The sequence below is a fragment of the Carex rostrata genome, chromosome 6 (genome assembly GCF_964058835.1).
Source record: "Carex rostrata chromosome 6, lpCarRost1.2, whole genome shotgun sequence".
NCBI classification, from domain to species: domain Eukaryota; kingdom Viridiplantae; phylum Streptophyta; class Magnoliopsida; order Poales; family Cyperaceae; genus Carex; species Carex rostrata.
In genome coordinates, this window is record NC_135923.1 from 11535170 (window position 1) to 11607258 (window position 72089).

At 33.2% G+C, this 72089-nt stretch overlaps 6 protein-coding genes across 8 annotated transcripts in view; 1 reads left to right on the plus strand and 5 right to left on the minus strand.

Moving 5' to 3' along the window:
* LOC144555467 (serine carboxypeptidase-like) overlaps positions 1-565 on the minus strand; it is a 5145-nt gene extending 4580 nt beyond the window's left edge. The window contains exon 1 of the mRNA XM_078303806.1: positions 112-565. Coding sequence (XP_078159932.1) covers positions 112-473 — 362 coding nt within the window. The 5' untranslated portion in view covers positions 474-565. The remainder of the gene's footprint in view (positions 1-111) is intronic.
* A 14826-nt stretch (positions 566-15391) lies between these two features.
* On the minus strand, positions 15392-18504 carry ACR9 (ACT domain-containing protein). Its single transcript, XM_078303808.1, has 6 exons — positions 18076-18504; positions 17484-17696; positions 17283-17388; positions 16851-17190; positions 15968-16252; positions 15392-15820 (listed from the first exon to the last, which is right to left on the minus strand). Exons 1-6 carry the CDS (start codon positions 18242-18244, stop codon positions 15671-15673), a joined length of 1263 nt encoding a protein of 420 aa, XP_078159934.1. The 5' UTR covers positions 18245-18504; the 3' UTR covers positions 15392-15670.
* Positions 18505-32755: 14251 nt separating this feature from the next.
* On the minus strand, positions 32756-36593 carry LOC144555603 (UDP-glucuronic acid decarboxylase 6). Of its 2 annotated transcripts, none has more exons than XM_078303994.1 (13): positions 36457-36593; positions 35875-36010; positions 35570-35656; positions 35103-35190; positions 34670-34761; positions 34403-34467; positions 34227-34315; positions 34051-34128; positions 33864-33957; positions 33688-33754; positions 33531-33594; positions 33368-33408; positions 32756-33280 (listed from the first exon to the last, which is right to left on the minus strand). In XM_078303994.1, the coding sequence occupies exons 2-13, from the start codon at positions 35980-35982 to the stop codon at positions 33086-33088; spliced, it is 1068 nt and encodes a 355-aa protein (XP_078160120.1). In that variant the 5' UTR covers positions 35983-36010; positions 36457-36593; the 3' UTR covers positions 32756-33085. The 2 variants fall into 2 exon arrangements, with proteins under 2 accessions (XP_078160120.1, XP_078160118.1); XM_078303992.1 differs by lacking the exon at positions 36457-36593 and adding an exon at positions 36109-36268.
* A 15195-nt stretch (positions 36594-51788) lies between these two features.
* LOC144555632 (serine/threonine-protein phosphatase 7 long form homolog) lies at positions 51789-53086 on the plus strand. The gene is made up of 4 exons (XM_078304032.1): positions 51789-51926; positions 52008-52462; positions 52550-52727; positions 52811-53086. The coding sequence occupies exons 1-4, from the start codon at positions 51789-51791 to the stop codon at positions 53084-53086; spliced, it is 1047 nt and encodes a 348-aa protein (XP_078160158.1).
* Positions 53087-53830: 744 nt separating this feature from the next.
* LOC144555633 (uncharacterized) lies at positions 53831-54794 on the minus strand. The gene is made up of 2 exons (XM_078304033.1): positions 53927-54794; positions 53831-53880 (listed from the first exon to the last, which is right to left on the minus strand). The coding sequence occupies exons 1-2, from the start codon at positions 54792-54794 to the stop codon at positions 53831-53833; spliced, it is 918 nt and encodes a 305-aa protein (XP_078160159.1).
* A 7406-nt stretch (positions 54795-62200) lies between these two features.
* Positions 62201-66469, minus strand: LOC144555747 (uncharacterized). Of its 2 annotated transcripts, none has more exons than XM_078304163.1 (5): positions 66239-66469; positions 65727-65946; positions 64884-65220; positions 63728-64588; positions 62201-62546 (listed from the first exon to the last, which is right to left on the minus strand). In XM_078304163.1, the coding sequence occupies exons 1-5, from the start codon at positions 66295-66297 to the stop codon at positions 62440-62442; spliced, it is 1584 nt and encodes a 527-aa protein (XP_078160289.1). In that variant the 5' UTR covers positions 66298-66469; the 3' UTR covers positions 62201-62439. The 2 variants fall into 2 exon arrangements, with proteins under 2 accessions (XP_078160289.1, XP_078160288.1); XM_078304162.1 differs by having other exon boundaries at positions 65727-65967.
* Positions 66470-72089: the final 5620 nt, after the last annotated feature.

Below are 72089 nucleotides of genomic sequence, written 5' to 3' on the forward strand. Positions count from 1 at the left end.
TAGAAGATAAGTGTATCATATGCTAAAATTCAACCCCGAAGCATTTCTAAATCCTAACAATATAGAGGAAAAAACAATCAGAAATTAATAAGAGAAAGAAAAGATAAGTACTTGGCAGCATGAGTGTGTTGAAGTTTATAGTAACCGGCATGGTGGCCAAGCTCATCGACTGATGCATTGGTGCCGCTATCACCTAAAATAGGGAGATGGATCCGCTTTTCGACCAGGCGAGGAGTCCGATTGGAATCGGCGTCATCTCCCATAAAGGCAGCGGCATCTTGAGTTTGATCTTGATCTTGTGGGATGGAAGGAAGGAGGTTGAGGTCGCGGATCAGCCTCTGGGCGAATCGGAGAGGCTGAGAGTAGTGAGCATGGCATTGACACTGGATAATTAAGAAGAAGAAGAAGAAGTAGTGGAGCAGGAGACCGCCGCCGCAAGCATGGCCAGAGAAGAGGGAGGTTTGGGGCTTCATAGTCGTCGCTCGTTCCCCGAAAGATGCTATGCTGGTACGCTTGTATTTGTTTGATCGGTACTTTTTTAAAGACGAGTGCAATTGCAGTCGCTGGAACGGAGGGAATCGGTGGAGGGAGGAGATCACATCCCCTGAGGTAACATAATATTTCTTTCTATAGACGGACCGTCCTATCAGAATCCACACGAATATTAAAGGGGCCCGTGCATTCCACCTCGGACTGGGTTGGTCCGGATTCTGATCGGACGGTCTGAATCTAAAATAAAAATTTACTGTTACCTCAGAGGATCTGGAGGCAGCATATATATATATTTTTTCTTTCATTTTACATCATTAAGCATTGCAGTACCGCGTTAAGATCTGACCGTTGATTTAGTCGGCACTCTCTAGTCTCTACAGAAAACAACCTTTTTAAATCGACGGCCATAACTGGGAGATATGTGCGGAGTAATTATCTCGGATAACTGTAATTATTTAGTTTAGGCCTCTAGCCCACTCTAGCCCAGGTATAGATCAAGACTGATGTCCTTTGACTATCTTTGGTTGAAGTAGGAATAGATTATTTTTAGAACAAAGCTAGTCGTAGGAGTGTTAATGGTACCTTTTTAGCTGTTTATCCGATCCGTATTGTATTCGATAAGGTGGATATGGGTAAGTTTTTCTTTTCGTTAGATTATTGGGTATAGGTATGGATAAGAATTTTTTTTTCGTTAAATAAATGGGTAAGGATATGGGTAATGACTATTTCGTATCCATTATCCTATAGGGTAATTATAAAATCCAAATATATATTCAATTCAATTTTCAACCCACTTAAATATATACTCAATTCAATTTTTAACCCACTTAAATGTATATTCGTGTTTTTGAATTTTTATTCTTTATAAAAAATAATTTAGTTGGAATTGATTACACATTTATTTTATTTTTTTTATTAGAAATGCAATTATATATGTGTTAAAATGAATGAGTTTTTGATGTTTAATTTGTAAAATATAATAAAATTAATTATTATACTAGTATTATTCGTTATTCACCCGCTACCGTTTCGTTACCTGATAATATTAACGGGTAAGGATAGGGTAGGGTAAGATCAATTTTTAATAAGTATGGGTAGGGTATGGGTAAGGTCAATTTTAATGGGTATGAGTATGAAAATGTCTCCACCCGATCTGTACCATACCCATTGACACCCCTAGCTATTCGGAATAGCTTGTTTTTTATTTGAATGAGTTGAATAGTTAAAATAATGAATTCAACCTTTTTGTTTTATTAAAATAGTTCATTCTTATAAAAAAATTTAAATATAACTATTCTAACGAAACAAACTGTAAAAGAACTATTCTAGTTATTTTTGTTTTGCAACTAAATATTTTATTGTTTTTATGCTGACAGAATTGTGCTCTATCATATTGACACGGTCAGTACATAAACAGAAGCCCTTGTTGACCTTTCACATCTCTATGGATCTGCCTATCTAGCCCAACCAAGTAAAACGGCCCGCCAGCTCCAAGTTCTTTAAGATGAAAATTACATTGGAATTATTGTTTCTCAAGCTTGCCTGATACAAAGACGAAAAAGGAAGATTATTTTATTTTTTAGTTCGAATCCGTATTTGATATCTAAATTGAGGATATGGAAATGTAGATATGTATAAAGGAGTAAGGCTAGGGTGCTATGGGACTATGGGTTGTATAGAGGACTACGGTGTTACGGTTTAATATTCGAGTTTTTAAAATCTTAACGGTCAATCCGAACTGTTCATCTTGTTCTCCATATTAATATGTATTTGGAGACCAAATTTTACATTTTTTTGAAATTTTTTTTTACTATTTTTTTAGATAGATAGAAAATCAAATATCTGAATGGTGCAAAAATTTTTAGATCAAGTGATTTTCTACCTATCTAAAAAAATAGTAATTTTTTTTCAAAAAATGTAAAATTTGGTCTCCAAACACATATTAATATGGAGAACAAGATTAATGGTTCGGATCGACCGTTAGAATTTTAAAAACTCGAATATTGAGCCGTAGCACCGTAGTCCTCTGTACAACCCATAGCAATGTAGCCTTACTCTGTATAAAGATAATTATTCGTGTATATATTTTGCAAGAATGTAAATAAAAAGTTCATCTTATTTATTATTATGCTGGGTACGTGATACGATTATTACTTTATTTAATATTTATATTTGTCTATGATGACCTATCGAAAAATTACTCCATAATAAGTTCAATGAATGGTTTTGGAATTAAACAAGTTCTTTTCTAATATCCAAATTATATCCATATCTGTCAAGTATATCTGTGTTTAGAGGTGCTACTTTTACTCGATTACCTGGATCTGATCTGGAACCGACCCGGATCCGATTAATTTGGATAGGGTATGATTTAAAAAATATAACCGGTTAAATTATGGGTATGGTTACAAAATTAATTATTTAATATCCGACCCGGATCTGAACCGAAACCGATACTGTAATGGGTAGGATATGAGTTTCATTTAATTATCCGACTCATAACCAAACCCGACCCGATACCAGTATAAATACCCGATAAAACATATATTAATAACTATTAATATATAAAAATACAACTTTGCATAAGCCGTGGTGAGTCTAGTACTTTTTTTAATATGACAAAATAGAATGCAGTGACATATTCGCTATGTTTATACACATAGATGGATGCCAAATTTATTCCTTCTATAATAGCCGCATTAATTTTTAAATAAAATTTATTACTATGGATACATCCTTCAATATTTGTCTTGATATCATCCGCATAATAATGAAAATTTATTGCTCTCATTGATATGCCATTTCTACAAATTATTAGTATTCCATTCATAGATTCTTTGAACCATAGAAGATGAAATCGTCATCTCTAATATTTTACTTTTTAAAAATTATATCTCTTCTTCAATATTTTTTTTCGAAAGTTATTTTCTCTCCATCCTCTTGATTTTTTTGTGACATATACCTGCTCTAGATCCGGAACCGCCCCGTATCCGAACCGGATCCGATAATCTACAAATAAGTTATGGATATATATCTACCCGGAACCAAAAGAATGGACCCGAAATATCTACGGGTAGATAGATACCTGGATCCGGATCCGACCCGAATTGAAACAGATAAGTGTATGAATCGAAATTTGGACCCGAACACTTTTAGAATACGGATCTAAATATAATAGTATCCGAACCCGATCCGACCCGATAGCACCTCTACCTGTGTTTGTGTTTATATTTGTATCCAAAAAATAAAAACCAATAATGATAAGATCTCTTGTGTACTTTTATTAGCTCAGAGCGCTCTAGTGTTTGATTCAAATCTAGTCCGAGCTACACTCATTCGATTAAACTTTTGGCTCGTGAACATGAGCTTGATTTCGAATTCAAAGTCATTTTGGTTGACTCATTTGCAAGGGCAGATTCAAGATTTCGGTCAGGATATAGACACAGTATATTGACAAGAGTATAATATTATTTTTTCTGGTGAATCAGAGTGAAGCAGTGATAGAGATCTAAAAAAGTCACAGTACGATCAGATACATCACGGCACAACACAGTTTCATCACGGCATGACACGACACGTGTGCAAGTCACGTACTGTAACTCATATGTTTCGTGTCGTAATTATTCATGTGACGTGACCGTCTTTCAAAAATTTGACATGACACGTCACGTCATGCGAAATATATGGTCACGACACGACATGACACATGGTCATGTGTAATTAGGACCCTTAGTTTTTGATCGAATGACAACTCTTAAATAAACTAAAATTATGAAAAAAAAAAGTTAAACATGATTGGTCACGTTTGAACACGTCACGTGCGGTTAAGGCGTGACTAACGTATTGTGACCATTTACGTGTCATGAGCATCTTTCCTAATTTGGTCACCGCATGACACAATACATATAAATCTGACTTGTCATTACACAACACGTGATCCAAGTCACGACGTAACTAGTCACGTCACGGTACATATTTAGATCCCATGTAGCAGACTATTTTTTCTCCTAGCAAATCAACAATTCTTCTGAGTGAAGCAGCAAATCAGACTGCGTATTTTTGTTTGTTTATTTCTTTTACCTGAATCAGTCTGGTCTGACTTTATTTTTCGCACAATTTTCTTCTATTGTGCTATGAATTAAATTTAGGAGTAGACATTATTTTAAATCAGAGGTAGATACAAGTATAAAATATCACTGGGTCTAAATTTTTTTTTCGAATTCAGATATAGACAAGTGCCTACTCCCTGACCCTCTTTGAATCCGCTATTACTCATTCAAGGCATGAAATATCTCGGCATATAACTATGCTATTCAATTTGGGATATCTAATAATATTAATTCTCACATTTTTACATATAGATATAATATTTATTTCAAATTTTTATTATGAAATCAACAAAATATTAGTAATCATGTAAATTTTATCTAGAAAAAACAAGCATTAATTATTTTTACACTTTAACTAATTAACTAATATGAATATAAACATTAAATATTCTCAATTTTTTTTTTATTATTAAAAAAATACTATTAATTATTTCACAATATGGATGCCCTTGAGAACGAGACCTCAAATTAACGACTACTTTTCAGTGTCCACCAAGTTGCATTTCTCACAACTATTCCAAATGTTGTTTGCATGGTTATGATACAATGAAAGATTTCACCTGAAAATGACTAGTTCGTCATTCATACCCGACAACATAATAGAAATGACTAATTAATTGGTCCCGCTTTCTATTTTAAGCCGACCACGGTTTCCATTATTCAACTTAATTATTGTAGCCAACTTGTTAGAGAGACAGAGAGAGACAGAGAGAGACGACCCTACACTTGTGGAAAAAAAAAAGGACCCGGAACTCCATCCAAATATTTGTAGATAAACCAAGTTGCGGTCCATATTACTCATTTATCATTAGATTTTATATGCACAAATGACGTCTAAAGCACAAATAGGTAAACCCAAGTAATAATTATATTAAGTATGGTCAGGAGCTAGATTTTTTAACTATAAGATCAATTATATATAAAAAAAAGTTTTGCGAAGAATGATAATCAATTTTACAGTTCCGTAATATTTTACTCTAAATTAAAAAAAAATCATACAAAATTACAAAATTTAAAAGAAAAACAGAGGTAAATTGATATCCATATCTTCTACTTAACTTCGCCTCTGAGTACTCAGCGAACATTATTTTTTATGAGTGAATAAAAAATGAAAATAACTTTTTTATCCAGTGATAAGAGATATGAGATATCTCTTCATCTTCATTTTATACATCTTCTTATTAAACATAATCCTAAAGTACGGCAGAACCACATTCATCTAGGAATAGATATTTGATAGGATTATAAAAATCGGGTATATATGAATCTATTTATAATCAGGTTGCTTATTTTGGAAAAACTTTTTCTGACTTGCAGACAACCTACTGACTCAATTAGGGCCTGTTCGGCGTGATACTGTTCACGTGGGAAAAAAAAATTCACTCAGACTGAATTTTGATCACAGAACCGTCTGGACATTTGATCACATGTCTAGTTCGTGAGGTGACAGAGATAAAAACAAGTCGCATGTGATTAGAGATCGAAACAGTTGAACTGAACGCATTGTGGTAACATGTGATTAGAGATCGAAACATAAAAGTATTGATCAAATGAGAAAGGGAAAAGAGAAAAAAAAGATTCACCTGTTTATGGTTTGCCATTTGAAGTAGAAACCTTTATTGGCACATCTGCTCAATTATTGCTCGTTTGCTACTATACTTGTTTTGCTTGAAGCGTCATCATTATTTTTTTATTTAATGTCACAGAAAAACCCACACCAGTTCTACCGTTCCAGCCAGCGCAGACAGGTACTCCTTTTCTCCTGTCGGTACGGATGCTGGAGAGTCCCTCTAACATAAACAGTGATTAACATTTTAGTTACACATTAATTACTCTTTTTAGTTGTATAAATGTTGTAGTATAGTAGTATAGTACAGTGGGGCTCTCATGTTTAGTGAAGCCCAGCAAAATTTCTAACAGGTTTTGTATATATTTCAGTAGCTAGTAGCTAGCTACTTAGTTGGATGTAGCGAGAATAGCGAGAATAGCGGGAACAGCTAGAACAGTGCTATTCCGATCCATCCAAACATACTCAATAGCGAGAATAGCGCTGTTCTCGTTATTCCTACAAAAACATGGAATAACAAACTACTATCTCAAATGTTTAATCGCTGTTCTCACTATTCTAAATGTTCAATCCAAACAACATTCCAAATAGCTTTGAGTTAGCGCTATTCTTAAATAGTAGCTATTCTAACTATTCTTAACCTACTATTCTCAACAGTAGTTATTCTAGCTATTTTCTAGTGCATCCAAACGTAAAGGGTAAATATAGAGCCTTGTGTATAAACTTTTTCTTATCAATGCATTTGTTGGCATTTATTTATGTCAATCATCAAAGTTTTTTTTTTTTTTGCTAAAAGGTGGTTTAATCATTTCGCCCATGCTTTGGATGAATCGTGAATTTAAAAATAATTAATTGTCAACGATTTGGTTGAAAATATATATCAATGTAACCGATATAATTGTCAACTAAAATATCTTTTTTTTTTTATAATAATTGAATGTCAACGATTTGGATGAAAATACATATATTAATGTAACCGATATAATTAATTGTCGAACAAAAACAAGTAAAAGTTTTAATTTAATATATTTCGAGCGTCGACATAGAAATCAACTTAATTTAACACATCATTCGGTTCATTAAATCAATTTAAAGAAAACAGTGTACAAATGTAGACACTGTGTCTTCCTCCTACATGCAGATTCAGTGTCAAGTAAGATAAAGAAAAATTTCCAAACTTTAACATAATTTTACACATATGCATGCATGAAGAGGAGGAATTTATTGTTTTTATTTGAAGCCTCCTCTACTATGTTTTTGTTTTAAAACCTTTTATAATTCAGCATTTTATATTTCAAAATATAAAAAACAAAATATAAATATCAAAATAAATAGTTGGATATATTTATGTCATTTGTCTATAACGTAAAATCTTATCACATTTCGACTTTATTTTGATTGACAACTACATTTTGCAACAAAAATTATTAATTTAAACAAATTCTGGACATTGATTTTTCAATTCTTGATTCTCACCGGGACATTAAAATATCGCAATTTTCTATGTGCGTGTAAATAAAGTAATATAGATTGCATTTGGTGGTTTTATTTGATCTTTATTTTTTAGAATATTAATTTGGGTTAGTGCAAAATATGATTAAGATAACAAAATTAAAGATATTTGAATCCCCCTTTGTACATATATATGTAAAGTGTAATAACAAATATATTTTAGTGATCGGCTAATAAAATATGTTCCTTTTTCTTGATTTAGTCGTCAGCCTTTTCTAAAATCTATAATTATTTAGTATTTAAAAGATTCATGACATCAATCAACATTTGTGCAAAAGTTTCTTGTGGATTTTACTAATATGTTTTAAATATTTCCCTGGAGAAGAATCTCCTGTTAGTAATTAAGTAGCTTCTGATGTCGTTGTTAAAGACAGAAATCACGTTTAAGGTAACTGATCTTAAATACCATCTCTCATCTATAACCTGAATCAAAGAGCCGATTGATCGGACAGTCAGAGCTTCGTAAGGGATCCGAAAAGGAAAGAGGTTCCTAAAACAATTCTAAATCGTTTCAGAATTTTTTGAATTATTCTAAAAAAATTTAAATTTTTTAAATTATTCTATACCATTTTGAAATTTTTTTAATTAGTAGGACGATATTCTAAACTATTTTCGAATTTTCTAAATTAATAAGACAATATCTAAATCATTTCCTAAATTATTCTAAATTATTTTTTAATATTCTAAACTACTTTAAAAATTTATAAATAATTTTAGATTTATAAACTATTTTAGTCTAAATAATATATATAAAATTAATTTAAATAATTTAAAATTACAAAACTTACTGTGAGAGAGCGAAAGCAAGAGACTGAGTGAAAGCGAGAGCCTCCGCGGTTTTTATAAACGAATTTAGTGCGAGTCCGGAAAAAAAAATTCCAGTTAAAAACCGGAAATTTTTTTTTTTCCGGAAATCCAATTCAAAAACTGGAAAATATTTTTCTGGAAATAGAATCCGGAAAAATTTATTAATCCGGTTTTTGAATTGGATTTCCGAAATTTTTTTTCCGGTTTTTAAGGTTTATTCCGGAGAAATTTATTTCGGGTTGGGTATTTTTTGAAATTCAAAACGAATTTGGTTATTTTTGAAAATTGTATTTAATTTTTGAATATAAATGAAAAAATCGGTAGATATGACATGACCTAAATGTGTCTCAGTTCGAGCTGTTGTCGCAAATGGATAAAATAATAATAATAATAATAATAATAATTGCAAATCGCAATGTTTCTATTCACAAATTTCATCGCACGCCTAAAATACTATTTGCACTCGTCTCTATCTAAAGTACTTTTCTATTGCTGTTTCTGACATATGACGGGTAATATATTTCTTTCTAATATGAAAATAGTTAATTCATATTGGCTAATTATATCTCCTGATCTTTTCCAATGGTCAGCATTGTTTTGAAATTTCACTGTTTAGTTTTTTTTTTTTTTTATATTTTGGTCAATTAGCTGCTGTTTGACAATTTATAGTTTCTTTTACTGAACTTTTAATATATTGTTAAGCTAGTTTAATTGTTGGATCTCATGTACTATGACAAAAGTATCAAATTTTTTAATAGTATTATGAAAATTCAAAATTAAAAGGTAGCCAGTCAGTTTTTTCAAAAATTTCGAAATACAACAGACGCACATTTTTTTTTTTGAAGTTTAGTGGGAAAGACCCACTAAAAAATATATAAGTAAAAAAGTTATTTACAAAGTGACCGACTATTCACAGTGGTCGTTTCCTAAATTTGCATGTCACAAAGAATTAGACAAATTATACCTGTGTATCTTTGAACATACACGCAACTAATCTGCATGCCACAAGATACGTAGACTATGCATGTTGCCAGGAGCGGAGGCAGAAAATTAACTAATGGGGGTTAATTTTTTGAATAATTCTAAATAATATGAAATGTTAGAGTTTCTCAAATTATACATGGATTTTTCTTTTAAAAAGGAATGGGGATCAATAATATAAATTTTTCATATAAAATATGGGGTCATTTTGAAGTTCCAATAGCATTTTACAATGAAAAAATATAAAAAAACATACATAACTACTAGTTTTTGAATAAAAATGAAGGTCAATTGACTTCCATTATATACATGCATATACCTTCGCCTTTGCATGTTGCATGCCTTTTTTTCTCTATTGTGATATCTCGAAACTAGGATTCTCATGTTTCTCCTCCGTCTCTACCTCAATTATAAAATTTGAATTTCAGTTCAACCTTTAAAAAGAAGAATAACAAAAACATGAATTTTTTTTTTTTTTACTTAAAAGTAAGATGCACATATCTAAATCTTTCATCTTAATTGGAGTACACATACTATATTTGCGTGTCACTCCTCCTAAATTTTGAGATTTAAAAAAAAAAAAAAATACCTTTGAATATAATTATATAACTATTAAAAAATTTCGGAACAAGAGTACCGAGGATATCAGGATAATTGCACAGTGCGACGGCTGTGGATATATCACGTTTTGCTGAGATGATAGGTTCTTTTGGAAAGAAGCAAAAGAAAATATGCTATCCAATACCATTACAGATCGTGTGCGAAGAAATAAATAAGTGCTGCTATACAATAGCATTTATTACAGACCATGTGCTGGAATCTAGAACCACTGAACTGGTAAGCCTGATCTGATCTAACCAGGAACATAAAGAAACGAATTATTAACAAAAGAAAACTCTAGCAGTAGTGAGGTACTACCACCGTATAATCAAGCGCTGCCACGTAATGGGCCATTACAAGATATAAGATATTCCATTTGATCAGCGACTGCTCAACAATTTCACGCCGGGTTTAATGGTCCCCTCAGAATATTCATTTTGTTACATATAATTATAATAGATTATTCGTGTTTTATTATTTCATTTTAGTAAACTAATGACCAAGCATCCAAGGACCAACTAATCATGTATTTTTTACTTGTCCTTTCTTTGTCTAATCTTGCCCGGGGGCAATTAATGGACCATTTGATATTACGTGGTGAAAAAGATATTTTGTTTTCCTTCTAAATAAATGGAAGAATATAATAATATTGGTACTCCGATCTTGAAAGAAAAAAAATTAACTATTCTTGACATAATTTTAAAACAATTACACTTTTTTATATTAATCTTGTAAAAAAAATTATATATATATTTTTTTCACTATTTTTCTTTCATAAAAGAAATAGTTGTTATTGGATTGTCCATAATCCTTAAATCAATCAATTTTCTGTCTAAAGAATAGTAAAAAGAATCTAAAATAATGTAAAATGTAATATTCTAAAAACTTAGATACGAAGATTAGATTGAGCGGTTTCAATCGGCCATTTGACATACTAAAATGGAATTTGACACGTTACATGGAGTGGCACTATGCAATGCATTGTGTTTTAGACTTTTTCCTATAATGAATTACAAATTAACAATAAAAACAATAGAAATATTACAAATAACATAATAATTACAATAATAATAAATTATAATTATTATCATTAATACGGAATATACATAATTTTACTATTATGCTATCACAAATAAATTATATTATTGAAATAATTATTAATATATTTAAGATTTATTTACTGCCGTACTCTTGCGTAAAGGCAAATTATTAAATTATATTAATAAATTTAAGATACTTAAGAAGACTAGCTAATCATGACGAACATTTTTCGTATGTAGTAATCCATGAAAACATCAATCAATATTGTTGAACAGCAATACTTAATCGAATTCAAGTCATTATCCAAAAACTGATTATATTAATGTTTCCGTGTAAGCGTAATTAGAGTTATTTTTTTCTTGTTTATATCTTCTACCCACCGATTTATAAGTTATAACCCATGAACTTTACATTCTTTTCCAACTTAACAAAACGGTTTTACTGTTTTGTTAAGCCACCGTTGGATTAGCAATTTTCCAAGTGGCTTAATAAATAGTAAAAAAATTCAGAAAAATGTAAAATTTGATCTCCAAGCACATATTAATATGGAGAACAAGATGAACGGTTCAGATCGACTTTTTGAATTTTGAAATTTCAAATTTGAACCGTGTATTTCGACCCATATGTTACCGAAAGCATATTAGCTTATCTATATATCTATATCTATATATAGAGTAAGGCTACGCTACTTCATGAATTAATGGGAGTGTTTTAATTCGCGCTTATATCTCTAGTTTCAAAGTTCAAAATATCCGATCCCAACCGTTAGATGTTTAATCTATATTAAAATGTGCTTGGAGACCAAATTTTACATTTTAAAATTTTTTTTTACTATTTATTAAAATGGTTTGAAAATCGCTGTTTTTTAATGGTGCAGAATTTTAATAAAAACAGCGATTTTCAAACCATCTTAATAAATAGTAAAAAAAATTTCAAAAAAAAATATAAAATTTGGTCTCCAAACACATTTTAATATAGATTAAACATCTAACGGTTTGGATCGGCTATTTAGACTTTGAAACTAGAAATATGAGCATAAATTAAAATACCTTCATTAATTCACGAAGTAGTGTAGTCTTACTCTCTCTCTCTCTCTCTCTCTATATATATATATATATATATATATATAAATTAAGTGCCTTACAATAAACGATCTCCCTTGTACACTTCACCGACAAAAAAACTAGGAAGATTTGACGGAATGGAACTGGCGTGCATTAATAATGAATGAAATAAAAGGACACTATCAGAGTGTTGTATCACTACACTTACAAAAATCATAAATTCAAGTAGTGATGTTATCAAATTAAGAAGTTTGCAGAAACTTTCTACAAATAAAAATGCTTAATAAATCGTTGCTTTCTCCATGATTTTATACGACAATATGATGTTGTTAACGAAAAACAAGATTACATACTATCAGTGAATCAACATGAGATTTGAGACATCATTTGTGATTCTACTAAATTTTAAATTTACAATTTCAAATTCAGATTTCGTCTATTCTTATTTCATATAGAGGCTGTTTGACGACGAACTTCTTTACTATTTCGCACAAGCGACCTTATAAAACGTGAAAAATGTTATTCGGAAGCATACCGGAAAAGCACCCTTCAATCATTCAAAAGAAAGCAACGGATAGCAAAATGTGGAGAAAAATGAACAACCGAGATGTCTGTTTAAACTTACTCTTATATATATATATATATATATATATATATATATATTTACTTACCACACACATCTAGCACTATTTTTTATTAATGTGAAGTAAGAGCATGATTCTTTGATGGACTTAATAAATTATGAAGTGTTTTGCAATTAAAAACACGTAATCCAGAATCCGTAAATTCAAAATAAAATAGCAAAGGAATTCAAATCTTACAGTTCTAAATTGAAGACATCTTTAGACAGAAGCGTTAATACTAATTTTCAATGGTTTTTCTTAGATCTAACGATGGAGACCTTCAGCGTTTTCTTTACTTCTTTATTTCAAAATTGACTAAAACCCTTTCAGAATAATATCTCCTCAAATCAGTAGAGAGAGGAGCATTTTCAGAAAATAAATGGGCAGAAAAAACATTTATGAAATAACATCGTCTAAACAGAGAAGATGTATTTTTATATTCTGAGGCAACCTTTGAAACCAGTATAATTATTAATAACAATATAAATTTTTTCATAAAAAATTATGATGCCTTTTCGTTAATTTCTTTAAACAAAATTGATACACAGCAATAATATAGATCACATAATAAAATAAAACTAAGATTCTTTACATCACTCTCGATACAGACATTAAAACAAACATATTACCTTCCACACACGTTTAGTACTATTATAGATAGCTCTCTTCTATTGCTTTTCGAATTGTTATTTTTCTGTCACTCTTTTATGACATTTTTATAACTATCATTTTTTTAATCAATATTCGTATATTTCCGGAACAATCCCTCAAAAGAACAGACAAACAATGGTGCAAAGAATGCCACGTCCTGCACCAACTAATTAATTCAGATATAAACACCTACAATATAAATATTAAAATAATAAGCAAAATACAGAAGAGTTGAAGAATGAATTAGCTTATTATAAATTAGGGGGAATTTCATGTATACCCCTCAAAAACCTTGAAATTACGTATTCCCCCCTCTAAAATTCATAATATCATATTTACCCTTCTAAATTTCAAAAACTCACAAATTTACCCAACTTATTGTCTTTGACTCTTTTCTATTAAAATTTATTTTAAATTTGTATATTACCCATTTTACCCTTTATTTAAAATATTCACCTTGTTTTGTAATTAGCTTAGGATAATGTAAAACTTTTATGGAAATAAAATCATTTGGCTTACTGCCAAATTTCTCAAAAAAAAAAAAAAAAAAAAAAACACGAATAAGGAGTTTGATGTGGTGAGTGTGTGTGTGGTGGGGTGAGGGGCGGAAAGAGTGTACTGAGACTAACTGAATTGGTCGACCAAGTTAAAGCATTAAGGTAAATCTTTTTTTTCTTTTTTTTTAAATATCGGTCATGCGCACATTTGATTTTTTAAGAAAATCCAATCTGATTCTGACATCAAGAGTGTTATCCGTGATTACTTTCATATATGTAGCCGTGTGCCGCAAAGCCGGTATACCAGCTAGCATTAAGGTAAAGTTGATCATTACTTCCAGTCAACTTTGGGTTTAATAATCTGAGACAATTGCATGATAGACATACATTTAAATGAGACGGAAAATTTTAGATGAATTTGGTCTTAAATTGCCATTTGAAAATGGTACCCAGTAACATATCAAAATTAACACTAATCAATCCTTGGATGCAGTAATACACACAAGGCCAACCATACATAAAACCATCCACCAAAAAGACAATAGTCAACAGAATGCAGAACAATTAAGCATAATTCATGTGTAAAATCATTTAGTCGATAAATCTGAGTATATGTGAATTCATTTGGTATGCACTCCCTTTCACCCATGTTGGTGAAAAGAAAAAAAATACTTTTTCAACCTTTCCATTTTTTTAAAGCACTTGAAGTATGGTGCGTTGAAGCATGTGAGGTTTGGCTGGTGGTCTCTCAATAATATTTTTTGAAGTAAGAGAGAGCCTCCTCTAATGTACTAGCAACACCTGCCATCCGTGTTAGGATGGTGTAAGTGTACAAGTTGGGGTCACAGCTGTTTTTTTTCATATCCTCAAACACCTTACGAGCATGGTCAACCTGCTTAAACATCATGCATTAATAGCTTAAGCGTCTAGACTCTAGATAGAGAGAGGGGAGGGTGAATATTTTAAATAAAGGATAAAATGGGTAATTTATAAATTTAAAATGAATATTATCAGAAAAAACAATAAATTGGGTAAATTTGTGAGTTTTTGAACTTTAGAAGGGTATAAATATGATATTATAAATTTTAGAGGAGGAAATACGTAATTTCAAGGTTTTTGAGGGGTATACATGAAATTCCCCCTATAAATGGGGTTAACATAGATTAGAGAATTTGTTCATCAATTTTTTTTATTTTTGACGAGGATATATATACGGGACCAAAGTTGTATAAAATAACACCAAAGTTTTTTTTTTTTTGTTAGGACCTGTAGTGTGTAGACTGTAGTGCGCTGTGCGCATGCAAACATTCAGTAACTACATTGTATGTATTTATGGAAATTCACTAAAAAAATAAAATAAATGCGCCTCACGAATCACGATAGTGGACTCCCAAAAAGGTGCCAAGTATACTGGACCGGATATGTACTTTTGGATGCATTAGAATAATTTCTAAAAAAGAGAGGCCGTTCGCCAAACTTTCATGCTAAAAGTAACATAAAATTGCCATAAACAACATTTTCCAGGGCTACAGAATTGCCCTGTTGCATTAAAACCTATCTGGCAACCGAAAGCACTGTACATGAAGAGCAAGCTACATATGTAAATAGAAGCTAATGAGAGGGAGAGAGAGAGAAAAGGTGAAGCTTCTTCTTCTTTTTCTTCTTCTTTTTTTCCTTTTTTTTGCCATTTGACTAGGGGAGCGGAAGGGAGAGATATAGGGATAGGTCACCAACCCATTAGTGATCTCCTCACTCTATCCACAACCTGATTTCTATTGGCCTTGCAATTTGCCAGAGGAAATTCTCGGCTCTCGTCTAATAGAAATCTGTAGACTTCCCATTGCCTCTCTGCTGCCATCTGTCTGCCTATCTCAGCCTAAAAACAATTAATCGATTTTTTTGCAAATTAATTCGGTGGTTGTTTAGAGTACAAAAAAAAAAAACAGAGAATTTTAAATATTTTAAGTAATTGTTAAAATCATATATGAACTACTACAGGGGAAATTTAAGGAAAATTTATTACCGAGAATATGCAAATTCCAAGCATCTTTAAGGCAAGTGTAACATCATAAAACACACGAGGTCGTCCCTTCCCACAAAGCTCTACTGGGTTAGCAACTAGTAGCTCGGTGTCAGGCCCACGGCTGACGATCATGACCCTTAACGGATGCAACATCTCTGCTTTTAGCCGAGAAGCAAGAGACTCTTGCTTTTCTGCATCTACAACCTTCTTCCCGTCTAATTGTTGAATGAAAAGATCGACGTCCCTGAATCCTTTCATGTCTTTCATGATTCTTCCATAGTTTATCTAAATACAAAGGGTGAATGTCAATAGTTGTTATAACACCTTCGAATTTCATAGTCAAATTAATTATGTCATTGGATTTCGACTAATAGGAAAATGAGCGACACAAGTATAAACTTTGATCCACAGAGTGACTTTTATTATTATTTTTTATTTACAAAGTTGTCAAGTTCACTTTTTTGTTCTCAACAAAATGAAAATAACAAAAGCAGGGAAAGGAACACCGAGCATTTTTTTTTTCAGGAATTGTAATCACAAACAATGGGTGCGAACATTTTTGGCTTATAAATCGCAACCAATTTTTGCAAATTATTTAGTAGCACATATTGAAATTCTCGGGTTCATTGTTCTTTATTTCTCATTTTTATGCTATCAATAAAGACAACTGTGTGAATCATTAAAGAGTGAAGTTTGCCAATCCCTACTTGCCAAAGAGTTGACTTTTTCAAATTAAAATCACATATGTAAATTTTTTTCCAAAGAGAAAACAAAAATAGTAAAGCTTCTTTTAACTTTTTAAAATTTCCAATTGTCGATTTATATTATAGCAGTTCAAAAGAGTAGGTAATATTTCAAATATTTCAAAATAGAAAAATATTACCTGAATATTGCAGTCCTTTGTAGTTCTCAAAATATCATAAAGAAGTCCCTTCTGGTCGACACAATTTATCTGAAGGAGAGTGTGTGCCGGGCTCAAAGAATTGTCAAAGCTAACATTAGCCTTCTTTAGATTTCTCATATCAGGGCTGAGCGAGAGAAAACAAAGCTCAGATTCTGTCAACTCAGATTTAAACAACTGCTCAACTACTACTGAGCAGAGAGAAGAGAAACCCTGCTTGAACCCCTCTGCCATCATTATTTCACAACTGACAGTTGAGCCCAGAGTATCTGTTATTTTTTCACACGTCTCTTCCTGTCTTTTTTTTGTATGCAATTGTTCCCTGTTATCAGACCAAAGAATAAGAAATCATCGTTTGAAGGCAGTGAATTCATGTGGATAATATATATCAAGTGTAGTTGTTACAAAACTTACAATTCATCTGTAATAAAGAAGAGGTCGACTACTCTGCCATCGGGAGTAGTAGAGACCTTTACCCTGTGAATTAGCAATTCCAGCTCAGATAGAACGCGAGTTACATCTACATCCGAAAGGGAAAATTAATGTTTTGAAAATGAAAAAAAAATACTGTATTCTATAACCAATATAGGAGGAAATTAAAATATATAATGTTACCATGGAGTAATCCTTTTCGATCTGTAGAGAAAAGGTTGAGAAGGTAGAATTGAGGAACCCTAGGCCGACTTAGATCGGGATAGAATGGAATAGCAAAAGTTGGGCATAGAGACAGGAGCCGGTTCTGCAGGTTTGTCCACTGGATGGTCACGGAATTCGGGCAAGGAAGAACCCAATACACCAAGTAGCACCACTGCCCATCAGTCGACACATCTGCCAAAGATACAACAGAATCAGTTTAAAGTATTACAAGCTCAATTGTTTTGATTTTGATTTAAATTTTTTTGACAATAAAACAACGGTATTATTAATCAGCATGTTCTTCCTTTTTTTTTCCAGTACAACTTGACTAATTGTTTCTTGAAAAAAAATTAATAAGAAAATCAGAGCCTGATTGAATCATTAAGCTTATTCTAAGGCGTAAAATCAGAACCTAACACAAAACATATATTTAAAAATACGTTCCAGACTCCTTGTTTTAACAGCTGAGATGTTAACAATACCAGAGTCGGCATACCAAAATTCCAGCATTCAGAAAGCTCTTAAGAAAAAAAATAGAGCAAAAAAAGAAGGGCTAAATTGAAAGAATTACCTCCGCGAGAGATGCAAAGCCCAAAATCGAGAATGGTGCGACAGACGTCGCATCCGAGTCCGGTCTTATCGGGGCAGTTGACGGTGATGACGCTGGGCTCTCCTTCTCTCTTTGTCACCTCTATCAGCACAGCATCCTCTATCCCTATCCCTCCTATTCCCATCCCCATCCCCCACCCCTCCGATCTCAACCCCGCTTTCTCCACTCCGGCTGCCCCAGGGCCCACCACAGATTCTTCGAATCGCCCCAGATTCAGGTGCGCAGCTTATCTCGTCTCCTCACGATGAATATATTGTTTACCTCTATCTGCCTTCTCGCGCTCTTCTCATTTTTCTACCTTTTTTTCTCCTCTCCTGAGTCTCCTATCGCCTCTTGTCCACTATTTTCTGCCCCGGTTTCTGCTTTCTGTGCTCATTATTTGTGGGTGGCGTTGGTGCGCTTTACATAAATCTACAGGAGGGTATCGTGGGCCCCACTGTTTCTCCTGCCACGTCATGTTGATGGGCTTACCATTGTCCACCACGTTAGCAAATACATAATCGTTGGACGTATCGATCTTCCTTCAAGATAATGCCACGTAATTACAATTAGGCAGCTGGTCGTTTCTCCTTTTAAATCTGAACCGTTGAATTTACAACGCATGATTAGGCGAATGGAGAGGAACTTGCGCAGGTAAATCCCAGTCTGACCGTAGTATTGTGAGGAGTCAGAGAGGCAATTGCTTGTAACAGGTTCAGACGGGTATCGTACTTTGTTGGAGTCTTGGACTAGTGCCGCCAGGATATGAAATATATTTTAATTCGGAACAAAATGTACGGAGAGATCTATGCGCAGTTGTTGTAAGTAACATCGTCTGACCAAATTTGATCCGACTCCGCGGTGAGATTAAGAGCAACAGTGTTCCGCATCTTAGGTGGCGTCCTTTCCTGGAGGCAATTTAAAATGCAAGTTTTAGCGAGTTAAATTAAGTATTTCATAATACTCCTAGAAAACTTGGAAATTAAGTATTTCCTCCTCTAAATTCTTAATGAGGAGGGTTTAAATGCCTCTATTTTTTGTGTCTTCACTATGCCTCTATTTTTTAAAACTTTAATAACTCAAAATTTAAAACTTAAAAGTCAAAATAAAACCGTTAGATGTGATCTATGTTATTTTCTCTATGTGCTCATAAAAAATTATCACATTTCAATTTTGTGTTTATGTGAATTAATAAGTTCAAAAATCAACGTCTAGAAATCATCCACATTAATGCATTTTTTACAAGCTCTTGATGACAATCAAAAGAAAATTGAAATGTCATAATTTTTTACATGTGCATAAATAAAATGACGTAGATCATATCCAACGGTTTTATTTTGACTTTTAAGTTTTAAATTTTGAGTTATTAAAGTTTTAAAAAATGGAGGCATGATGGAGGCACAAAAAATGGAGGCATTTGAACCCTCCTCATTCTTAATATCATATTTATTCTACTAAGTTTCAAAAATTTACAAATGTACTCATTTTAACATCTTTCCTATTAAAACTCATTAAATTTTTTGAAATACTCATTTACTATTCACTAAAATTTTTTTAAAGAATATATGTATAATGTTTTAGAAATATTCTAGTCTTCTAATTGGTCCGTTTACATAGTAACATTTAGATATATACTTGTGTAAGCGTCTGAATTAGAGAAATGATGCATTTGTCCTCGTAAACGAACTAATTAGAAAACATACATTTTTATGAAACATGTTGTTAGTTTTTTTTTTTTAATGAAGATCAAAATATGTACTTCATAAATTTAAAATGAGTTTTAAACTTTTAATAGAAAAGACAACAAAATGAGTAAATTTGTGAGGTTTTGAAGTTTAGAAAAATGAATATGATATTATGAATTTAGAGGACAAAATATCTAATTTTATAGTTTTTAAGGATATACAAGAAATTCCCCCTCTAAAAAAAACTTAGATGTCATGAGACGTTCTGCGGAGCGTACGAACTAATAATTTTTTATGACGGTTCTTATCTTGATATTTGAACGAATTATAAAAATAATACTTAAGGTCATATCATATACAATGCAACTTTTATAAATCATTTGCAATTAGATAATTTCGAAACCAACGTCTTCACTAAAACGTGATTGTTTGTATCTTTAACAGACTGCGGGTGTGTAACGGTGGCCTTTAACCGACTCACCTAAACATATTGTTGAAAAAAAAAATAAACGCATTCTTTTAGTCAAAAAAGAAGAAGAAACGCATGCGTTATTCCGTTAGCAGGGTAAACCCTAAACCAGCCAGCTACCGTTTCTAAAACTTGGCACGGTGGCACCTAATCACAATATTGTCCGGATATGAATTTTGATGGGATATATTGCTGAATTATTAGCCTGGACCTTGTAGAAAATTAAACACGCAACCTAGTGGTTGGTGTTCGTGTGATTAATCTGAATAGTTGTTTAACAATTAATTTAGATTGAAACAATGTTTTATCTTCAATACAAAAGAATACTAGACCAAAAAAAAAAAAAAAAAAAAAAAACTAAAACATGTGGCACAACATGTCTTACGCTTAGACACGGCATATCAACACTAGGGACGGATTCAATATTAATGAATGGAGATTATTTCTTTTCAAACTTTTTATTTTTATACATAATTTTCTATATAATTTAGAATAAAATATTATGAATACAATAAAATTAATTCCTATAGATGATATCTCCATATTATATTTAAATTACAGTCCTGATTTACACTAAAACCTGTGTTTTAAAGCCTATAAAAGTGGACTTTGTACTTGTATTTCGATGAAATGTGGTACTGCTATGCTTTGTTTGGTATTTTGCAGGAAAAATGGCGAAAAACTGGATCTGACAATTTTTCATACGGCCCGTATGACATTCCCTACGGGCCGTACAAGATCTGCCCAGCCACACAGAAGTTTCCACAACAGAGGCACAAAGTCTCCAAGACAAAGCACAGGCATACGGCCCGTAGGACGCTAATTCGGAAAATCCAGCTGGAATATGAAATGAGCATAATTTAAGGAGGCCGAAAAGGAAGCCTCTGGGGACGCGATTTGGGGCATTAAATGAGATATTTCCACACAAAAAAAGGGGATTCACCACTGGAACTTGGACAAGCTTTCTTGGAGCAAAAGACAAGAGGAGGAGAAGAGGAAGAGAAGTGAAAAACGCGAGTTTGCAACGGATCTTCGGATTTTCCACTGTTTTGTCATGAACTCTTTTATTTCTTGTTATTTGTGTTATCTTATGAACATGAGTAGCTAATTTACTTTGTTTCTAGGGCTAAAATGTAGTTTCTAGTTTGGTTTTGTTTGCATGCTACTTGGATTTTGTGTTGAATGCTTTGTTTTTACCTTGTTGAGTAGTATTTTAATTGCTTTATTTGTGTTTGCTTGAATTGATTAGTCATCCCGTTAGATGAATGCGCACATCTAAATGTTAGGAGCCAAGTCTATGACATTTAATCCAACCAAATAAAGTATATGAAGTAGGGTGAAACCAAGGAGTACCCGAAAGGTGAAACTTTCCTTGAGGCGAAAGTCCTTGGATACTTTTAGTAAACCAACAAGTAACTTGGATAAATTAGGCCAAAATGCGAAAGTTGAGGTTTAACGCATCTAAGAGGGAAGTATTTGAGTCCGGTAATCAGGTACTAGGACAAAATGCGAAAGTTGAGGTTAGGTATCTAGATCTGGTCGATAGAAACCCTAAACATTAGTATCAATACAGAAAACAGTAGCTGCAGCATTAACTCGGGGTCCCATACGGGCCGTATGCCTCGGGGCTGAACAGAAATGAAATCTGAACCCTGGAAACGCATTTTTATTAATTGAAAACAACTTTAATTCTCTTTATTGTCTTTTAAACTTGTCATAAATTATTAGAATTGTTAGAACCGAACCAAACCAATTTTTCTCACTTCTAGAATCTCAAGTAATTTTAAGACGAGTCCGGTCATTTTCTTCCGTCCCTGTGGATCGATACCTGAGTATACTCATCGATAGGATAGTACACTTGCTATCTGAATTGACAGAGTATAACAAAGGTTTAAAAGGTATAGCTTGCTATATCGAAACTTTGTAAGCATATATTCTGTGCGAACAATAGACACTGGAAAAAATTTATATAACTGTTTCTCATAGGTTGAAATTCTAATTCTGTGAAATTAATTCCTATATATACACACCTGAAATTAATTTCGGCATGTTTTACAACATGGCATATCTCCTCTATATTATGCATCTTAAATTAAATTGGTTGTCCTGAAACTACAACAGTTGGGATTGATTGATATAAATTCGGATTGAATCTGAACCCTTTAGTCAAATAATTTGTCTTCCTTTGATTAAATACATCTTTTAATATGTGTAGAAGTTTAAATTTAGTTCAAAATATAACCGCTACACATATTGTCACACATATTTTCACATAGATCTGCAAATTTTTTCGTTGGTCCGTAAAAAAAAAATTCTCCCCAACGTGTCGTCCCCTCCCCGACCCTTTCTTCCCAAAGAAAAAAAAACCTAATCGGAGAAATGATCAAAGGAGAGAGAAGAGTGCAGTGGCCAGAAGTCAGGAGGTGATGTGTCGATGCCGACTTGTCGTACCGCCGCATCAGGGCCTCACACATGTCGTCGGAGGGGTTGAGAGAGGGTAGAAGCTCGGATTCGGATTTGGTGGTTCCTTCCCCATCGAAGTCTGTTGCTTCTCCATCGGCTTTTCTCTTCATGGTTGCTGGGAGAGAGATGGAGGCAAGAGCGTGAATTTTTGGTACTTCCGGAGAAAAAGGGTTTAGGGTTCAGGAGGTATACAGGTGTGGATGAATTCATATCGCCTAAGGTAACATAATTTTTTACTTTGGATCTGGACTATCCGATCTGCTTTTGGCACGAATATTAAAGGGATTTTATGCATTCTATAAACAATTATGTTAGAAATCAGGATCGAAAATTTTGCTCGAAAGTTCCAGCCAGAAGGGAACCAAAAATTATGGTAAGGATTGTCAAAAGGGGCAATAATTTGAAATTTTCCTTGACTTACTTTCAAGCTATGCCAGTATTAACTACATGTTATACATGCAATAGTGTATTAATGGTCGGGCGGGTACGGGTAGGACGGGTAGGACGGGTATAAGGGTAAGGGTATGTCGGGTATATTTTTCAAAAATCATACCCTACCCGTCCTATACCCGTACCCGTGTACCCTTGACGGGTAGGGTGGGTACGGATACGGGTAGGGCGGGTACGGGGTTTTTTTTTCTGATTTTTTTTTCGGTTTTTTTTTCATTTTTTTTCGTTTTCTTTCCTGATATTTTTTTTTCTGTTTTTGTTATGTGTTTTTTTACTTTAAAACAATAAAATATAAATAAAAAAAACAGAAATTAAAACAGAATTTTAAAAACAGAAATTAATAAACAGAAATTAAAAACTGAATTTTAAAAACAGAAATTAAAAAACAGAAATTAAAAAACAGAAATTAAAAAACAGAAATAAAAACAGAATTTTAAAAACAGAAATTAAAAAACAGAAATAAAAGCAGAATTTTAAAAACAGAAATTAAAAAACAGAAATAAAAACAGAATTTTAATAACAGAAATTTAAAAACAGAAATGAAAAAACAGAAATGAAAAAACAGAAATTAAAAAACAGAAATAAAAACAGAATTTTAAAAATAAAAATTTAAAAACAGAAATTAAAAAACAGAAATTAAAAAACAGAAATAAAAACAGAATTTTAAAAACAGAAATTAAAAAACAGATTTTTAAAAATAGAAATTAAGGATTTGGGGGGAAATTTGAATTTGGGTCGGGTATAAGGGTACGGGTAAGGGTAGACGGGTACCCGGGTAGGGTAAAGTCGGGTACGGGTAAGGTCGGGTAGGGTATAGTCGGGTATGGGTCCAAAAAACCCCGTCCGGTCCGGTTTTTGCCCCTACCCGCGTACCCGCGTACCTGACCCATACCCGAGCTCGGGCACGGGCGGGTAGGGTAGGGTATACCCGTTAAGGGTATTGTTAATACTCTACATGCAAACATAATGCTGAATTACTGTTTCTCCGACATGAGTCTACTTATGTTGATCCAAGTCCGTATTTTGATGATGACATCAAGCTGGCTCAATTTGCAGTTGCATTTGAGGGTGCAGTTGTCACTAATCCAGGCTCCATTGCTTTGATGGTTATGCAAGCAATGCTCGGCTCCTGGAGTAAGAGTGTTGGTGGAGGCAAGCACACTGGGTCTGTCTTAAGCTTTGTCCTGTTATAATTTATTGTTGTGTTAATCTCATGCGTTAGCCTACAAATTCACCGATTGTGTTATACACTTCTTGTTAACAAGTTCTGTCATGTACTCATGTGCACCAGTAGAAAACTTGAAATATCATGTCACCCCTCCAAAAATAAAAATCTTGTAGAACTATCTCTCCCAATTTCATCAGAAAGATATCAGAACCATCATTTCTGTTTCATTATATTTATCTGGATAAATATGGATGGAAAGAGGGGGTACAGGTCTTAATTCGATCTTTGTTGAAGAAACTATAAAAAAAATATAGAGATGATATTATGATATGTAGATGTCTGTGTATCTCATATCTCATACTGTGAGGTAGGTCTACACATTAAGTTTCCTTGTTTTACTATGGTTTGCATCCAACTGTTACTACATTATGGTTAGATTTTATGTATGAATGAACAATGTGTTGACCTGTCTCCAAAACACTGATCCTTAGTAAGTGGTGCCTGGTTGGTGCTTTAAAAGACAATGATTAATTTCAAACAATTTTGTCTTTGTTTTCTTGGTGTAAATAGTATGGAAAATTATATTCCTATGCATCATGAATTGAATAAATAAGAATATTCTTTTCTATCATTAATGAAATAAAACAATTATTAGTTCCTATTCAGTGTTGAATTTAGTATATATTTTTTATTTGTGTTGTAAATAATTATAAAAAAAATAAAAAACATTGTGTATGCACCGACATATCATGAATTGAAAGAGTCATTGTTGCTTCTTTTATTGTTATTTATTATTTACTTTTTTTAATTTTAATGTTAAATTTGACAATGTCTCCGTTACAACGTACGGGCACGATACTAGTCAGATATATATTGTGTTGTGCAATATACACATCAATGATGTCTCGTTTTACTAGTGTTGTAAAAAAACGTCCGGGTTGATTTGTCGTTGGCGGTAATCAAATTGTCATGAATTTTTCCGACTAATTGACAGATTATTTCTGATTATAACTAATTATTCTTGATTATTCTCAATTAATCGTTTGACGGCACTCTGTATGTCCGACGACTGTATAACGTTATTTACAACACTGCGTTTTACATGTCACCTGTCAAATTTAATTAGATACACTGTAAAATTGAACAGGTTTTGTGTATGACCTCCCGAATAAAAACTACCAACGAAATTCTAATCAAATCCAATGTTTTCTATCGAGAAGTGACAATCCAGCCTGTTCATGCTTCCATTCACTAGGACCTTACAAATGCAATTCGTTCATCTAATAATAATCAACATCAAGCTTCCAGGTTCCAAAAAAATAACAATTGTGGAAATTTTTTATTGCTATAGCGTCCCAAGTTGGCATAATATCTTTTGAGTAGGGTTAAAATATTTTATTGTTTTCATCTCTTTCATTTGTCGTATCATTGTTTTTATTTTTAAAGTTTAAATTATTATTGTAAGTAATATTTTGCGTTGTTTGATTGCAAAATATATAAACATTAAATTTATAGTTTGTTTATTTGAGATGTGTGCATGTTTAATTGTTATGTCCGAAGGTCAAAGAAAGTCAAAAATACATAACATGATGTAACACCCCGGTAATGTATATTATTTCATATTTTGAACGTATTTATAATATTAGAAAATTTGAAGGTTTCAATTGAAAAATTGCAAAAAAAAGAAAAGAAAGAAAGACTAACGTGGCATCCATGCCACGCGGCCCCTCCCTGTAGCCCCTTGAAAAGGCCGTTAAAAAGTATAAATAAAGAGAAAAACAAAGCAAAACAAAAATACGAACAAGAGAAAACAAAATTGAAAACGAAAAGAGTTGAGAAAGATGAAAAAAAATAAAAAGAGTATTGTGATAAATATTCTTATATTGATTGTTATCTGATTATATGTCTGACAGGAGTTTCGATCCTATGTCGCAAGTGATTATGAATGAATGCACATCAAATTGAATTGTTTTGGATTGATCGCTATCAGGTAATCGGACTTCTCTATAATATGAGTTTTCGATTTGTATGGTTGATTGGGTATTAAATTGGATAATCAGATTATGATATTATATTTAACTAGAATATGTGGTCTAGAACTCTAGATACTAAAATTATTTTTAATATACTGAAATACTAGGAATCGCCTGTTTCAGGGATTCCAACTGGAATGGAACTATTGTTATTGAAAACTAGAGCAACTGATATTATCGTTTAAATATGCATACGTAATTTGATATTTAATTGTGTGGATTAATTCAATTCTATTGAAATGATTGTTTACCGTTATTAAGCCAATTATAGAGAAGCTGCGTCGTTAAATAACTGGTTACCCAGCTCTGTAGTTGACTCCATATTGTTTATGTTTCTTTCTGTTGCGACACAGGTCAGACATGCGACACACGACAAGTTGACATAACAAGTTACACGGAATAGTCATATACATGATCTACACAAGTTATAAAAAATGATTGGATACATGATGATCAGATATTGATTCACACGAGCTATATGGAATAGTTGGATATTGATTGGATGCTAGATCATGAAGATTACGAAAATCATACTTTACCATTTTAATTATATCAATTTTAATTTATGCCCCAAAGTATAGTAAAGTAGATCTGAGATTGTGACTGTCCGAGTATAGCCCTTGCAAGGTAGGAAATCAAATTAACCAGGCAAGTCAATAGTGAAAACTAATGCGAATCTTGAGATCTGCTCCAGCCATGGTGACGATTAATTAATTATCACTACGGGTGTGGATCAATCATATATTTGTTTCCATTTATGAGATTCTGTAATAATTTCATTATAAATAAAGGGTTCGGTCATTCCCTCAATCTGACTAAGATTATTACAGTCTTTGAGCCTCTACTTTTGAAATTCTTTGAGAGATTTAGCATGTTCATTGTTACTAGTGCTTAAATCATCTATATTCTTGCAACAATCTCAAATTCACTTTACCTAAATTGATCAGTGTGAAATTAGAGTGAAACTTATGAAGTGTTTGTTGAACTTCGAGCTATTGTGCTCGCTCTATATTTGAGCCTTTTGTGCTCCTTTTCTTTAAGTCATAGGAGTGTTGTCTCTTATCAGTTCCAACTTGTATTTCTTTAGATTGAATACGAAGTGAACATGCTAAAGTATATTTATATTTGTATTTTGTTAAGTAGATACCGATATTAAGTCATTATTTAATTATTTAATTTATTATCCGCACGACACAAATACATAATAATATATAATTAAACAAAAATTGGGGAATGGATTCAAATTATTAATGTTTACCACTAATAGATATGCAAATACAAATATATATATTTTTAAAAGAGGAGGGATCGGATGACACTCTTTTTTGGTGACATCGAATAACATCGTGCATTTTCAAAGTTTTTAAAGTCCAAACAGTCGATCCAAACCGTTAAACTTGATGGATATGTTAAAATGTGCTTGCAAATCAAATTTTATATTTTTCTGAATTTGTTTACTATTTATTAAGTATTTAACAAAATCGCTATATTCAGACCGTTGAATTTTTGTACCCATCTTAATAAATAGTAAAAAAATTCAGAAAAATGTAAAATTTGATCTGCAAGCACATTTTAACATATCCATCAAGTTGAACGGTTTGGATCGACTGTTTGGACTTTGAAAATGCACGGTGTCATCCGATGTCGCCAAAAAAGGGTGTCATCCGATCCCTCCTCTTTTTAAAAAGCATGACAAAAAATTGCATATACTATTTGATATTAGTAATGGATAACCAATATATAAAGTATATAAGAGTCTTTAAACAAATAGAAAAAAAAAACCTAATATTCGAGATACACTCATACACCTTGTGTTTGTTCAGTCATTGTTTTGTATAAGTTAGATAATTTGAATATCTGTATTTTTTTTAAAGAAACTAAATACTAATAGTGTTTGTTCAGTCATTGTTTTGTATAATAATTGTCTGTGTCCACACAAATTGAATAGCTATAAATTTTATTTACAAATAATTATGTTTGCAAAAATATCCATTCGATTTACACCTCTAAATGATCCTTTTTTAAAAGCATTGTTGCTATCGGCGGATGCTTGCATTTCAGAGTTTAAATAGTACAATCTGTTGCACCTTAATTGGATTATAAAATTAAACACATAACTAAGCAAGCTTAGATATGCTTCAATTAAAAAATGTTTGAACGAGACAATAGGAACGTGTCAAAGTTGAAATGTCTTCATTAATAACGAAGAAACTTTTTTACGAAGCAAAATTAATTAAGCAGAATTTTGAGAGAGATTCTTTGTTTTTTATTATTATTAAAATTGAGATAAGGTATATATCATTTGAATGAAGAGTGTTAGAAATTACATTTTATACTTTTATAGATTATATTCAACCGTCCTCACATAGAAAAGGAAAGTATATATTTATACAACCTAATGGCGACTTTTTGTTAGAATTAATGTCACATGTCCTTTTTTGAATAATAAAATTTTGAAAGCAACAACTAAAAAAAAATGAAATTTAGAACCATTCTAGGTCTAGGAGAGGGACGGAATACCTTTTTATTGGATTAAAATCCTTAAGAATTTCAAATAATTTCAACGAAATAGATTTCAATAGAGATGATTTAAATTGAAATTTGTCGATTAATATGATTCTTCTAGTACAAAAATTCCATCGTTACATATAGGGGTGTAAGGGTGTTCATTAGATTGGTTCGGTTAGAATCAAATAAAAATAGTCAAATCAAAGATTTATTCGGTTTCAATAAATAGAATCAAACCAACCAAATTGGAGTCGTTCAGTATGATCCAATTGGTTTTAATATTTTTTTTAAACCGAACCAATAAAGATAAACCAAATTTAAATCAAAAAATGAACTTAACTAATCCATTTAAATCGAAAAACAGAACCGTTTAATATAAACTGTTTTGGTTCGGTTTAAAACAGATTAAACCGGACCTGATGAACTATTAGACTTTCAAGTATTTCTTAGTGTTAATTTTTCGTACATCTATGCCCCTCAACTAGACTTTCAAGTAATAATTACCAGCCACAAATTAAGACAAGATTCTGCTCTGCGGGTCTATTCTTCAAAGTTAAATCCACATGGTGAAAAAAAGGTGAAAAGGATGTACAAATCTCAGGTTAGCATATACAGTGTTTTAAAATGCGTCCGCATATAGTCGGCAACCGTGCTCAGAATGCCTATGTGGTTTTGACCATGCGGCCACATATGCGGTCCGAACATGCGGTCATGCGGATTAAAAATGCGGCCATGCGGTCCGAATATGCGGCCATGCGGTCTGAATATGCTGCCATGCGGACTGAAATATGCGGCCATGCAGTCTTCCCATGCGTGTTTGATAATTTGATTGTATTTTAATTAAAATTTATATTAAAAAAGTCAAAAATTATTGTTGATTATATTATTATGTGAAAATAAATTCAAATATATGAATATGAATATATATATATACACACACACGTAAATTTTTATTTTAAAATTCGCATATGCGGTATGCAGTGGCCTTCCGCATGCATAAATAAAACCGCATTTTAAAGCACTGAGCATATAAGAGTTGTTGGAAACATACTGATAGAACTATCTAACAACCTTGTGGCCTGAAAGGGAGGAAGATATCACATGTCACATTCAAATCAATCCAAAATCATAACAGCCATTATTAGCCGTGTATTTTCTCTTTCTCATGTTTTCCTCTAGACTCCAGACTCCAGAGAGCAGCTCCGAGTAATCCTTAAACACGTCAGGTTGCTTTTCACGGAGAAATGAATTGAGAACGATGCACCGTACACGTAGCTTTTATTTCCCTTGCTTTATTTCGATTTCGAAGCTGACTCGGACATGAATTTGGAGAGAAATTATTTAGGCCTTCAATTAAACTAGACGTGTCAATTCCAGCATATTGCTTTGAATCTGTACGGTTCAAGGGCCTGTTGCGTGTCGTCTTAGTAATTCTGATTTGCTGTTATATTTGGGAATAAAATATGCTGCTTAATTACGACTGTTAATGACACTCTTTCATTTGTTTTTTCGATCTGTATTGTATCTAAAAATAATGCAGGTAAGGGTAAAAATAAATTTCATTAGATTACTAGATACGGATAAATATTAAGGATACGAATAAATACTGTTTCTTATCCGTTATTGAAAACATAAATCAGAATATCAATGATAATTTTTAGTCTATTTATCCGATTAGTATCTTATTCAAATAAACAGGTAAGGATAATTTCTGTTTCCGTTAAAAGTAATTTTTTTTTTGTTATCGTGACAGGTGTGAGTATGAATATTACTGCTGAATGCCCCTAAATTACTGCTCTAAACTATTGAAAATTTAAAACAGTTGAATGAGAAAAAAAAAAAAAACTAGTTACTTTGTTGTTGTTTTTTTTTTAGAAGAGCATATTCTCAGCCCTAACATTATCACTTTGTTAACCGTCTCTGTGGAGTTGCATTTGTCTGCAGCGCAAAGTGTTATGAGTTATGATTGGATGTTCAAGGAGCAATTTGACTTATGGCGGACTGGATTGTTTAGATATAATCTGCATTTTTTATTGAATTTTTTATTTGTTCTAATCAAGTGATTATGTTATTTTTTTCGTCTAAAATACTGACAAAAGATAGTTATTCATATTTTGAAGAGCAAAAATAATATAGTGACTTAATTGATATAAATAAAAAATTCAATAACTACAAAGAAACAAATCAAATTTGAGTGATCAATTTGTGACAAAGACAAAATTTAGTGAACTCCGTCGAAATTACCTAATTAATTTATCCTTACCATTAATTATTTATGCAGCTACGTGCATATCGTTCTTATTCTCGAGATACTGAAATTGTAATCGATAATAACTATTAGCTTAGATAAATATGTTTTATTCTAAATATTAGTATATATATTTATGCGGAAGTTAACAACTTATATGAACTACACGTCTATCACAAATGATAATGAACATTGGCATTCTACAATTAGCGTTGTTGGACCCTTGTTTCAAAAAACAAAAACTAAAGATATGAATTTTATTTTGATTAGCAAATAATTATTTGTTCATTAACAATCTCAAGCCCATACCCGTTTTAAAATAATCAGCCATCGATATCGTTCTTCTTCTTCTTATTTTTATTTTTTTGAGATCACGCTCTTATTACTTGTTAAAAAGATTATCTTGCAGAACCAGACGATAGCATAATTTATTGAGTGAGTCTATGGTACTATGCATATCACGGGTTGTTACCGTGCTACGGCTCTATATTCGAGTTTTCAAATCCTAACAGTCGATCCGAACCGTTCATCTTGTTCTCCATATTAATATGTGTTTGGAGACCAAATTTTATATTTTTTGAAATTTTTTTACTATTTTTTTAGATATTTAGAAAATCACTTGATCTGAAAATTCTGGATCATCCAAAAACAGTGATTTTCAATAAATCTAAAAAAATAGTAAAAGAATTTAAAAAAATGTAAAATTTGGTCTCCAAACACATATTAATATGGAGAACAAGATGAACGGTTCGGATCGACCATTAGGATTTGAAAACTCGAATATAGAGCCGTAGCACGGTGCCAAATCGTAATATGCATAGTACCATAGACTCACTCTAATTTATTTGTCTCGGAGAAGTAATAGATAACAGCCCAATAGCCAAGGACGGTCTTAAGGCCTTTAGAACAGGTATAGTCATACAAACCTATCCAAAAGACGGCCTTAACTCTTTTAAGGCCTTGTTTTAGTGTTTATCTGTTAAATGCCTTTGTCCAAGTTTAGGATCAGCTCGCTCTTATTAAAAGGGCTGTCAGTCTGATTTCAGTGATTACGGTCCATACACCATTTTGAACACGCTAAAGTCACGCGCAATTGTGTTTCACTATGCTGACAAAAAAACCCGGCCCATTCTAAAGCTTCCCTTGTTACCCTCACAAGGCTCTTATATCTCCTGATATTCGGAGATGAGATATACTATCTGAACTGTTTGCTTCAATTTTACTGATGATCTCGTAACGGCTGCAATCCAATTAATGGATTATTGTTAGTATAACTCAGCTGGAGAATAATCTTTTCTGGTACCTGCAGTTGTCCTTGAAGAAAATAATCTTTTATAGTTATTTAATTTTGATTTCTCCACTATTTCATCACAAGTGATTTTAAAATTTAAAATGTGCTTCTGAATAATGAATTCTGTTATTTCAGTATGTCTCTTTCTTAAGTACATTAGTTTCCGGTGAAAGCTAGAGCCAGTTTCGGATTTCTTAAAAAAAAAAATTGAGTTCTATCCGTAATCGGGAAAATACAGAAAAGAGAAAAGGAAATCGTATTAAGTGCAAGCTCTTTGGATTGCTGTGATCAAAGACCTGACTATTACAAGTGCCACATTTTCCAGGAACAACCACAGTCGAAAGTCATTGAGATATAATATCACATTCTTTAACTCGAATTAAGAAATGTAGAAATACAGCTATAATGATAAGGGAAAAATCCAAGTGGAGAAAAACAAAAGGAGTACAACAAACAGATAAAACATCATCCAGGTTCACCGACTATGCAAGTAAACAAAACCCCTAACACATTCTTCCACATAACTACCTCACACAGTACAAAAAGCACCTCTTTTTATTAAATAGAACCGCCCAGTCAGTGGCGACTCAAATTAATAATAATAATGCGGTAAACCCATCTTTGTAGTAGTGACTGAGCCCAAAAGGGAAGCATTTGAGAAACCGGTAAGAAAGAGCTTAATTGGTGGCACCTTTCTTGGGGATGGCAAGGCGCTGCCTAAAGTCCTCTTCCATAAGAGGGAGGCCCTCTCGGAGGGTTACTTTCGGCTCCCAACCAAGTATATCTTTTGCCTTTGTGATGTTAGGCTTCCTCTGACGAGGGTCATCAGGGGTGTTCTCAACCATCTTCAGTTCTATCTCCGGGTTGATCAGCTGAAATATAACACCACATCTTGTTAGAAATAAAAAAAAGATGGAGGGGGAGAAAATTAAAAGGTAACAAACGCTGATGTGACTAACCTCTTTGACATTTTCAGCAAGTTCCAACATGGTAAATTCACCTATTATAAAACAAATAATGAACAAGGGTCAATAGAAGACACTGTGTACCGTAACTTCAATTACTATTACAATGTTACTGCCTTAAGGATCACGACATAAATAAATAAAGGGAATCCTTTACCTGGATTGCCTATGTTAATTGGACCAGTGCTGGGACCCTCCATGAGCTTAATAAGACCATTGACCTTACCAAAAAAAAAAGAACAAGTGTTAGATTTCCGGAATATATGATTATACTATTAAAGATAAATAATATAGTTGGAAAGAGAACATAATACCATGTCAGAAACATAGCAGAAACTACGGGTCTGTGTCCCTGGCTTTTGAACAGTCAGAGGCTCACCACTGCATAACACAATGACAAAAAAGTAGATTGATAACATGCAAAGGCAAAAGAATAATGCTTGATCAAATAAAAATGCTAGAAAAATCCAAGACAAGTTAAACAAATTACCGCAATGCTTGAGCAATGAAGTTGCTCACAACACGGCCATCGTCAATGTTCATCCTCGGCCCATATGTGTTGAAAATCCTTGCAATTCTAATCTCTGTTCAATAATACACAAGTCAAATTAACACTAACAAATATACAATTAATCACCAGAGAAAGAGAAAGAGAGAGGGAGAGAGGATGTGCATACCAATGCCATGCTGCCTGTGATAATCAAACATAAGGGTCTCAGCTACACGCTTTCCCTCATCATAACAGCTCCTAACGCCTGATAACAGACAGATTTTCATGACACCAGAGTTAGAAATACTTCCATGATTATTACTAATAGGCCACAGAAGTCATTAAAGAGATAGGGAGACGTACCAATGGGGTTGACATTGCCCCAGTACTCTTCAGTCTGGGGGTGCTCGAGGGGATCACCGTACACCTCAGATGTGGAAGTAAGCAATATCCTGTTATTAAATGCAAAAATCAAACAGATAAAGTATTACATCTTTACCTCTTTAGTAATAGGGATGTATTGTAGTGCCACTACTAACCTGGCTCCAACTCTCTTTGCAAGTCCAAGCATGTTCATTGTGCCCATCACATTTGTCTTGATAGTCTATCACATTAAAATTAAAAAATATTTTAACAACTAAAAAAGACTAGTTCAAAAAAAGCCTTTTTCATTTTTTTATTTTTATTTTTCTAATAGGGTCCTGATGACTTGACTTTGGTCCCAAGTACCAACTACTAACAATGAATCATTTTAACATCAATTTCTTCCAAAACTCTGCATGTTGTTATGTAAAACAAATACAAACCTTGACGGGGTTGTACTTGTAAAATATCGGGGAAGCAGGACAAGCAAGGTGGTAGATTTGATCCACCTCCACTAGCAATGGCTCTGTAACATCTGAAGTGCAGAAACAAATAAAGGGAACAAAATTGAGTAGGCGAGAAAGATTTAGTCACTGCAAGTAATGATATTTGTTCTAACAAAAAAAAAATAGAAAAAATGCAAGTAGGTCAATGCATGGCCATAAATGCCTTTAGGGAACTTGGGAAGTTGACTTCTAAATCCATTAATGATGTGGGTTAACATGTACCTGCAATCTATTTTTAAAATTTTCTCTTAATTTGCAGCTCATTTGACTTTGACAGGAGGATCTACATTTTCTAAAATGCAAAGAGAAATGCGTTTTCGTAGGTAATCTCAATATGAAGAATTTTTCTTCCAAGCTTGGATTTAGTTACCATGTCGAATAAGTTCAAATCTGGGATGGCCGATCCACTTCTTGAGGTTGTCTTTTGAACCAGTAAAGTAGTTGTCAGCAACAATAACCTACATTCAAATATATTGAATAACTATGCAAGTTAGAATATCCCATTTCCATTTTCTTTTCAAAAAAGAAACCCAAAGTTTATATATGCCCATTTTTTATCGGACATTTTAAGATTCAAGCTAAAACAAATAGATCTGACAAATAAGGGGTGGGTTCTTGTCAGAATATTACATTCACTATTTTCAATGATCTAATGGTTGTAATTCATATGCCATGAGTACCAGGTGGATCTGATATTGTACATTTTCAGATGTTGGGGGAAGTACAAAAAATATTGTTTCTCTTAAATCTTCATCACACATAAAGAATTGAACAGAAATCATCTTTATCATATTAATAATGCACAAAGCCAAAGAGATGTAAGCAACAGTACCATACCTCATTTTTCTCATTTTCCATCAATTTGTCTACCAAGTGGGACCCGATAAAGCCGGCTCCACCCGTCACCAGAATTCTCAAGTTAGCCTGTCATAGATCAAAATCATCACAAATCAGCATTTAGTGTAAGAAGACTTCCAGGAACAGTTCCATAATAGAGATCTAACAGTATCTTTATGTGATCCACATCACAAGTGTGAGATCTAAGTTGTTTGCATGCAAAAAGAAGCAATCACAAAACAGAGAAAACAATTCTCTCATTGAATCTATACTTCATGGTAATGGCATTGAAAAAATAATGAAACCTGAAAAAATTTGGAGAAACGGAGTGGAGATGGGGTGGGAGGTGGCCTTGTGATCTTGCACTCTCCATTTGTTGTGTTGCTTCCATTTGTGGCCTCCTTTGTTGCCATCTCTGAGGCTATTTGTCAAACACCTAATCTGCAATCAAAGAATTTAGAAGAGATCTCTCAGATCTATCTCTTTTCTTCCCTCAATTAAGTAGCAATGAAAAACAAATATTCAACGAAATAATTTACCAGTAAAATGTATCGCTCTGTTTATCTATAAACTGAACAATGAATAGATTTAGCTTAAATAACAAGACATAAGTCTCCTAAGATGGAGCGAATATATAGACCGAGGTCACCGAGCCAACCTCCACCGACCGAGATTATTGAGAGACTAAACCTTCCATATGTTAAAATAATTGCACGAATCGATTAATTAAAGTTTGCCATGAGAGCAACAAACTTTACGCTTAGGATTCAAGCAAAGCAACCAAACCGACAGCGACCCCTCAACGATCTCGGATCTCATCTCCAGATCCGAATTCACAAATGTCACTTTGATTAAAGTAAAAATGGGAAATCAGAGGCGATAATTACCTGGAGAGGAGGAAAGAGAGAGAGAAGAGGAGGAATTGGTTCGGGGGTTTACGCGGGTCGATTTGGTATAAGTTAAAGAAAGTGGTTAAAGAGATAGAATTAGATGATCTTATTCTTATAACAAGAGAAGGTTGAAAATGGAATCGGGATTTGTAAAAATAGCGGTTTATTGAACAGTTTACTGATATTACATTTAGATAGACCGGGTTCACAACCTACGGAAGCACTTTAAAGGCCATGATAAGAAAATTCGAAAAACCAAAGTATTTTTAAATTCAAAATCTATATAATTTGAAAATAAAATAGCAAATTCAACTCGGATTAAAGCTTTAAATAAAACACTCGAAGGTTCTATCAATATTGTGTTTCTACAGTTCTAGTTCTAAATTTCTTACTAATACTTGGTACTTTTTTTATTAATTTACTTTTATATGGACACATTTCAGAAAACAAAAAAACTTGTTCTTATATAGAAACAGAAGCTTTTCATTGACAAAACCAACATTATTTATTTTTAATTTGATGAATCGGTCAAACCACCAAGCTTAAATATATACTTGAATTACATTCATGTTTTTTTTACTAAATTTATATATAATTGGTTAAGGATAAAATAATATTATTAACTCATTTGGAGTCTAGATGTGTAATTATTTAGAGACATACACAATTAATTAATATATTATTGTTATATTGTAAGAAGATAGTTGGAGACAAAGAGATAGATGGAGAGCTAGTTTATCTTCTATTGTTTTTTAAAACTTTTATAATTATATACAACTTTAGTAAAATGTTATAGATATTGTAAAATTTATTTCATTTGCAGTATAAATATTTATATGATTGATTTTTGTAGTAAAAAAGTTTGGCTCCACTCTAGTTGGAGATGTTAAAAGTTTGGCTAAAAGTTTTTGAGTGGTGCACCGAGTGCAAGTCTAAGAGGATAGTCAATTGTGTACTGTTAGCCTTTAGGACATGTTCTTATGACTAGGTGAGTGTACCCCGCTGAGCTGGCTCCAGTATAGAAGCATTGACCGATTGATAAGGTGTTATTTATTGTGCGAAGTTAATTAAAAGGAAACTCATAATTAACCTTGCATCTCCCACTCCGCAATTATTTATTGTGCCAAAAAAACTCCGGTTGTTATTTTTTTTTTCATAAGATATTAATACTTACGTACAGAAATATTTATCTTTAAGAACGAAAGTATTTATTCCTAAGCACGAAAGTATTTAGAGGACCATGCACGTTTTTTTCATGGAGAGTGGGGGAATCTCAAATCACATGGGGGACTATGCACGTTTTTAGATGTGAATTTTTTTTTTTATCTCATTTCAATCTCATCCATATTTCTCACAATCTATGAGAAGTTTTGCAAATCTAAAACCACGAACGTTTTTTACGTAATTTTCTTTTTCAAATGAGATCCATGATGACATACTTTCGAACAAGTCGTTACAGAAGTATTTATCCCTCATCGTGCAAGTATTTATACCTATACTTGAAAGTATTTTTTGCATATAATACTTGATATTAATACTTTCATATGTCAGTATAAATACTTATAATACATTATATTAATACTTTCATATGTCAGTATAAATACTTATAATACTTGATATTAATACTTTCATATGTCAGTATAAATACTTATAATAATTGATAGTAATAATTTCATATGTCTGTATAGGTATAAATACTTGCATGCAGGGGCGGACCCACTGTAGCACAGGGGGGGTCAGCAGCCCCCCGCTGGATTTTCAAAAATAATGTTAAAAATTTGTTTTTCAGACCTCTGCCCCTCCCTGAAATTCAAATTGCCCCCCTCTAGCCCATTATGGAATTCTAATAGACGGAACGGAGCCCATATAAACTCTGAGCGAAATAAATTAGCGGAGCCTAAATAAGCGCTGATCCCAAATAGCGAAAATTAGTTGAACCAAAATGTTTTTATTTATTTATTTATTTTTTGAATTCAAAGGCAGAGGCTGCCAAGTTGAACAAAAATGTTGATTTCAAATTCCCTATAAATGTTGAATTGTTGATTTTTTTTCAAGTAATTTAGGATTTTTATTATATTGATTGGTATTTTTTTTTGTTATGTTGAATTGTATCCGATAAGCTATTGGGTTTGAACCCGATAAGCTATTTGCATCCGATTATTGCCCCGTCCTGACAAAAATCCTGCGTCCGCCCCTGCTTGCATGATGAGAGATAAATACTTCTGTAACGACTTGTCCGAAAGTATGTCATCATGGATCTCATTTGAAAAATAAAATTACGTAGAAAACGTTCGTGGTTTTAAATTCGCAAAATTTCTCATATATCGTGAGAAATGTGAACGAGATTGAAATGAGATAAAACTAATTTGGAGAGAGATAGAGTGGGGGGATGGTGGGGAGATAGAATGGGGGGAGTAATATAATTGTTCTAATTAAAATTGCTGATTGTCGGTCGTAATTCGTAAATCATGTTTATCAGGAGTCATGACAGGTCGGGTCCAATAAGGGATGGTTCCAGTTCCGGGTTTCTTAATACTATCTGCATCCGAAGTTCCAGCTTAAGATAAAATTCTTGGATTCTCTGTGTCTCTGTCAGTATGCGAACAGTGTATTGAAGTTTCCCTGAACTAATTTTTTTCAATATGACCCCGCTTAAGATTACCAAAAAAAAAGAACCTGTGACACAAAATGGTGGTATACGCCTGTCACACGAGAACTTAAGAAAATTGTTGGGGAACATTAGAAAAACTTTTCTGAATTCTTGTGTTTATTTGTACGAATATAAAGATGGCAATGACTTGCCTTGATCTTTACGTCTTTACTGGTAATTTTTTCAGTCAGTAAGCTCGCAGGCATCCCTACTAATAATTACATCTTGGTCAGTGGAGCTGGTTTGTGGAATACAGCAATTTTTGCTATCGGGTCAAATTAGTGGATTTACGGTCCGGATATAATTTACCAGATCCATAGGACAGTAATTTTCTCTTTTCGCCACTTTTGCACATGCACCTTCGCAACTTTAACAAATTATGTTATCAACACCGTTCGCACAGTTACCTATGTTTTATTTTTATCGACATAACAAAGTTAAAGAACTGGTAATTGCTCAATCAATTGTTGAACTCGAATTACTGGGTTTCTCTTTTGTATTATCTGAACCATAAACATGAAATTTACTATCTTAAAAGTTAGTTTGTACATAACTACTATAATTTTTTAATAAATATTTCTGCTAACTCCGTTATCCATTTCCTTTTAGATGCATCTTGCATAAATTAAACATGCGTAACATCATAAAGAAACGAGGCATACCGCATACCACCATATGTGCTAGGCGCGTGGTTTCATAAGCAGACACGAATCTGTGTATAGCTCATAAGTGCTTAGCCAACTTATTGATTTAAAAATACTTTAATCAAGTATATTGGAACTTACTTGTATTGATTTTAACTTTTTATATAGTTTAATCCAACTTACAGATTATTACATGTGTTTATAGTTTAGTGATTAGAATTTCAAGTCCCAATCATATATGTATTTTAAATTTTAACTCTCTCTTTAAATTTTATAGTTTTGCCCCTATTCATAAATAATTAATACATGTCCACAAATAATTAATATATCTATTTTAATTAACATATACAAATTTAACAGTAAGAGCCAATTTCAAACTTAATTGTCCGTTGTTCATCTAAGTCTGAAGCATCTCTAATATTATTCTTGGCTAATACCTGATAAAAACTATTTAATAATATGCTTATAGTTGACTATAACCTAAATTGGACACCTATATATAAATAGATATATTTGATAAACACTGCTTATAAAGTGTTGTATAACTAGTGAGTCAATGCAACATTTCAATATCAAATGACTCCAAGAACTTGTCTTTGGTGATCAGTGGCAAAGGCATATGGTTCTCATGTGGGAGGTCATGGATTCGAAACCCATAACGTGAAAAAATCTTCTATAATATACATAGGAGTTTGAAAGTGTGTTGGATGACTTGACCTCCAACCCATGATTTCAAAAAATATCAAATGACTCCAGATGTTTGATGTTACTAGTTAGACATCAATATATTTTTTTATGGTAGGAAATCATGCAAATTTTGTGGGAGAGAGTTCGAATTACATGTATTTGTAACATATTACTAAATGAGGATTCACTTTTTTTACTCTTCTCCATTTATTGTAGGAAAAAAAAAATTAATGGTATCCCAAGTTTCTTCCTGAATAATATAAAAAAGAGATCTTCAAAAAGAAAATTGTCAGATACAAATAAAATATAGTGAAGATATGCTGAAAAGAAATATATTATTTTCACTCTTAGGTGGAAGAATAGTTATCCCAAAATAAGATAAATTTTTTTCCATCTTTTATTGCAAAAATATGTTTCTATCTATTTTTTTTTTAATCATTTCTTCTCCAAAGTCCAAAAATAATCTTCTTTATTCAACAACAACAACGATAATAGTAGTCATAATAATAATAGCATGTTGTTGTTGTTATCATTACATTATTATTATTATTATGACCAGTACTATTAGTACAAATATTTTATAATTATTGTTATAATAATGAGTCTGGCTCGTATGACATTAATGTCATATGACACTAACTTCAAAATTGATTGAATAGACTTCAACGATTAATCTAAACCGTTCAAACCGATTTACTTTATGAGTGATGTGTTTACATACAATTTTTTTACATTTTCGAGTTATTTTAGTATCAAATCAAGCCGTAAAATTTTTGAAAAATGAATGTATTAAAATTAACTTAAAAAGTCACTCATTTGATCGCTTGATTTGATACTAATTAAATTCGAAAATTTATAAAGTTGCTTGTAAACGCACAACTAATGAAGTAGATAGGTTTGAACGGTTTGGATTTACCGTTTGAAGTTGATTCGATAGATTTTGGAGTTGGTGTTATATAAACTTAAATGACACTGAAATTATACTAGCCATACTCTATAATAATTTATTATTACTTTACTATTCCTATTGTTCTTATTAGTAATTTTATTGTTGTGCTTTTTCATTATTATTGTTAGTGTTGTTATTATAAATTATATAATAGTAATTAACCAAGAAATTATAATACGGTGGATTAATGGTGTTTTATTTCTTTCAGAAATTGTTACTGTTTTCTCTAGATACCAAATTTCATTAAAAAAAATAGTGAAATTTTAATTTTCCACTTCATTGAGGAAAAGGTGTAAATACCGCACAGAGCCTAAATGAAGATTTTCTTACTATATTTTCTATGCCATGGATATCAGATATGAATATGATTCATGTATATATGTATAGCAAAATGAACGTACTCAATGAAGAAAAGAGTTTTAATAACAGTAAGAGTGTCAAATTTGTCCTTTTCACGTCTTATTAGAGCCTAGAGAGAGAGAGAGAAAAAAAAAAAAAAAAAGGTGGTGAAATTTTCTCACTACCATGCTATGCATGAAAGGGCACGACATGGATGAATAAAATAAATCAAAACACCCGGTCCTTGAAAATAAATCAAACTATATAATTAAGTACTTTCTGATCCTTTAATCAATTTTAATTTCTTTATTCATGGGGTGGGTAAATATAGTAGACCTAATGATCTGCGTCGTAGTCAAACTTCTCCAAGCGGGGTTTTTTTTTTTTTTTTCAGAATTCTTAGTAAAAAGAGGGCATCCAAGATAGTGGATCGGATCCACGATCCCATCTAATATTAACCGACATGATCACGTGATTCCGGAAAAGAAGAAGAAAAAAAGAGAAAAGCTCAATGAAACCACACAAGGGATATATATTTTTTTGACAAATGAGATGTAAAGTTTGGAATACAACGCGACATTAAATAACTGTTTAATCGAAAGAAAAAATAAAAGAAAAATGCGACAACAAGCAACTTCCTTCTTATATTATTACCACCGCTGCACTGGATCAAATATTCAAATTGATAGTGGGGTCGCTTTTTACCGAACGCATGAGCGAATTTCAGTTCAATAAGTGCTTAGCTAGTTAGCTGCGACCTCGGTTAGTAAAAAAATAAGAGAAATTTGAATATATACCCATCACAACTTCTTAAATTAGATATTTACCCATCCAAAATTGAAAATTATATATTTCCCCATCTAAACATAACATATTTTTCTCACTAAAAAATATTAATTAATATTAATTAAATATTTCACTGATAATACTTCCCTTCACAGTTCTTTCTAAAACCTTCCCGCGCAGCAGATCTTTCTTCTACCCCAATCCCGCCCTTTCTCTCCAGGAACGATAATTTGTTCTCTCCCAACCCGCCCTCCCTCTCCCCCAGCGCATCCTTCATCTCCTCCAACCTCGCTTCCTCTTAATTCACTGTGTCTTTGTTTATAATATCCCAATAAAGTTAACTTATAGTGCGATTTGACATGGAGTTGATACAAGATACCAATTTTATTCCATAATTACAGACAACATTTTGTACTATCTGAAGAGAAAAAACTGTGTTGAATGGCGCAAGCTGCAAGGTTAAACTTGAGAATGCAAAAGGAGCTCAAAATTTTAATGACAGACCTGACTATGACAACACTTCTTCTCTCACTAGTTTTGAAACAAGTACATTCTCTACTTCTAATTACCGTACCAGTACTAATAGAACACAGCAAAACAGAATGCATAGTACTGCAGCAGCTGTACTATGCGTCAGTAACAGCTAGAAGATTATCCAATTGCATAATTGATGGCTGATTATGATCTATTTGGGTTCAATTGGAGCATTATTGTTGTATTGGTCAATTATGTATCTGTATTATTGGTTGTTAAAAATGTCTTTGATTTATTTTAAACTTTGAACGCATATATCCTTTTCAGCCACCGAATATGACATTTTTAACCCCAATCTACCATCCTTATAAATCCAATTTGATTGAGCATCTTGTGAATTTGTACAATTTAGATGCTTTAACAAATTGAATTTCATTTTTATAAATTCAATTTCGTTTTTTTTGTAACTGGAGTCAGTGGAGTCAGTGGAGGAGAGGGAAGATGGGGGGGAGGAAGGAAGGGCTGGGGGAGAGGGAGGGCGGGAGGAGAAGAAGGGTGGGATGGGGAGAGAAGAAATTATCATTTCAAGGCATATATTAATTTCAGTATATCTTTGAAATTTAATGCTTTGAGTCATCAGTTATATATTTGGCATTGATGCTTTTCGGTCAACAGTATTTACACGGCATATATTTCAGTATATATTTGCCATTAAGTTTTATATTTCTGGCCAACAAAGTACATAGCATTTGTTGTTGTATTTCATTGGCACAAAGTTTTTCTAATTAACTAAAACAAATCAGGATGATAGTTCCTCATTTTCTTTGTTCTGTGCATAAATGTTGTCATAGCACATGGAGGAGGAAGGGATGAGAAGAAGGGTGGGATGGGGAGAGAACTGTGAAGGGTAGTATTGTCATTGAAACATTTAATTAATATTAATTAATATATTTTAGTGAGAAAAATTGAAAATAGGTATATTAATAAATATGTTATGTTTAGATGGAGAAATATCTAATTTTCAATTTTAGATAGGTAAATATCTAATTTAAGAAGTTGTGATGGGTATATATCCAAATTTCTCAAAAAATAATGTATTAGCATGTTTTAAAATAATTAAGATAATGTTCTTTGCAATATTAGATATTATATATTCAAAATTTAACACATACCAAGAGTTTTGAAGGGGATGCTTGTTGAATTCTCCTTTTTACACAAAAAGGGGGAATTTTATGATTTTCTTTTCTTTTCTAAATAGCAATAAACAAAAAAAGTTTAAATGAAACAAGCACTGTCTAGTTAGAAGTTGGAAAAAACAACTCCACCGAACTAGTGATTCGGTGGAAGGTGAGAGCGCTTTGCTCCATTGAACCAGTGGTTCGGTGAATCATGCAGTGACCCGTTAGTTTAGAAAACGAAAACTTAATTTCAATATAAAAATGTTTCTAGAAAAATAGATAAAGTATTTTAAAATTATTATCAAACAAAATAGATGAAATATCTTAAAATTTAGATGTATTAGAAAGACCATGAAATATTTTTAAGGTTGGATTTTTATGGTTGTAAAAAAAAAGTTTCTAGATGTGTTGTTGGAAAAAAAAATTTGGATTCGAGTTATTGATCCGGGTTCAAATGTTGAATCTGTGTCAGTAATTTTTTTATGGTTCTTCTAGTTATCTAGTACAATCAAATTCTAAGGCAATTCATATATTTCTCTAGAACTATTTTTAAGAAAATATTAAAATATTAAAAGTATAAAATGAATTCTAGAGAAATATATAGAGTATTGTAGAATTTGAATGTACTAGAAGAACCACATTTTTTTTATGGTTCTTTTGTAACGACTTGCTCGAAAGTATGTCATCATGGATCTCATTTTTTTTATTTTTTTTTCTCAACAACAAATCAAGAAACGTTTTTACTTTTTTATAGCTACAAAAAATTTGATCTGGAAATATTTCTTGGTCTTTCTAATATATATAAATTTTAAGATATTTCATCTATTTTGTTTGATAATAATTCTACTACATTCAAATTTTAAAATACTCTATCTATTTTAAAAAAAATATTTAATTAAAATTAAGTTTTCGTTTCCTAAACTAACACATGGCTCCACCTGGTTCGGTGGAGCAAAGCGCTCTCACCTTCCACCGAATCACTGATTCGGTGGAGTTGTTTTTTCTAACTTTTAAGCAATGCTTGTTCCATTTAAACTTTTTTGTTTATTGCTATTTAAAAAAAAATCATGTATACCCTCAAAATCTTGGAATTCCGTATTTTCTCCTCTAAAATTCATAACATCATGTTTACCATTCTAAACTTCAAAAACTTATAAATATACTTATTTTATTGTCTTTTCTATTAAAGCTTATTTTAAATTTATGAAGTACTCATTTTACCCTTTATTTAACAGATAAAAACTAGTAACGTGCTTCAGAAAAATATCAGTCTTCTAATTGGTCGGGTTTTTAGTGTAAATAAGTAATTTCTATACTTCTGACGCTTACACAAGCATATACCTTGTCAGACGTAGAAAATTGATCCATTTGTCCTTGAAAGACGTCCAATTAGAAGACTGATATTTTTTTAAACATGTTACATATTCTAATTTTTTAATGAAGAGTAAAATGGGTATTTTATAAATTAAAAATGAGTTTTTATAGAAGAAACATTAAAATGAGTAAATATGTGAGTTTTGAAGTTTAGAAAAGTATATATAATATTAGAGTGATGCTTCTATGGACATAATGACCTATTTGTAAAATGAACATATTTTTATTTTCAAAGTTCAAACAGTCGATCCGAACCGTTCATCTTGTTCTCCATATTAATATGTGCTTGGAGATCAAATTTTACATTTTTCTGAATTTTTTATTATTTATTAAGATGGGTACAAAAAATATCAAATTCAGACCATTCAATTTTGTACCCATCTTAATAAATAGTAAAAAAATTCATAAAAATGTAAAATTTGGTCTCCAAGTACATATTAATATGGAGAACAAGATGAACGGTTCGGATCGACTGTTTGAACTTTGAAAATAAAAATATGTTCATTTTACAAATAGGTCCTTATGTCCATAGAAGCCTTTGCCATAATATTATGAATTTTAGAGGGAGGAATGCGTGATTTCCAAGTTTTTGAGGGATATACATGAAATTCCCTCCAAAAAAATATCGTGCTATGTTTCTTAATTGTAAAATCGTCGAGCCTAACTTCATTTTCAAAAAAGGAGTTTGAAACATTTTGATTATTTTCAATAAGTACATAAAGTAGCCGCTAATCTCGCTAATCCGCACTCAATCCAAATACATGTCCTTTTAATTCTAAATTAAGTTGCATGATGTCAGGTATGGTATTCGTTCTATTACTAGTCAAACCAAATAGTTAAACTAAACTATTATGTTAGCACTACAACACTATCAAATTACAGAAAACTATTTGCATATAAAAATATGTTTCATTCTGATGATTAATTTTTTAATCTTTAATATAAAATATAGTGAGAATAATTAAATATGCATATTTTTTGTTGTTTTGTCATAATATATATAATTTTTTTGGTCTGATTATTCTTTTAATTTTTTTTTATTAAAGGGTCACGGTATATCCCAGCATCTTTTAGATGTTTTTTTGAAAATTAAATTTGCGAGAAAAGAGTTCGTGATACTGCATTAAGAAAAAGAGACACAAAAGAAATGACTATAGGTCTATAGCCCATGATATAAAGGGAGTGCTATCATTTTGAGAATTCACATAATTAAATTATAATAAGTGAAATTTTAAAGGTTTTATTTACATTTAGTAGTTTTTTTATCAAGCACGGAATCGACAAAATTATTAACGGAAGTGTAAACAACTAAAAATAATATAATAGTGAAGGGCTTTTAAAACAAAAAAGTTCATATAAATACTCTAGAATTCAGCTTAATGGAGCTATGATTCAATCAAACGACTCAAGTATTCAACAAAAATGAATATTTTATTATTGTTCGATTCGGTTTAAGAAAAAATAACAATAAAAACGATTAATAATAAAGATGATGATGATGATAATAATAGGATAATTAAAAGTTATATCAGAATATTTCTCTCTTATAAATGCTAGCAATTTAGCATTACTAGTCTCAATTAGATTTCGAATTAATCTTCCGAATATTTCAATCTCTTTTAAAAACTCAAAATATTTTTTTTAGCTCAAAGCATTTTATCCTATGATATGATCGACTCACATCTTCTCCATTACATGAAAAAAAAAATTTATGCAATTAGTAGATCTGCACCGCTCATTTTAACTTGTCACGAATCTCAAAGCCTAATAATACTACCAACAGCGCTAGTCCGAATCCCGAATCCCGAATCCCAAACCTGTTGAAATTTAATCTCAAACCATAAGTGAGAGAAATCCTTTACAGTAATTGAGAGGATATGGATGGAATTTGTTTTATAAACCATAATTAGAAAAAAGATTTTATGAAATCATGATTAATTTTTTTTTACAAAAATTATAAGAATTGAAATGTCATTTCGGTTTCTTTTTTTGGAGACCGAATTGTCATTTTCGTCCCAACTGTTTTCACATATTTTGAAGAAAAAATATGTTGAAAAATTGTAAAAATATCTGAAACTGAATTGCCATTTCGGTTAAAAAAAAAAAAAAAAAATTCCGAACCGAAATGGCATTTCGGTTCTTATGATTTTTGTAAAATAAAATAAAATAATCACATTGGTAATTAGTTACATAAAATCCTTTTTTTCTAACTATGGTTTATAAAAAAAAAAAAAAAAAAAAAAAATCGATTTGGATCCTTGCATGTTCTATGGTGTCGGCAGTAAAGCCATTCACTTGACTTTTCAATAATTAATGAGGTTGGCAATCCCCATGTGCGTTGCTCAAGCTAGCTACTGCAATGGAGAAATTTTTGTTTGGTAGTACAACCTTTCTTTTCATACAAGCGCGATTACAATTTACAAAGTAGGGCCTATAACAAAAACGCGTCAGATAGTTATTATTTTAATATAAATATTGAACGATTGACTCGTACAAGTAATTTTCTATTATAAAATTAAATGAAAATTAAGGGTAGGTTTGATATTATTTTAAGGGAAGGTAATTCATCTTAATATAAACATTGAATAGATTAATATCAATCCCAATCTGTCACAGTAAAAGTATTTTATTTGTATCCAATGTATTTATCTACAAGATGATTCCAAGACGAGGAGGATATATATATATATATATTTTTTTTTGAGAAAAAACCGCAGGTGTCAAATTTAAAACTCGACGCAAATGAGGGTTAAACAGCAGACTTTTTGCCATGACCACTTCAATTATCAAATCCTCATCTTCTCAAATAAAAATATTTTTTTTAATATATATAGTCTATCCTATTCGGATCATCATATGTGATGTCGTTGTCTTAGTTGTTTTATATCATCAAATATGATAAATTCTTTTTTTTGGGAAGACGATGGTGTTGGTGTCGTTTTTTTTTTTTTTTTTTTTTTTCCACTATAACTATATATATATATTGCTAAGGCCGGATATCTATCGACAATAAATTAGTTCGATGATTTTAATGATCTATTTAATAATTTTTAATTTTAAAAATTCGATATTGAGAATATACTACTTAATTACACTATTTGCACAAAGAAGGGATTACTGGAGAATGCCTATATATATTTTGTATTTCTTAGATAATGAATTTTCAATTTTTTTAAAAATAAAATTGAATATTGAGAAGTGAATTTAATGTATTTTATCGGGCATATAGAAAGCTTAACAATCGAATTGCATGCAATTTAAAATTTGTTTGATGATTTATTAAGAACGATTAGTTTAAGAAGGTTGACATTTCAAATCATTTGATATACGGTGAATCATATACCAAACATTATTATGTTTCATATACATAAATATATGGATAATAAAAATCTTGCATATATTTCGGATTTTAAATTTAAACTTTAGTTCTGAAGCTTGTAAAGATTGTCAGAATAAAAAAAATGTCAAGTGACTTCCCTTAGTTTTGTATATCATGTATTTCATGCATATCTTGCATGTATTTGTATGTTGATGCAAGTTTAACATTTATCAACGACTTAAGTTTCTCAACCATTCAATTTAACAATCTTGATAAAATATTAAATAGCATCTGATTTGTTTAAAAACATCTATTGAAGAAATATATATATTTTAAAAAAAAAACTAAAACAATTTCTATTAAAAACTTGCATAAATCTTGAGCAAAAAAGTATCTTCATTGGATCATGAAAGAGCTGTTCGATAATTTGCACTAAATTTTGAGTAGAGTTATACAAAATATAATATGATTTTAATTTTTTTAGTCTTAGGCGCATTATCCACATTTCTTTTATAATAGATCTGTCCAATTATTATAAAATGAGAAAATAAAAAATAATTGGACAATGAGAACATAAGTAATGTGACATGATTAAAAAAGCTTAAAAAAGTAGCTATTAGTTATAATTATAATTATCATGTGTCACAGAAAGGCCCCCGTCTTTAACGTGGTGTTTGAAACCAGCGTTGGGTTCAAGAACAATCCAACCCCATGCTAATAATACCAGTGGTCGGTGGATTTGTACTGCGTTCACCTGGCTAACTAATTACAAAAGAATTAAGGCAATCTAACAAACAAACAAAAAATAATAATAGTGTACCCGAGGAAGGTAACATTTGCAATAAATGTCGCTATTTTCGTCCCTTTTTTAGGGCAAAACATCTCTTTCCTTGTGTCTGTACCCGTGATTTTTTTTTTTACCCAAAAAAAAAAAATTTTAATAAAAATATCCAGCTGGGCGCTGGAATTTTAAATATACCCAGCCCGTGGAAAATATCCACTGGTGGGATTGTTTAATCGGCCCCGTGGAAAAAATCCACGGGCGGGATTTAATTTTGGGCCCGTGGAAAATATCCACGGTCCGGGGTGTTAAATTAAAACGACCCCTTCCCTTCCGCCGCTTCTGTCTCTCTGCTCCGCGCCTCTTCCCTTTGCTCCGCTCCCTGGCGCCTCTCTCCCTCTGCTCCACTCCCTCTTCTATAGCGCGGTTCCTCTACATCAACATTTTCGTCTCCGTGAAGCCCCACAGCAGCTCCGCCTCACTCCCACTGCTGACGAACCCCCGCCACTGCCGACGGCCGTACGTCCCACTATCAGTGAGTTGTGAAGGGTTGAGAGACGAGGCGTAGCCATTGCCGTGGTACGGGCTTTCCTTCCCTCTTGTTCTTGGCTCATTGTGATTCGCACTATAACGGATAAATATTTGAAATCATTTTTAATTGTTGAAATGACGTATGTTTGTCGTATGATGAATTGATCCTTATTGGATTTTATGAGCTAATTTGGGCATTTATGAATTGTCTAGTGCGGGTTGTTGATTTTCCCGGCTGGACCTGTGTTGAGTACACCATTTTGCTTGGAAATGTGGAAATTGTCTAGTGCGGGTTGTTGATTTTCCCGGCTGGACCTGTGTTGATATCGAAATGAAAATCTTCACTTGAAAATGTGAAAATTAGGATCTGGTAATGTGCAAATGTGGAAATTGATTAAGGTAATTATAATATGGCATATGAGAATTGGGCTCGATAATAATTGGAGTATGTACATATAGTTATGTCAAAATTAGAATGTAATGTATGAATATGGAAATTGATCAAGGTAAACTTTTTTTTTCTTCATTTGATCCACATTACCTATAAGCAATTGTTATTGGTGTATATACATCTAGCATTGTAATGAATGAAGCCTTATTCCAATTAAGAGAGTAATAAGGCTTAATTGTATGAATGTGGTTACTGCATAGGACTGGTTAATAATAGAGCTCAATTAAGAGAGTAATAGGCTTATTACAAAAAAAATGATCATATAAAGTATTATGCATCAGAATATTTATGCATTTTATTTTAACTTTTTTGAAACATCTTTAAAAAATTATAAAATAAAGCTTTCTTTTGGCATTCAATTTTTTTATGTCAATTCCATTTAATTTTTATTTTGTTGTTCGTTACTTGCTTTAATTGTACATAAGTAGGATTGAAAGAAAAGTTAATAAATATTTTTTATTGTATATAAGTAGGATTGAAAGAAAAGTCAAATTAATAAATATTTTTCATTATACATCTTATGGATTGAAAGAAAAGATGAGTTTTTAGTACAAAAAAAAATGATCATATGAAGTACTATGCATCAGAATATTTATGTCTTTTCTTTTAACTTTTTTGAAACATCTTAAAAAAATTGTAAAATGAAGTTTTCTTTTGGCATTCAATATTTTTATGTCAATTTTCTTTAATTTTTATTTTGTTGTGCGTTACTTGCTTTAATTGTTTACATACAGTTTAAATCTTCTGAAATTTATACACCAATAAGCACCTTTTGATTTGTCGGTTTTTACTAATTATAGCTATGCTCGTACCCTCCCTTTCTGAAAGAATTGCGCGAAGGCCAACCCGAGAACTAGCAACATTTCATAAGGTGCTTTAATATTTTCTTTTTTAGTATGAGTTCTCTCAGAATTTTTGTATAAATATGCTGTTACATTCAATACCAGACCTTGTACCGGTGAGATTAAATCAGTAACAGACTTAGTACCAGCATAAATATATATTGTTGCATTCAGTTCCAGCCTAGCACCAATTTAATAAAGATCAATTGACCTGTATTGATCAATACCAATTTAGCATCGGTATAGTGATAGCTTGCACATATTTTTTCATATTAGCCTCATTTAAGCCAATTGTAGCACGTTTATTTTTTTTTTAAACATAGGATGGCCAGGGGACGGCCTAGGAGAGCACCACTAGCTGACCCTGTTGATGAGCCCATTCCTGCGAATAGCACAGAGCATTTCAGTCCATTATTATGGATGAGTCACACGGAGCACCGAGTCTGCATGGCATCCCGAGAGGTATGTGATTATTTTTATTTTTAAATTGTGCCAAGTTCTCGTATTTTCAAGTTCTTATGTTGTTTACTTTTTTCAACGCAGAGTGAGGACATTTTAGATGCCAGGAGTCGGTACTATGGTATGCAGTACTACTCGCTGATGGACCCGTATCTACGAAATTTGGGGTTACACCATTTGGTCGATATCATGGAGTCAGAGACTAAGGCCATCAATGCGTCCCTTATTGCAGGACTAGTGGAGCGATGGCGTCTCGAGACGCACACGTTTCACTTACCTTTCAGAGAGATGACAGTGACTCTCCACGACGTCAGTGCCCTATGGGGTTTGCCCATCCAGGGTGTGCCCGTTGGTGGCATATCTGACCCCACTGAAGCTGAGGAGAAGACGATTAATGCCCAGCTCGCAGAGCTGTTGGGAGCGCAGCCAAGTATACGGGATAATGGTGGAAAGTCCAGATACGCTTTGAAGAGGACAAAGCTCCGAACTCTGTTTCAGGCAGGTCTGCATTGGGGTTCGACACGGCTCGAGATTGAGAGGTACTCATACAAACTACTCTAGATATATTTATTTTGCACTATATTTTATGACAAAAAATAAGTTGCTTTGTAATTTTGACATTACAGATACACACGAGGCTTCGTGATGGACTTGTTTGGTTCTGTCATGTTCGCTGATTCAAATGGTGATAGCATTCCGATGTGCTATCTAGAGCTGTTGCGAGACCTTGGAGCATCAAGAAAGTACAACTGGGGTGGGGCAGTCCTGGCATATCTTTACTACAACTTGTGCCAGAGTTGCAAGGTCAGTATGCTATTGTCATGCACCTATGGTCTTATTTTAATTATATAACTTGTCCCTGACGGCTAATATTCTTCAAATTACAGTCGAAAAGTAAGAATATGTACGGCCCGGTACTTCTACTGCAGCATTGGTCATGGTCACGACTACCGGTGGGGGTACCTGAGCTGAATATGTCGCCCGATTGGGGACAACCGGATGGTGCAAATTGCCCGGCATTTGGCAAGAAATGGTACGGACATCACGAGTACACCAACCAGCCTCACGGGAAGCCAATAGGTATCAGGCTGGTTCGAGGTCAGATCCAGAGTCTGGGTGACACGCAGGTGATATGGACTCCGTACGAAGATTTATACACTTAGGAGCTGCTGCCGCAGACTGTAGTGGATGATCAGCAGATGTGGTTCTACTGGGGTCCGCTGGTATGCTTCTGGATAATGGAGCACCACTATCCAGACCGGGTGCTCCGTCAGTTTGGAGATCCTCCACTCATCCTTGCAGATCCAGATGTCCCGAGATTTGTGATTAGGAGTCTACACGGGTGAGTTATTTTATTTTAAAATTTTGTAATTAACATTAGTTCTTAGCTGTAAATTGCAACTGACACGTTAATTACAGGACGACCCACGGTAATCACCTCGGCCGAGATTGGACTGTGCATCATGAAGCACACTATGCAAAGGCAGCGAATATGAGTGACCACTTGTGGCAGATGCCGGATGATGGGATACAGTTCCAGGGACCTCCTGACTTGAGATATGAGGCTTGGTTCGTGCGGGTTGGCATGGCATCAGTATATCTAGAGGGAGATTACGGGGATTTTCTTCGCTCGAAGATCTTCGCAGAAGATGGCTTTACTCCCACTGGCCGGAAAGGTGCTCGCGATGTAAGTAATGTAGTAATGTACCTAAAACAACACATTTTTTCTATCACTTTTTTTGTTATCTAACTTTGTTATCTAACTTTGTTTTTTTTTTTTGTTGTTATGTAACTTTGTTTTTTTTTTGTAGCTGCTAGTGGCGCTTAAAGGTGCCGGGCGAGCAGTCGTTTGTCTTGGAACACGTGGCTTCAGATACCCTTGTGTTGGTCCCATCCGTATTCAGGTTTCAATGCAGCTTTGATACCCTTGTGTTGGTCTGATATGACACATACGAATCTATTAACACCAATCACATTCATTCTAAGCCATTGTAAGAAAAAACCCCAATTCTCTTCATTCTCCTTGTGCACAATTGCAAATGCTAGAGGCATCAATTGGTTCTCGGCATCATAGCCGCAAGCCATCAAAAGTCTGCCCTCATACCGCCCAGAAAGGAAGGCTGCATCTATACTGATGACCGGTCTCAAGTAATTAAATGCGGTGATGCATGGTCCGTAAGCCCATGCCACGGCCACGAATTCCACAACACCTTGCTTGACCAGTCCTGTATTTCTATCGAAGCTCGGTTTGGTCCAAAAATCGTGCCTCGAGCCGGGATTCTTATCACATATCCCGATAAGCAATAGTTTCATAAAGTTGTACGACTCTTCCCAACTCCCAAATTGACGGGCAACTGTAATCTCACGACCTCTCCAGAGTTTGTTGTACTTCGGGGTTATACTGCCAAACCTAACCCTCACACAGTGTGCCACACTCCGGATGCTCATAGTGTGGTCTTCCTTAATGCTGCTCTCGATGATATCTGCGATTATTGATGCCGTCAGTTGTGCATGGTCGGTCCTGGTGTACTCAGACGTGCATGTGTGAGGCGTGTCTTGCTCGGTTATCATCCATGTATCTCCTGCATTTGTTGCTCTTGCCTTTAGTTTGAAACGACAACCCGAAGTGCTGCATCTAATCTCCAGCCGGGATGTGTCACTTCTCTTTGTATATGTCTCCTTGTTCTTGTCAACATGGTACTCTCTGATCTTTTTGGTCAGTTGTTTTTTGTTAGGAAAGTATTGGCCTTTTGCGAGCTCACTCCTGTATTCAATCCGACGACCGTAGTAAGAAACATCTGCTTCTCGAAAAGCAGATGTGTCATTGAAGTTTACAAACGGGTGAGTCTCAGAACGGCCATTTAATGGCATATTCTCTCTATTTTGCCTCACAATGGGCTGTGTGTATTCTTCTTCATCTTCTTCATCTCCTTCGTCATTAATGTCTCAGTCTCCTTCCGCCCATTCATCCCCAGTTTGCATATTTTCCTCCGGTACCTCGTTCATAAATTCAAACTCTGACTCATTTGGATCTTCATGTACTGGTGCTGGTCTGGGGTGAGGACTTGGTTCAGGCCCAGGTAAGGATGAAGGACCTCCATGCACGGATATGGGTGGGATAAAAGGTGGAGATTGAGATGAATTACTATATATTTCTGGTCCCTGTTCTGCTACTGGCATTGGGATAAAAGGAGTGTGTGGTTCATAATTTAGTTGATAATTTTCTGCAATTGAATTCTGGCCTGAACTCTCAGCCACTGATTCTTTGCGAATTCTGCATGCAAAAACTTCCAATAATGGGTCACCAGACCGCACAACCTGCGCGATCAGGCCTCTCAATGCCTCGTCATCACCCAATGCGATTATGACATACTTTCCTGCATGGACCATTCGGGCCTGAATCTGTAATTCTCAACGATTCCTATCGTAGCCGCTCACTTCATAAATAAGCGATTGCAACTGCTCAAATGAGAAATTTTCATCAACCCAATACGTATTTACTGGAGGTTTGGAGTAACGTGCCCCATTCTGGTCAAAAATTAATTTTCCTCCAAAATGTATTGAAATTCCAATAGGCATGTCCAATAAACTACATTCATAAATGGTAAATATTTTGTAAGTTGACTGATTTCAATTGTGAACAGTAAGGACGTATATGTACAGTATATGAACAATACAGACATATATGCATAGTAAATGAACAGTGACGACGTATATGCACAGTATATGAACAGTACAAACGTATATGCACAGTACACGAGTAGTGATGAACAGTAAATACGTGTATGAACAGTAAATACGTACATACACCAGAAATGAATAGTACATGAACAGTACATACGTATATGAACAGTAAATACGTATATGCATAGTACATGAACAGTAAATACGTATATGAACAGTACAAGACACAGTAAATGAATAGTAAACAACAATACGTAAATGAATAAAAATACCTGATTTAGCAGCTGCACAGTAACTCCTTCCTCTTCCTCCTTCCCTCTTTCTCTCTTTCTCTCTTTCAGAATGAATCTGTCTCTCTCTCTCAGCATATATAGTGAAAAAAGCGCAAAAAAAAAAAAAATAAATAAAAGGGTCCGGGCCGTGGATATTTTCCACGGGCCCAACCTTTAATCCCGCCCGTGGAAAATATTCACGGAGCAGAGCTAAAAATCCCACCCGTGGAATTTATCCACGGGCTGGGTATTTTTATAAATCCAGCCCAGAGCTGGATATTTTTATTAAAATCTTTTTTTTTTGGGTAAAAATAAAAATCACGGTGTCTGTACTAACAAAACAAATATTACTATTTCCACTAGAAATTAAGCTTTTCAATATTAAGTTTTTAACTCAATTCAATTGTAGAATTCCCATGTAAATTGAGGAGTCTAGGTGGTACAAAGTTTAGTAATTATTTCTAAAAAGCGAAGATATAAGTTGATGGGTCACCGACTCACCAAACGACTTTAAATTTTATAAATGGAGCCTAGCTAGCTAATTCATTATTGGTAGATGGTCATCCTTGTTGCTCCGAATTTTTTATTAATATCCAAATTTAATATGAAATTTTAAAAAATATTCAACTGGGTGTGTTTTTCGAAATCTACCCATTCCGGAAATTTTTTTTTCGGAAACAGCCTAACTCCAGAAAATTTTTTTCCTGAAAAAGCCTCTGTTTCCGGAAATTTTTTTTTCCGGATTTAGGCTGTTTCCGGAAATTTTTTTTCCGGAAACATACCTGGCCTACAAAACGCCCCCCGCCTTTACAGCATACCCGTCCCCATCACCCATCCGAAATTTCACCGTTTTTAAAAGGTATTTTTTTTTAATTTGATTAATTTAATTAATTTAATTTATTTTATTTTAAATGGTTTAAAATAATGTCCAAATAATTTAGAAAATACCAAAATGGTGTAAAATAATTTAGAAAATACCGAAATAGTGTAGAATAATTTAGAAAATACAGAAATGGTGTAGAATAATTTAGAAAATACCGAAATGGTGTAGATTAATTTAGAAAATACCGAAATGGTGTAGAATAATTTAGAAAATTTCTAAATGGTGTAGAATAATTTAGAAAATACCAAATGGTGTAGAATAATTTAGAAAATACCGAAATAGTCTAGAATTGTTTAAAAATTACCGAAATGGTGTAGAATAATTTAAAAAATACCAAAATAGTCTAGAATAATTTAGAAAATACCAAATGGTGTAGAAAATTACCTTAGTAATATAGAAAATTGTTCGATTAATTTAAATTTTTTTTAGGAATATCTTTTCCTTTCGGGTCCCTTTCGGAGCTCTGATTGTCTGATCGATCGGATCTGCGATTCAGGTTTTTACATTTTTATTTTTTAAATTTAATTTGAAATATAATTAATTAGTTTATTTTAATGGTTTAGAATATTGTCTGATTAATTTAGAAAATACCAAAATAGTGTAGAATAATTTAGAAAATTTCTAAATGGTGTCGAATAATTTAGAAAATACCAAATGGTGTAGAATAATTTAGAAAATACCGAAATAGTTTAGAATTGTTTATAAATTACCGAAATGGTGTAGAATAATTTAAAAAATACCAAAATAGTATAGAATAATTTAGAAAATGCTGTACAATGATTTAGAAAATAACCAAATGGTGTAGAATAATTTAGAAAATAGCAAAATGATGTATAATAATTTGAAAAAATTTCAGGTGATTTACAATATTGTTCGAATTTTGTAGTATGACAGACCCAGTACTTAAGCATAGATTTACAATATTGTTCGAATCAGTGAGGGCTCATATGGAGGCGCCTTCGACTCCATTCTCCGGCCACGCATTCGGTGATCCTGGGGCGTCGTCTTCTTATCCACCTCCTGCAGAGGATCCGTCTCAGACACCACATGCAGTGGATCCCACTGACGGACCGCGATGTTCACAGCGTGCTAGGGTTGACACTTCTCGCTTCTCACATTCGCAGTATCCGGACCACCATGTATATTCACAGCGTGGCCAGTAGGATTCACAGTGTGTTATATTTTGTTATTTTGATTATCTCGTAGGACCTCTCGATTTGTGTTATATTTTGTTATTTTGATTATCTCGTAGGACTTCTCGTATATTTTTGATCTCTAGATTTGTGTTATATTTTGTTATTTTTGATTTATCTTGTCATGTGTATTGCATCGAAACCGTTTCCTATAACTTCAAAGTCCTGTAATATTTCCTGCAACCTTCTAGGTTTGCATTTGTTCACTCCAGCTATGAACCTATCGCTAACCTCTCTCTTACGGCCCACGTGCTTGTACAGATTTTCGGCAACATGTTGAGAGCAATACCGATGCACACATTGATCTGTAGTCTCATCCCATCCGAGATTTGGATCCTGGAACACAGCTTTAATTCCCAAATGTCTATCCGATATGACACAAAAGAATCGATTATCTCCAATTACTTCCAACCTTAACCATCTCATAAAAAAACCCCAGTTATCAGCGCTTTCTTTCTCCACAATTGCAAAAGCTACTGGAAGCAGTTGGTTTTCGGCATCGTACATACATGCCATTAGCAGCCTACCTTGGTACCGTCCCGACATGAAACATGCATCGATACTAATCACTGGTCTGAGGAACGGTATCGCTGCAATACACGCTCCAAATGCCCATGCCGCTCTGTGGAAGAACCTATCAGTTTCTTTCTCAATCGGGGTCGACATCACACAATACTTAGTTCCTGGATTGTTTCTCTTGATTACTTCCAATAGTGGAATAAGTAAGTTGTACGAATTCTCCCAACTCCCAAACAGATTTGCAATAGCAAGCTCACGGCCTCTCCATAATTTGTTGTACTTGGGGGTTACCTTATCATATTTAATCATGACGATATCTCGAATATGATTTATAGAAGAGCATACATCCCTTCTAATGGCCTTATCAATCGCAAGGGCAACCATCTCTGTTGTAAGCTGACAATGATCAGTACGTGTTGCCGATACTGTGCACGTATGAGGAAGTTCTTGTTTGGTAATAATCCAAGATTCTGAAAGACGGTTCTGCTTCGCGCTCACCTTAAATTTACAAAAAGTATCTCTGCACACCACCTCGTAACGTCTACGTTCGCTTCTAAGAACCTTGCACTCACAATTATTTTCAAGATGAAACTCATTAATTGCTATCTTTAGAGCCGTTTTCGACTCATAAACTACACCCTTAGCCAATGGATTATCGAATGTTTTTTTTACCTGGCGAAAAAATCAACATCTGCAGGCCGAAAACCGGATATGTCATTGAAACTGTCAACTGGATGTGTCATATTTTCCCGACCAGTTATCGAGTACTGCGATTGACGGGATTGCATTTGACGGGACTGTGGTTGTGACTGGTTGGGCTGTTCGATACCATCATCAGAACCCGATGACTCACCGGAGAGCATCTCATCTTCACTCTCCAAACTATCAGAATCAATTGCATTCACAGGTACACGCGAATAATCACGTACATGTCTACGGACCACACTGGAACTGGGTCGAGATCTCGTTGGTATATCCACAGAGTGCCGACCGGTACTAGGTCGGGATCTAACTGGTATTGGGTCTTGATCCACAGGATTCTGACTGGTACTGGGTCGGGCTATAACTGGTTGATCCATAGAGTTGCTACCGATACTAGGCCGGGGTCCCATTGTTCCATCCACAGAGTACCGACCAGTGCTAGGTCGGGATCTAACTGGTATTGGGTCGGGATCCACAGCATTCCGACTGGTACTGGGTCGGGATCAAGGTTCAGGTATATGACTAGTATAGTTCGGTTCCAATTCTACATATAACTCCAGAACCGGTAACCTTTGTGGAAAAGAAGACACAATTCCTAAAATCATTTCGAATGATTGTTGGTTCATTACCGGTACTAATTGGTAGTCATGTTGGCCATCGGTGGACATGTTAAACCTGGCCTGGATTTCTAGATTTGCGTGGCTAGAATTATACCCAATTAATTTATAAATCTCATTCACAAGATAATCAAAACTGTGGTTCACAGTTAGTGGTAATGAGTATTTAGCTCGGGTACTGTAATAGACCCCATCATCATTGTATTGGATTTCCCCTCCAATATAAATTTTCACACAAATAGTTGTCATTTTTAATTTCGATTGGTCTGGCAATTTCAAAAATAAAAACATATAAGTAATTACAAATTATGTTGTTATTAATAAAAATATTCTAGACAATTTTCAATAATTATTCTACACTATTTTGGAATTTCATAAATTAATAGGGCAATATTCTAAACTATATTGAAATTTTTTAAATTATTATAAACCATTTTCGAAGGTTGTAAACAATTCTAAATTTTCTGGACAATATTATAAAAAATAAAAAAATATTTTGGGATGAAGTAATTAATTATAAATTAGATTAAAATATAAATAACATAAAGAAAATAAAATTACCTCAATCGAAAACTGATAGATCTGACAGTCAGAGCTCCGTAAGGAATCCGAAAAGCAAAAAGTTCCTAAAACAATTCTAAATCATTTCAGAATTAATAAAAATTATTTCAGAATTACAAATTAAATACTTCTAAATTTAAATTATAAACAAATTAAATTTAAATTATAAACAAATTAAATTTAAATTATAAATAAATTATAAATAAATGAAATTAAAATTATAAATAAAAGAAATTAAAGTTATAAATAAATTTAATTTAAAATATAAATAAATTAAATTAAAATTCTAAATTCTAAATTATAAGTAAATTAAATTTAAATTGTAAATTATAAATTATAAGTAAATTAAATTTAAATTATAAGTAAATTAAATTTAAATTATAAATAAATTAAATTTAAAATATAAAGAAATTAAATTTAAATTACAAATTAATTAAATTATAAATTATAAATAAATTATATTTAAATAACTCGAAATAATTTAAATCATTCAAATTAAATAATTAACTTTAAATAAATTTAACATAAATTAAATAAATTAAAATAAAATAATAAATAACTTACTGAGAGAAGACGCTCTGTGAAAGCGACATTACTCCGCAGGTTTTATAAACGAAATCAATGCAATTTCAGAAATTTTTTTTTCGGAAATTCCCTCTGTTTCCGGAAAATTTTTTTCCGGTTTCTCTTTCCGGAAATTTTTTTTCCGGAAATAGAGGTTGTTTCCGGAAATTTTTTTTCCGGTTTTAGAAGCCATTTCCGGAAATTTTTTTTCCGAAATGGGTAGATTTGGAAAAACACAGCCCAGTTGGATATTTTTTTAAATTTCATATTAAATTTGGATATTAATAAAAAATTCGGCTTGTTGCTTCCTAAATATTGAAGTAACGAGTCATAACAACCTCCAACACAAGCTAAAGTCTACAATAAATAACATGTGCCCATGGTTGCACTGAGTAGATCCTCCTGAAATTTACACATTTTTGTTTGAATTTATCAGAATAACTATTTAAGATCAGTAAACCTTAAGAAAGAAAAAACAATTTAAGATCAGTAAGAGAGAAAACAAAGTCAATGTGGCTGCTGCTAGGCTAGCATCAATTTTTTTATCTTTCCAAATAATACCACAAAATGAAAACATTGAAATCCAAATGAATAGGATATTTAATCAGAAACTTCATTGGGCAAGACATCTTAGGACGTGCTACCATATTCAACCAAGGCAAACAAATTGAGATTTTAAATTCATAGGCTAGAATGGATAATGATACCAAACAAGATGTGTTGAATATAGGCAACGTTGCACCATGGGTTCAAAAATTCAAATTAAAGGAATACAAATATTTAGCCTAAAGTTGAGCTTATTTCCTAAAAATTAGATATTGTTAAATAACACTAGATATTTTACTTCTCTAGATTTATCTCAAACTATAGATTAGTCGAGTAAATATTTCCATAGATCTATATAAAACTACAGCTGCATATGTCAAATGCAAATGTATTGTAAAAAAAGAAGAAAAACTTGTCCCATTTGGTAATGAACAATTGGTATATGAGCTCATGCAAAATTAATATATCTATAGGGATACTTGATTTGATTTTCGCTAAACCAACAACCATGTGTTACATACACAGTGTCCTGGAATTAATAATAAAAAAAGAACATATTGGTATATATGATACTTGTCTATATTAATCAAGCTACACTAATAGTCTCAACCACTGCCAACTATCCATAGATGGTGACTAAGGCAAGAAAATGCAACTATATTATTTGTACCGGTACATGTTGGCTAGCAGTTACCAAGAGGGTTGTACGTTACAGTATTTACCAAGCCGACCAGAGTTTGTTTACATCAAATTCAACATACTAATAACCCTCGATTATTAAATAACTAGGGATGCTACTTAAACATTAGTCAAGAAGCATTAGGTTCTCTGTCTAGCAGCTCTGGGAGCCAATATGCTATAGAATAGACAATTACATGTTAATGGCCAGTAAACAGAAATCGAGCTGCAATATAGAGTCCATAAAGGAGAAAACCCAAAATAGATATATTATATTCTTATCCTAAAGTTGGTTGATCAAGTATCTAGTTGAGCGAGACGTGGTGAGAATCGAGTAGGTGGTTTCCTAGAAACTATTTTTCTTCTCTTTGCAACATGGCTTTCAGCATCCTGACAAGTCTCCCCTGGAAAAAAATTAAATATATTGTTACATTTTATCTGTATGACTTTGCCAGCCTTCATGATGCGGTGGTTTTGGAAGTATTAGAGTAATTTCTTATGTTTCTGGCAAAATAAATATGTTGAAAAAGATATAGTTATATACATGTATTAATGCAATGATAGACTAGTAACATTGTATTCAAAACAATGGATAGTCTGACCAAAAGAGGTTTTTGGTCGGTAGGTGGATGATAATAATCTTTTGTGATAAAAATAAATTATTGATCATTTGCTTCTAACATGCTGAAATGCCCAATTGATCTGGCACAGGTTAGAAACTTAACTATAACTTGTAATGAATTTCACAAAACTAAGTGAGATGTGGTTTGCAATTTGTCAAATAGTAGGGACCAAAAAGAAACTTCGTAAAATAGTTTTTTGTGCTTTTGGCTAAAAAGAATAGCGTGTGATTTCGGAAAACAGATATAAATCACATAGGCCTTAATAGCTGCCTAAATAATCTCAATAATACTTTTTTGGTTGGTGGTTTAGGAGCGAGTGGAATGCAATTGATTCATGAAATTTTGCTAGATTTAGTGTAGATCTTATTCCCGGATAGGTGGACAGTGCTGATTAAGTCTGGTACCAGCTGGTCAGAGGCCTGGTGGGGATCAAGCAAATGCAGGAAGGACAATTTCTGCAGTGGTCTGATTTGCTTTGCATTCTGGATGTCAAAATAAGGAGTTTTGAGGGGCTATTTTGTAAAGTTGAAGAGCTGCCAGTGAATTTGTTTCTTTATTCAGAAAGGCAGCTGTGGCTAGCACCTTTCTGATTATTGTGGTTATTGCCTCTTTTCAGATGGCTTATAAGTGGGTAGGGATGAAGAAGGGCCTGTAATGATTTTCTGTTTTCTTAAGTGCTGACAGACGAAGGTGCTTTCTTGTACTTGATTGCTGAGCCTGGATGCTATAGGGGTTAACTGATTTTGTAGGTAGTAGTTTATTTTAGAGTTTGTTTGGTAACATCAACCTGTAACGCTTATTTTTCATTTAAGAAAAGAAAGACAACCAAAAAGCTAGAAATCCCAGAACAAATCTATATTTTGGGCTAGTACTAATTCAATAACATTTCACTGGTATTAGCATCTATGCATCTCTTTTACTGAGACAAATGCTGTTCAAGTTAGATATAATGAAATTCTCACCTTCAGAGTCTGAGATAGTGTTGCTAACAATGCTTGCACTAGTAGCAGCAGATGCAGATGGGGAGATGCATATCCTTTTCTTCTTCTCAGTTTTGACAGGTGTAATTACATATTCTGCATCAGGAGTGAAGCTACTGTTCCCTGCCTTCCTGTTACCTTTTCCAGTTCCCCTTGCTTTCTGATCTTGTGACCCTTGCATGTCAGCAATCTGATCTACACCCCCGCTCTTTGCAGCAGAACGAGTTGTCCTTCGAGGAATAACAGGGTCAACCCTCTCAGAGCCTGGATCAATACTAAGTCTTGTTCCAGTATCTGAGTTATAATCATATTGATTTGGTGTCAAATGAGGTTTCTTGGCTTGCTTAGGAGGTTCACTTGCTGGAAGAGCACCCGTAGAACGAGTTACCCTTCGAGGAATAACGGGGTCAACTTTCTCAGAGCCTGGATTCATACTAACTGTTCTTCCAGTATCTGAGTAATAATGCGATCGGTTTGGTGTCAAAGGAGGTTTCTTGGCTTGCTTAGGGTGTCTGCTTGCTGGAAGAGCACTTGCAAACGAAGCTATAGAATCACGTGCGGTAAGTGGGCTGAGCGAAGGGAAACCAGAAATTTCTTCAATTGATGATTCTGGTGACAGAGGGAATTTCTCTGATTGGTTTGGTAGTCCACTTACTGGAAGTGTGCATATAAAAGAAGCCAATGCTGCACGGGCAGCAAGGGGGCTGAGGAAAGAGAGACTGCCAGCCTTTTCTTTTGCCTCTTCCAGTGGGGGTTCGGTTTCTTGTTTACCCTTACTCCTGGTAACTCTTCTGCCAGTAGTTACCTCTTGTCTCTTATTAATTTTGAGTCCTTTCTGGTTAGCTGTAAGCAGAAAGAAGCTAAAGTCAGTAGTTTTTACAAGTATAGATGAGTCTTCTACAAAAGATCTATATACCTACAATACAATTTTGATATAGAAACTGCAATAGTACACAAATAAACAAAAATGGCTTCAAGGTAATGGATGAGCAGCTGCAAAATATTTCTACATTTAGTACTCTAGAAGACCAGCTCATGTCTGACCCTAATATTTGAAACAACAACAGTAAATTACTAAATCGGGAACATCACACTACTACCAAAAAAGTATATTAAAGTCCAGGAATTAGAGAAATACCTTTTTTAAGTCCTGCCGTAACATCTTTTGAGAAGTCTTCTCCTTGAGCCATGAAGCTGATGTCTTGCACTTGCTTTTCCAACAAATCATCCACATCTACTTCAAATAAATTTTCAGTTAATGGACTAACAAATGGAGAAGTTTCCATTTCTGCACTTGAATTTGTAGATGCTATGAACGCCTCAAAAACCGGATGGGTCTCAATATTCTTATCTGATAATAGCATGATGCTTGTGGATGGAACTCTTACTTTCTGATCTTTAAAATGAATTGGGAGCCATTTTAGTGAAAAGGTGCATCGGCATGCCAATCGGTCAGAGTGCCTTACTCTATTTATCTGCAAACAAAGCAAATATTCTTGACTACACAGAAATATGAAGTACTAAGTACCACTGTACCAACCATTAGTAACTCAAGTGGTAAGGCGAATTCTCACAGGTCAGGTTCAAGCCCCAGGTGAGGCAAAAAGATGTAGAAGTTTGGGTTATCTTCAAAAAAGAACCAAAAAAAACTATATTAGATTAAATGAATGACAAACACATAAAAGAACACCATAGAGTATTTTGATAAATCCATACCAAAATCATATATATTTTGGAAGCCATGCTAATCGCTAACATCAACATTTGGATTGCTGATCTAGGAGAATGGATTAATTGCTAATCTCTGATTATGCCAGAAATAGTGAACCTTATCCTTTACCATATGGGGATGATAGTGTGGGGGATACAAATGAAGGTTCACAAAAAATCATGCCAAAACAGCCCCTTGTGTAAAAAAAGATGATAGCGAGAATCTATTTGGTATTGCATGGTAGAGCAGCAGCTGAAGAAACTGGTATACCTTTTCCACAATAGCATCGAAGAATAAGTGGGAAGATGAAGCATCATGCAAGGCAAGAACACATTGGCCTTCTATCAACTGAGAACACTCGCCTTCTTGGAGAAATGCCGATCGGAACCGCAGCCGAGATGATCCCTCCTCTCTGCTTTCTATTCTATCATCTTCTTCTTCCTCTTCCCCACAATTTTCATATGCTACAATGATTGCAGCATTGCCCTCACTGCAACTCAAACAGCAATAGCTTCACTAATATAAAATTTCATTTATTTATAAGTTAATCAGTTAGTTAGAATATTGCATGCACATATTTCAACAAGGGTGATTATCTAGCATAAAGCAGAAAGTTGAAAGCGCGATCATTACAAATTCTGATCACAATTTAATCAGTTGCTTACACTGCCGGTCACGATCATTTAGCGAGGGAAGTCAGGGAACCCCGTAAAAAATGGGTTGCAGCATGATCGGCGTCGATTATCAAGCAACTAAGATTATCGGGAAGAAATGATTCGTACCTCAAGGAAATCTGACAAGGGTGCCACGATCCGTCCTGGCGCTTGCATTCGACCTCCATCAAATTGATCGATCTCGACTCCAAATCAGGTTCAAGCAATGGAAACAGAAGAGAGGGCAACGGGATATAGAAGAAAGGGCTCTATCCGATGTGCTCCTTCTCTCTTTCCACTATGGAGTCGCCCCAGTGGGAGAGAGGCGACTGTGTATACTGTTGTAGACCTGTCGTCGAGTTCACTTGTTATGTGATCCTACGGAGCATTTTAAGATATGTGCAAACCAGAGAAGGCATGTCTCTCGACGGTTCTGATTAGAGTGGAATAATTTACCATTTATTTATTATCAACAGGAATGATCAAATTAACAAAATTATTAACTGATTTCTTTAATTAGCACTTACCGTTAACAAACTTATTGTTACCAGGGATCCTATTCTCCGAGCCACACGCCGTTGGAGCTTTAGAAAGGAACAAAAGGTTCAGCGCGAGCCTTGGCAAAATAGTTCATAAAAATGACCGTCAAATTTGATTGAGCTCCGCATTTTTACAACATGGCGAAGTAAATCAATTCATAAAAACATGATATTTTCTTATGTTTGTCCCGTACAAAATACACATAAAAAGAAGAGAGACAATTTAACCACCAACCAGTTATGAGAAAAAAAATATATGCCATTTTAGTTTATTAGAATTTTTTTTTTATTCACTAAGGTTTTTTTTACCAACCGAAATCATAAAAATTCATCTTGTAGTATAGAATTTCTACTACTTTTGTATTGTAATTTTACTTTATAAAATTAGTTTAGAATTCAAACTTCTTACTTTCACACAATATTATGTATTATTTGATCTACATCAGAATTTGCACATTGTATCAATCGGACAACCAATATTTATATTCCTTTTTGTCGAAAATAACAATAGCGAAGGCTAAGCAACACTCCACGCAACAAAGAATGATAAAATGATGAACGATAAAATATTTTTTTAATTAAAATCAATGATAAAATAATAAGTCACAATATTCTATTTTTAATAAAAAATGTCATCGAATCAATGCTCTCATCAACATCGTGCTTCGTGCATTAATATCATCCATGCATAATGAAGGGGATTTGTATTCTTTCCAATTTTTTAAGTTTGGTCATACTCTCTCTACTAATGGAACTTTTTTTTTTTTTGAAAGCTTGATAGTGGGTACCAAGATTACATAAATTAGACATGTTTAGTACAACAATTCCTAATACAACTAATACATCTCATTTTACTACTAATGCACTTGAAAATTAAAATGCACTCTTCCAGCATCATGTTGAGGCCGCCCTTTATTGTGCCCAGCTAGCACTATCACAACGCAACCAAAGCTGCATTTCTTCTTTAATTCGGCCAACCAAAACTGTCGGTGGCAACCGCTTACCTCGGAAAATATATTCGTTTCGTTGCAACCAAATATTCCATAAAACCCCTACGAATCGTGTAATCCATACATTTTTCTTTTCCCGTTGGAGGCAATTATAATTTCGCCAAGAGCAATCCCAAGTTCCCCGAGATGTGTCTGTAAGTGTAATAAGACCTCGTTTCAACATATATAGTGTCATGAGTAAGGATTTTATTGTGCAGCCAAAGAAAGGAGAAGAACTTAACTTTCATGGGAGCAAACACAACGCTACAGATCCTCATATCCCCACTTAAACTTACCAGCCGCGACCAATATATATATTGTAGATAGAAGTAGAAGTATAGGAACCCGTACTGTTGCATCTCCAAATTAGAGTATCAGCTTGCTCAGTAAAATCAGGGAGCAGTTCGGTTGCTACTGGTAAAATCCATGGCCATTTATTAATCATGTCCCTAAGAGAGATGGTTTGTAGACGAGGTCTTGGGCCAGCCTTTTTGAGTGGTTTGAGCGATACACCACTCCATGGATCATACCAGAATGAAACCGATCGACCATCGATCACCTATCTCCCATTGAATACAACATTGGAATAAAGGGTTGATACGTACCAGCTGATTCTAGAAAACAGATCCATTAGCCATCCAAACTGTAGGGACATAAGAGTTTAGATTCAAACCTCGTAACCTCTTGGCTGTAACCGACCATAGGTCTTCATGGTTATATAGAAGCAGCCTTCCACCACCATCGAAGTAATAAGGCTGTATTCCTGTGGTTTAAATTAGGGATGCCTAGCCCTCCATAGGCCACATGACAGCATATTACTTCCCAGTTGATTAAGTGAACCCCTCTTCCTTGACCGATTTGATGAGTGTCAACCAAACAGTGCATAATACGTAGGATAAGTTCTCGGCTAGTATTATTTATTTATTATCTCTTTTATACATTGGTCATTGAAATACTCTATTCTAATTTTGGATGTTTATATATGCTCAATTTGAAATTTGAGATCATATATTTTTAAAATGTCCGTGTTGTCACTAGTGGAGAATATACAATTAGTGTCGCCTTAAAAAACCGACACTAATACTTTAGTATCGGTCGTTTACAAAAAACCAACACTAATAATATTAGTGTCGGCTATTTATATGTAGGCGACACTAATAACTGAGAATTAGTGTCGGCTGTTTATAAACAACCGACACTAATACTTAACAATTAGTGTCGGCTATTTATAAACAGCCGACACTAATTCTCAGTTATTAGTGTCGCCTATTTATAAACAGCCGACACTAAAGCTAAAAAGATTTCATTTTAAGTCCCGCGCACCTCTTTCAAACGCACGCCTAGGGTTTAAAAACGCACGCTTCTCTCCGATCTGATCTTCTCAAACCTAGCCGCTTCTTCTAGGCGAATACCAGAAGATGTGACAGGAACTCCACAGGAACTTCACGTCGCTTCACACTTCTCTCCGATATGGTCCTGCGCATGCTTCACGAAAAGGGGCGTAACTTTTGATCCGTCCGTCGGATCGGGCTGAAATTTTGACAGGAACTCCACAGCCCAAAACCGGAGGTGAAACAAATCTATGATTTGTTTCACTATTTTGCGGGCTCAGATTCGCGATCCGAGTCTTCCTTCATGGACTTTTGGTATAGTCTTTATAATTTTAGAGTTTTTAGGGTCTTTTATGTATTTTCTGTTTTAGGGTTTGTATGATATTTTATTTAGGGTCTTTTATGTATCTTTTATGTATTTTCTGTTTTAGGGTTTGTATGATAACAATAAATGAGCAATTTGGATGATATTTTATTTAGTGAGTGTTATTTGTAAATTATGATGAATTATTTGATATCTTTGTTTTATATATAGTTCAGCAAAAATATATGAGCATTCCAGAACAAAAATTTTCATTTTTAGAATTTTCTATGATTTATAGTGAATTTTTGAAATTTATTTAAAAAAAAAAAACATTAGTGTCGGCTATTTATTAAAAAGCCGACACTAATAAGTATTAGTGTCGGCTATTTATTAATTGGCCGACACTAATACTTATTAGTGTCGGCTTTTTAAGAAATAGCCGACACTAAAAGTTAGTATTAGTGTCGGCCATTTAATAAATAGCCGACACTAATGCCTTACTTTTAGTGTCGGCTATTTACAAAGTATTAGTATCAGCCCGATTAGTGTCGCCTAATGTCCGACACTAATACCCATAAACAGCCGACACTAATTCCAAGTTCTCCACTAGTGTGTTTTTACAAGTAAAACAAGTTTAATTTCAAATATTTGTCGACTATGCAATTTAATTATTAAAAAAAATTGATTGAGTAAATATAAAAAATATAATTTTTTTGCGTAATCAATAAAGACTAATTTAATATTATTTCCAACACAATTTTGTTTACACAATAAAATACGGAAAATAACTATTCTTTAGAGATAATCGTGACAAATGCATAAATGTCTTCTACAATATATACTTTGTTTTCCTGAGTCCGGCAAAGAAACACAAGTTTTCATAATCCCTTCTGGGAGATTATATTTCAACAACATTATCTCAAAAATGGTTGTAAGCGTTGCTTGACTTAACTTTTGAACAGTGGAGACGAATGTACGCGCGAGTGTGTCTATAACTCTATATAAAGAGAGAGAGTAGAGAGTAGAACTAGAGTGTTCTTAAGTTTACTAATTTTTTTTGTGAACTCATCTCTAAAATTTATCAGATTTATTTCAAATGAATAATTTGAACCTTTGAAACTCGTCTACCTTAATTTTTAAAATTTTGAATTAATTTTGTATAGAGTCAAGTGGTCAATGAACGTTCAAAAAATGACTTTATTAAAATTAATTTATAGATCTTTTAATTTTGACCGCTTGATTTTATTGTAAATTAATTGAAATTATTAAATTTTTTGCATGTAGACACATCACTCGTAATATAGACGGGTTTAATGGTTCGGATTTGTCATTTGAAGTAAATCCGGTAGCTAGATTTTAGATTTGAGTTCACAAGAAAGATTGGTGAACTTAGAAACATCTAGTTCTACTCTCTCTCTCTCTCTATATATATCTATCTATATATATATATATATATATATATATATATATATATATATATATATATATATATATATATATAGAGTACGGCTAACGCGCTTCCTCTAGCATATGGGCCGAAATGCTTCCGGTGGAAATTTGAAATTTCAAAATCCAAAAAGTCGATCTGAACCGTTCATCTCCTTCTCCATATTAATATCTGCTTGGAGACCAAATTTTACATTTTTCTGAATTTTTTTACTATTTATTAAGCCACTTTGAAAATCGCTGATCCAACGGTAGCTTCTGATTTTTACTGTTTGGCAAGCCACCGTTGGATCAGCAATTTTCAAAGTGGCTTAATAAATAGTAAAAAATTTCAGAAAAATGTAAAATTTGGTCTCCAGGCAGATATTAATATGGAGAAGAAGATGAACGGTTCAGATCGACTTTTTGAATTTTGAAATTTCAACTTTCCACCAGAAGCATTTCGGCCCATATGCTAGAGGAAGCGCGTTAGCCGTACTCTATATATATATATATATATATAGAGTACGGCTAACGCGCTTCCTCTAGCATATGGGCCGAAATGCTTCTGGTGGAAATTTGAAATTTCAAAATCCAAAAAGTCGATCTGAACCGTTCATCTTCTTCTCCATATTAATATCTGCCTGGAGACCAAATTTTACATTTTTCTGAAATTTTTTACTATTTATTAAGCCACTTTGAAAATCGCTGATCCAATGGTTTTACTGTTTTGTTAAGCCACCGTTGGATCAGCGATTTTCAAAGTGGCTTAATAAATAGTAAAAAATTTCAGAAAATTGTAAAATTTGGTCTCCAAGCAGATATTAATATGGAGAAGGAGATGAACGGTTCAGATCGACTTTTTAGATTTTCAAATTTCAAATTTTCACCGGAAGTATTTTGGCCCATATGCTAGAGGAAGCGCGTTAGCCGTACTCATATATATATATATATATAGAGATAGGCTAATGTGCTTTCGGTAGCATATGGGCCGAAATACACACGGTCCAAATTTGAAATTTTAAAATCCAAACGGTCGATCCGAACCGTTCATCTTATTCTCCATATTAATATCTTCTTAGAGACCAAATTTTACATTTTTCTGAATTTTTTTACTATTTATTAAGCCACCTTGAAAATCACTAATCCAACGGTTTTACTGTTTTGTGCAGCCACCGTTGGATCAACAATTTTGTAAAATACTTAATAAATAGTAAAAAAAATTCAGAAAAATGTAAAATTTGGTCTCCAAGCAGATATTAATATGGAGAAGAAGATGAACGGTTCAGATCGACCGTTTAGATTTTGAAATTTCAAATTTGGACCGTGTGTATTTCGGCCCATATGCTACCGAAAACACATTAGCCTATCTCTATATATATATATATATAA

What these genes read in the sequence shown, in the direction of transcription:
- ACR9 (XM_078303808.1), bottom strand. Translation starts at nt 18,244, where the DNA reads ATGGGGATGGGAATAGGAGGGATAGGGATAGAGGATGCTGTGCTGATA. An exon ending in GCTTTGCATCTCTCGCGGAG is followed by an intron (nt 17,697 to 18,075) that starts GTAATTCTTTCA and finishes TATCTTTGGCAG; the next exon opens with ATGTGTCGACTGATGGGCAG. An exon ending in TTCTTTATTACAGATGAATT is followed by an intron (nt 17,191 to 17,282) that starts GTAAGTTTTGTA and finishes GTCTGATAACAG; the next exon opens with GGAACAATTGCATACAAAAA.
- LOC144555603 (XM_078303994.1), bottom strand. Translation starts at nt 35,982, where the DNA reads ATGGCAACAAAGGAGGCCACAAATGGAAGCAACACAACAAATGGAGAG. An exon ending in GCAAAGAGAGTTGGAGCCAG is followed by an intron (nt 34,316 to 34,402) that starts GTTAGTAGTGGC and finishes ATTTAATAACAG; the next exon opens with GATATTGCTTACTTCCACAT. An exon ending in TCTGCTATGTTTCTGACATG is followed by an intron (nt 33,595 to 33,687) that starts GTATTATGTTCT and finishes TTTTTTGGTAAG; the next exon opens with GTCAATGGTCTTATTAAGCT.
- LOC144555632 (XM_078304032.1), top strand. Translation starts at nt 51,789, where the DNA reads ATGGCCAGGGGACGGCCTAGGAGAGCACCACTAGCTGACCCTGTTGAT. An exon ending in ACACGGCTCGAGATTGAGAG is followed by an intron (nt 52,463 to 52,549) that starts GTACTCATACAA and finishes TTGACATTACAG; the next exon opens with ATACACACGAGGCTTCGTGA. An exon ending in ACTTGTGCCAGAGTTGCAAG is followed by an intron (nt 52,728 to 52,810) that starts GTCAGTATGCTA and finishes TTCAAATTACAG; the next exon opens with TCGAAAAGTAAGAATATGTA.
- LOC144555633 (XM_078304033.1), bottom strand. Translation starts at nt 54,794, where the DNA reads ATGCCATTAAATGGCCGTTCTGAGACTCACCCGTTTGTAAACTTCAAT. An exon ending in GGAGAATGAAGAGAATTGGG is followed by an intron (nt 53,881 to 53,926) that starts GTTTTTTCTTAC and finishes TGGTGTTAATAG; the next exon opens with ATTCGTATGTGTCATATCAG.
- LOC144555747 (XM_078304162.1), bottom strand. Translation starts at nt 66,297, where the DNA reads ATGGAGGTCGAATGCAAGCGCCAGGACGGATCGTGGCACCCTTGTCAG. An exon ending in TCGATGCTATTGTGGAAAAG is followed by an intron (nt 65,221 to 65,726) that starts GTATACCAGTTT and finishes CTTTGTTTGCAG; the next exon opens with ATAAATAGAGTAAGGCACTC. An exon ending in TACGGCAGGACTTAAAAAAG is followed by an intron (nt 64,589 to 64,883) that starts GTATTTCTCTAA and finishes TTCTGCTTACAG; the next exon opens with CTAACCAGAAAGGACTCAAA.